The sequence below is a fragment of the Bufo bufo genome, chromosome 7, assembly GCF_905171765.1.
Source record: "Bufo bufo chromosome 7, aBufBuf1.1, whole genome shotgun sequence".
Taxonomy (NCBI): Eukaryota; Metazoa; Chordata; class Amphibia; order Anura; family Bufonidae; genus Bufo; species Bufo bufo.
The window spans coordinates 186,216,120-186,288,208 of record NC_053395.1 but is presented as its reverse complement, the minus strand read 5'-3'; positions in this window follow the sequence as shown (position 1 = coordinate 186,288,208).

Genomic DNA, 72,089 nt, shown 5'->3' with positions numbered 1-72,089 from the left:
TATGAGGGCCCGACGTCCACAGGTGGGGGTTGTGCTTACAGCCCAACACTGCAGGACGTTTGGCATTTGTCAGAGAACACCAAGATTGGCAAATTCGCCACTGGCGCCCTGTGCTCTTCACAGATGAAAGCAGGTTCACACTGAGCACATGTGACAGACGTGACAGAGTCTGGAGACGCCGTGGAGAACGTTCTGCTGCCTGCAACATCCTCCAGCATGACCGGTTTGGCATTGGGTCAGTAATAGTGTGGGGTGGCATTTATTTGGAGGGCCGCACAGCCCTCCATGTGCTCGCCAGAGGTAGCCTGACTGCCATTAGGTACCGAGATGAGATCCTCAGACCCCTTGTGAGACCATATGCTGGTGCGGTTGGCCCTGGGTTCCTCCTAATGCAAGACAATGCTAGACCTCATGTGGCTGGAGTGTGTCAGCAGTTCCTGCAAGGCGAAGGCATTGATGCTATGGACTGGCCCGCCCGTTCCCAGACCTGAATCCAATTGAGCACATCTGGGACATCATGTCTTGCTCTATCCACCAACGTCACGTTGCACCACAGATTGTCCAGGAGTTGGCAGATGCTTTAGTCCAGGTCTGGGAGGAGATCCCTCAGGAGACCGTCCGCCACCTCATCAGGAGCATGCACAGGCGTTGTAGGGAGGTCCTACAGGCACGTGGAGGCCACACACACTACTGAGCCTCATTTTGACTTGTTTTAAGGACATTACATCAAAGTTGGATCAGCCTGTAGTGTGTTTTTCCACTTTAATTTTGAGTGTGACTCCAAATCCAGACCTCCATGGGTTGATAAATTTGATTTACATTTTTTAATTTTTGTGTGATTTTGTTGTCAGCACATTTAACTATGTAAAGAACAAAGTATTTCAGAAGAATATTTAATTAACTCAGATCTAGGATGTGTTATTTTTGTGTTCCCTTTATTTTTTTGAGCAGTGTATTTTTTGCTAGTGTAAGCATTTTGACAGCATTAATTCTAGCTATCCAAGACATAAAATTCTGGGAATATTTTGTTTAATCCTCTAGAAGTTCCGCTCACAGAGTGGCAAAGTCGTACTAAGTCCTTGAGGCGAGATGTCAAAGGGTATGTTTTCCGATGCCCACTGAAATGGAAACTCATCCAGCAGTTGGTTTTTGAGGGGTTCAGGGACCGAGAAGGGAAGTATATGTGATTTAGTAATATTTAGTTTATACATCGAAGCCCTTGCATATTCATCTAATATCTTAGTAACAGCCGGAAGAGTTGTTATGACATCATCTGTGTAAAGGCCTAATGTGTGTGTTAGGGTACCAACTAGGATACCGATGAATGCTGGGTCTATACGTATCTTGGCCGCCAGGGGTTCCATCATCAGAACGAACACTAATGGCGAATGTGGGCAACCTTGGCTAAAACCCGCTCAGATGGGGTGGAATAAAGGTTCATTATGGCTGTTAGTATAGGACCGGAAAACCCAAACCGATCCAGCATCGCTGCCAGAAACCCCCAGTGCACTCTATCAAATGTCTTTTCAGAGTCTAGCGAAGCAAAAATGGTGGGTGCGCCTGAGGTCTCCGACAGCTGGAGTAGATCTATCATCCTCCTAGTCCCATCTCGACATTGACGTCCCGGGATAAAGCCGACTTGGTCTGGGGAAATCAATTGTGGAAGCAAAGGTTGAATTCTCAGGGCTAGCAGCTTAGAAAATAATTTGAGTAACGAGATGGGGCTAAAGTTAGATGGGACATATTGCTTTTTCCCCGGTTTAGGAATGGTAGTGACTATGGCACATTTCTTTTGGGATGCTATGGGGTGGTGAAAGGTTGCTAGATCTGCTTTAAAGGATCTATGATGCTCGATTTTTAAAACACTTGGTAGATGGAGAGTAAAGTCACACACACGTAATATTTCGTATTTTTCTTCTGAGGTTATCAGGATCTCCTGCCACAGACTGCCATCCTTTCACTATGGGTCTATATGCCCAGAGAACACTGAAGAGCTCTATTTCACTCAAGATAAGGGGTCGGATACTTGTCCTTTTTGTAGATTTGTACCTATGACACTGGCTGACCTGTTACATGTGCACTTGGCAGCTGAAGACATCTGTGTTGGTCCCATGTTCATACCTGCCCGCATTCCTGAGAAAAATTATGTTTAAATATATGCAAATGAGCTTCTAGGAGCAATGAGGGGGTTGCTGTTACACGAAAAGGCTCTGCTCTCTCTGCAACTGCTCTCTCCACTTTCATTGACAGGGCAAGGTAGTGAAAACATCATCACACATGGCTCTGGCACCTGACGTGTGATTATGTTTTCACTATCTAGCTTTGTCAATCAAAGTGGAGAGCGCGCAGCAGTTGCAGAGAGAGCAGAGCCTTTTGGTGTAACAGCCAGGCCCCCGTTGCTCCCGTTTCATTTGTGGGCACATATGAACATGGGACCAACACAGATGTCTTCAGCTGCCAAGCGCACATGTAACAGGTCAGCCAGTGTCATAGGTACAAATCTGCTGACAGATGCCGTTTAACAGAATTTTACTAAAGATTTGAAAATCATATCGCCGCTTTTAAAGAACAGGATATTATGAGACGTGACTCCAGCAAATTTTGCTTATTGTTTATAAGCAATGTGAATCTGGTTTATACGTCTAGGATTAGACCTTTTTGTCTAGATGTGAAAGGAAACTAGTCTACTTTCATGTGCTCATTACTTTCTTCTAATGGCATTGACAAATATAAAGAGAATAATAGAATTTCCAAAGGTGGGAGAGAATAAGCAGGACATTTGATACCATGAGATCACAATGATGACCAAGAAATAGAATGGGCAAGATCTGTAAGGGAAATACAAACACCCACCTGCTAATTATCCAGTATTTTCTGAGCACGACACGGCAGATATCATTATCCTCTTTAGTATATTACTGATCCACAGATGAACCCTAATCATGCCAGCTTTTCATGTACTAATTGCACAGATTAACCATATTATCTTCATATCGCTACTTTTAAGGTAGCTCAGAATGTCTGCAAGAGATATGATTAGATTACATGACTCATGATTTCTTGAAGAAGGCTCTACAATGATCAGTTCAGTCTGTTAGGTTTTAAAGGGCATCTCTCAGCAGATTTGTGCCTATGACACTGGCTGACCTGTTACATGTGCGCTTGGCAGCTGAAGACATCTGTGTTTGTCCCATGTTCATATGTGTCTGCATCTGAGAAAAATGAAGTTTTTATATATGCAAATTAGCCTCTGGGAGCAACAGGGGCATTGCCATTACACCTAGAGGCTCAGCTCTCTCTGCAACTGCCGTGCCCTCTGCACTTTGATTGATGGGACCAGGTGTGATGATATTATCACTGCCAAGCCCTGTCAAAGTGCAGAGGGTGCGGCAGTTGCAGAGAGAACTGAGCCTCTAGGTGTAACTGGAACACCCCCGTTGCTCCTAGAGGCTCATTTACTATTTATAAGTCTTCTCTATCTGTGAAGGTAAAAGAACTAAAATGTCTTTCTTAAATTTACTTACTTTATGCTCATTGATATTAGTGATGATTCTCGTTTGAAGAGACTGCAGAAAATGCATGGTTCATCAGTTTTTTTGTTTTTGTTTTATAAATCTGTGCATTCTGTCTCCATAGCAAAAATCTAATTAGGCCCCCTATTATGCTGCCAGGTTTGAACAACCAGGACAGTTTCCCCTCCACTCAATATTCAGTACCCTTGGCCCAATTCCCCTCTTCTGCAAAGGTGCAAAGAGGTTAGAAGCAACCAGAACTGGACCCCTTTTTTCCAAGGGCCTATTGAAGCCACAAGGGCTACATCTGTTAGTGCCAAGCCCTATCACTATTGTAGATCATAACCAGATAGTCTCCGTCTATTTGGTAGCTACTACTAAAAGAAAAAATCATGCATTGTTATGTTTGGAAGGTTTGAGAATACAGAAATATTTCGAAGGAATTGGGGCTAATTTGGCTTAAAATCGAAATGAGGCTTGGTCCCCAAAGAGCATGATAGTTCAAAATACTGTATTTTTCACCCTATAAGATGCACTTTTTTGTCAGTGTGTAGTGTTGGGCGAGCTTGCTCAGCCAAACACCAGTTTGGCTCGAGCATCATTATGCTCGGCTGAATATCGCTTGTGCTCGAGTCAGTGTATTTAAATCTAATTTAGCTTCTATTTCTGAAAAGTTTCTGGTGGGATTCGAACTCACAACCTTCTACATTACAGCCAAGAATGTTAACCACTACACTATGCTCGGCTGAATATCGCTTGTGCTCGAGTCAGTGTATTTAAATCTAATTTAGCTTATATTTTTGAAAAGTTTCTGGTGGGATTCGAACTCACAACCTTCTACATTACAGCCAAGAATGTTAACCACTACACTATAGAGCTGCATGGCCAGTTACTTAAAAAAGAAAAATAGAAATATGAGACTTCTGCTGTATAGGAATACTTACTAGTCTTAGAGCTACATGGCCAGTTACTTAAAAAAAAAAAAAATAGAAATATGAGACTTCTGCTGTATAGGAATACTTACTAGTCTTAAGTATTCCTATACAGCAGAAATCTCATATTTCTATTTTTTTTTTTTTTTTTAAAGTAACTGGCCATGTAGCTCTATAGTGTCATGGTTAACATTCTTGGCTGTAAGGTAGAAGGTTGTGAGTTCGAATCCTGTCAGAAACTTTTCAGAAAAAGAGGCTAAATTTAATTTAAACATATATAAGTTTTTAGCCATAATATATTTACATATATTATTATATATTTAGAATATATAATATAATATATTATAATATATTATGGCTAAAACATCAGTAGTAGTTTCATATATATATATATATATATATATTTAGTAATTACAAATTTTTCATAATTACTAAAAAAATATGAAATATATTCATTTAATTTAGCCTCTATTTCTGACGGGATTCAAACTCACAACCTTCTACATTGCAGCCAAGAATGTTAACCACTACACTATAGAGCTGCATGGCCAGTTACTTAAAAAACAAAATATAATATGAGACTTCTGCTGTATAGGAATACTTACTACTAGTAAGTATTCCTATACAGCAGAAGTCTCATATTTTTTTTAAGTAACTGGCCATGCAGCTCAAGGTTGTGAGTTTGAATCCTGCCAGAAACGTTTCAGAAATACAGGCTAAATTAGATTTAAATACACTGGGTGTCCCCAAGCACTGACTCCATATATATGGACATAGCTATATATGGAGTCAGAGCAGGAACTCCTAAGCCGAACTGGAGTCCCGACACCCTCTCCTTTTCAGAGAAGGGGGTGCCTGGTTTAATGCTCGGGTTCTCCCATTGACTTCCATTGTGCTCGTGTGCTCTCACTTTGGTGCTTGACCAACACTATCAGTGTGTCTTATGGGGAAAATACTAATTAGGGTGCTTCCATTATAGAAGCGGTCATTAGTACAGGAGGAGCAGGGAGCGGTGAATGCAGTGGTCCCTGTGCGGGATCTGTACTCACTGCTTCTTGGTCTTCCTCGGCTGCATGCTGTGCTGCCTCCTGCTCAGGAGCGGCAGTGTCTGATGCAGGAGAGTAAGTAAGTTTATTTATTTATTTTTTCTCTGATCTGATTAACATTGAGGTCTTATTAACATGGGGGTATGATCTGACATCTGATTGGGGGTCTTATAAATATTGGGGGTCTGATCTAAGGTCTGAATAGGGGTCTTATTAATATGGGGGGGGGTCTGATCTGAGGTTTGATTGAGGGTCTTAAAAAACATTGGGGGTCTGGTGTGAGGTCTGATTGTTTTTTTAATAACATTTGGAGTCTGATCTGAGGTCTGATTAATATTGGGGTCTGATTGGGGTTCTGAACTGAGGTCTGATGAAATATATATTTTTATTATTTTTCTCTCCTAAAACCTAGGTGCGTCTTATAGCAGGTGCATCCTATGGGGCAAAAAAAATGGCATATCATAGCTTGCTGTGGTATAAATCAGCAATAAAAAAGGTTGTCCATGATTAGAAAATAAATTGCCTGCTGTCTTCTAGAAACAGCACTACATCGGTCCATAGGCCTTGTCTGGTATTGCAACTCATCCTCATTCAAGTGTACGGAGCTGAGCTGCAATACCAGGCAGAGCTCATAGACAGTGCTGTTTCTGGAAAAAAAAACACCAATGGATAATTTTCTTAACGTTGTACAAACCCTTTTAATACAGACAGCATAATGTAATGATGGATCTAACCTGGTCATATAATGCAGTCAGCATACATGTTTTCTGTAATCATATTTTAGATTTTTTAATTGTGCGTTGCATGATCCCTGGACATACATTATACTGGCTGGCTCTAGACAATGTTTATATAATGAGGGCTCATTACTGCTATCTATTATTCTTTTTTAAGTTCCATCCCTGATGCCAGAGATCATTATGAAGACAATAGACAAATTTCGTATTAGATAGATGTGAAAATTGACTTATGAAGAAAAGCAGACATGCATGAATGCAATCTAGAACTGGCAGTATTCTAGTTGAAAATCATGTATAAAACGTGTAATTTCCACATAAAATGTGTTTTATCTCTGCTGTGTGATATGTGCTCAAAAATATCTTGTGGGCAATGAGGAATATGGACCATTTATGACAGCATTTGGTTGTCTTGTCAAAATATTTCTTCCTCTCTCAGCTTTATATATTTATATTTTTATGCAGCCATTAAAGGGGTTGTGTAGAAAGCTCCTTTTCATATACCCTATTAGGGAATTGTAGATTAATAGAGGGAAAGCCATTCAGGAGCATTGTCTATTAACCACAATGGGGAGCGAGTGGAGGACCCAGCAGGTCCATGCATTACGTGGACAGCTCATTGGTTTCAATAGAAATAATGTAATGCTCCATTTCTCCTGTGGTGGCACTGCAGCGTAACTGAGCACTTGTTGCCAGGTTCTCCCACAGTTTACAGTTGATCTCTGGTGTCCTACTAGCAGGACAACTTGTTTTCAGCCGTTTATCGGAGAACCATTTAAAAAAATATATTAAAAAAAAATTCTTAGTGCAATTTTTTTTTCCAAATATCCATGCATGTTAAGAATACCAATATCTCAAAGGCTGCAGAGTGGAAGATATTTGTTCTCATGCCCTGATTGATACATTGGACACCTAAGAATGCTGTATTTCCAGATGCGGCCCCAAAGTCAGTGTGTAGGAACCATTTCAATTTGATATCTTCTTCTCAATTATAATTTGTTAAAAGGGGTTATCCTGGAAAAGATAGGTCATCATTATCACATCAGCGGGGGTCCAAGTCCTGGCAACCCCACTGATCATCTGTTTCAAAGCTATGGTGATCAATGCAGGCTCCCAGCAGCTTTCCAAAGACAGAGCCATACGTCGCAAAGTGGCAGTGCTTGGTATTGCAGATCAGCCCCATTGACTTAAATAGGGCTGAGCTTCAACGAGGCCATGTGACCAATGTACAGTGATGTCACTCGCCCAGGAATAGGCTGAGGCGCTCAAGGCCTCTTCTAACAGCTGATTGGCGGGGGTCCCAGGTGTCGGACCACCGCAGAACTGATGACCTATTCTGAGGATGAGTCATAAATATCTTTTCCTGGATAACCTCTTTAAAAGGAATCTGTCACCAATGTTATGCTGTCCTATCCACAGGTAGCATAAACTGCTGACAGATAACCTGAGCAAAACACTGGATCACTTCTTTTTGGCACCAGGAGGCCCTCATATTCTTGAATTCATGGCTCTCCTCAACCAATACTAGCTCTGTATATATATATATATATATATATATATATATATACATACCGTATGTCTGTTTTAAAGGGGTCTTCAACTCCATTTTTTTTTAAAAGGCCCACAAATAATAAGATAATTACAGGGTACGCTGCATATGAGATGCCCAGTGAATAACTATAATTTGCCCACAAACCTAGCAGTAAGTGTTCAGTTACTCTACAGCTCCACCACAGGAGAAATGAAGCATTACATAGCGACCATTGAAATTAATGGTCCGTCCATGTAACCCACAAATGTGCTGGGTCTTCCAGAGTAAGAAATGATTCTTGTAGGTAGTCTCCACTTTAGGTATTTGATGAAGGATACAGATGAGGAGCTTCACTTTATTAACTCACAGGGCCCTAACAGAGTATTTATAAATAGGCTTTCTAAACCAGACATCCCCTGTAACATACAGTACATATAATAGATACACATAGCACTCTTCAAGGGAGTACTTGAACAGCACTGACATAAAATAACATTACGAAGACACACAATCTAATGGAACACATGAATTTCCAACAAAGTAAGGCTACTTTCACACTAGTGTTGTTGGATTCCGGCAGGCAGTTCCGTTGCCGAAACTGCCTGCCGGATCCGGAAATCCGTGTGCAAACAGAGATCATTTGTTTCCGGATCCGGATGCAGATCTGTCTGACAAATGCATTGAAATACCGGATCCGTCTCTCCGGTGTCATCCGGAAAAACGGATCCGGTATTTATTTTTTTCACATTTTTAAAGGTCTGAGCATGCGCAGACCAGAAAACCAGATCCGTCAATGTGGCAATTCCTGAACACTTGGTTCAGGATCTGGAATGCTGCGGTATTTTCTCCGGCCAAATACTGATGCGTTTTTTTTCTGGTATTGAGCCCCTATGATGGAACTCAAGACCGGAAAACTTTAACGCTAGTGTGAAAGTACCCTAAGCCTTCATTCCATCACTCTAATAGACTGGCTGTCTTCTGGCTAATGGACATGTAGGAATTTAACTAATTTAACCTTCGTTTAATGTCCTGCCGATCCCAGAATAAGGTTGTGCACTGTATTATAACCATGGAAAACAGTAGGTGGCTGGTAGTTCATGGATCTTATGCGCTAAGACAAATGATAATATGAAAAGCTAATTATATGCTTCCTAGGCAGACAGCAACAATGTATTCAAGGGGAGCTCTATCAGTGATAAGAAAGACATTTATAAATGTGGTAACAATGAGATTCTTTTCTTGCCGCCTCACCTTTGTTTGATTGTGGACTGAATTTGCTTTCATGAGAGTGGTGCATTTCATGCAACTCACAATCCATTTAAAGGGGTTGTGTCATAAACTACTTTTCACTATGAAGTTCATTTTCATCAATTACTCCAGCTCCCATTTCTCCTTGTTTTTTTCCATCCTCCCTTCCCCGCCCCCACATTTACCTCATTTGCAGTTTTATCTCCCATGCTTAAAGGGGTTCTGCACTTTGTTTAAACTGATGATTGGTGGGGGTCCGACACCCGGAACCCCCGTCGATCAGCTGTTTCAGAAGGCAGCGGCGCTCCAGCGCCTTCTCACTGTTTACCGCTGGCCCAGTGACGTCACGACTAGTATCACTGGCCTGGGCGGGGCTAAGCTCCATTCAAGTGAACAGAGCTTAGCCCCGCCCAGGCCAGTGATACTAGTTGTGACGTCACTGGGCCTGCGGTAATCAGTGAGAAGGCCGCGGCGCTACTGGAGCGCCGCTGCCTTCTCAAACAGCTGATTGGCGGGGGTCCCGGGTGTCGGACCCCCGCCGATCAGATGCTGATGATATATCATCAGTTTAAACAAAGTGCAGAACCCCTTTAAATTCTATTTTCTGGTCTGCTGTCCCATCAGTGAAGGTGTCCTGACATCAGAGGGACGTGTGACACTAACCAATTCATTTTCTACCTCCACATATTCAAAATTCTCTGTATAACTGGATTTACAGACACAACTTGTGCTAAATGTATCATATGTTTAAGCAAAATTCATCATTATGTTTATCTGTCTGTCTATTATCTGTCTGTCTAACCATTCATAACTGACCCTGTAACTGACATGTGACTGACACTGCACATAGAGGAGAGGTTATTGAAGGGAAAGGTAAAAGAGGCCCTGTGAGCATGTGCGTCCTGACAAAACAGTAGAAAAAAATCCAGCAGCAGGCTCAGGATAAAATCCAATTTTTTTATTTCTTCATTATAAAATTCATAGGCTGATCATGATTAAGACGTACAGTCGAAACGCGTAGACCTTGCCTGTCTGTTCAGACTATGAATTTTATAATGAAGAAATAAAGAAATTTGATTGATTCCTGGTCCGGGATCCGTGCACGGCAAAGGAGGACCGTGGGCGAGCTGAAATCCCTTTTTTTCTTATATCATGTGCGTCCTGTATTAGAAGGCTCCACTTCAGGACGTAACCAATAGCAAGTGAAATCCAAACTGATTTGCCAAGGTGCAATGGTAGGCGGGTAACTTTAGACTAAGGCTAGTTTCACACTAGTGCTTAGGATCTGGCAGGCTGTTCCAGAAGGCAGTTTTTATCATTGCATTTTACTCATTTTGGGCAAAAAATATTTTTTTCATTTGGTGTTTATTAAACATTTCCCATAGGTTTTCCTCTACAGCTTTCACATTCACAGCCTCTCCCTCCATGGCAAATCCATCTGAGGACTGCTCTGACAGCTCGCTCTGTAGTCCTTATCACTGGACTCCTGTCAGCTCATAAACACTCACTTATGCTAAATAATAATCAGTGTTTAGGAGCTGTTAGGAAAGTAAAGATAAGGGCTACAGAAAACTGCCATGCATGATGATAAATCTGCCCCACCCATGCTACACACCCTTATCAGAGATTCGCACTAAAACTTTTGTGCAAATAAGTGTTTAAAGGGTTGGAAACCCAAATATAAATCCAAGCATTTCAAAAAAGTGTAACCTACATTATTTTCCCCCAGTGCAAACCCTTTCTACTTTTTTTTAGGGAAAAACAAGAATTACCCACGAGTCATTGTCTGCATTTAGATTTAAACAAAACAGTTCCAGCAGCTGAGCCATTTCCTTGCCAATCATTATGACACGTCTTTGATAAGTTAAAGAGCCGACCACATCCTGCAAGGATGCACTTATTTTTCCCATCCCTGAATGCCTGTTTTTGAAATTAACGACAAGCCCCTTGAGATGCATAAGACGACTGAGGCGCTGTAAATGTATATTTGCTGCCTGAGAAGCGACTGACGATACAAGGAGAAATCTCTTACATACAGGCAGCCTGCCCTAATCCTATAATGAGTGCTGTAGACGGCCCACTAGCTGGACTGTGATTGCCCAGGAAGCACTCATTCCCACGCTCTGCCGTTTTATACAAAGATTGTGTCCTCAATTTGTCCTCTGTCCCAGCGCTCTCAGTAAATAAAGTAAGGGAACGAATTACCATTTGTGAAAACTTCCCACTTCGCATAAATTGTGATGTAGATGAGGCAAGCAAGGAAATAATAGTCTGCGTGCCCCTCAGCTTTAGACTTTGCAGAAAGTTCTTTTATATTGGTCCCTGGAAGTTCAACCAAAGGGTAGCTGTGTGTAGATATAAAATATAGAAAGTCTTTTGTCACCACGAAAAGGTATTCCAAGCTGGTGCAATGCTAAAGTCACTCTAAAATCACCGGTAAGTATAAGTCAGTAAGTTGTCCTCTTTTACCAAGTTGTTAGTCCCTTCCATGCCTAGGCCAGACAAATACATTGCCGTAAGCAGTTCCTTAAAGGGGTTGACTCACTTCAGTATAGGGCATTTATCATGTAGAGAAAGTTAATACCAGGCACTTACTAATGTATTGTGATTGTCCATATTGCCTCCTTTGCTGGCTGGATTCATTTTTCCATCACATTATACACTGCTTATTTCCAGGGGTTACGACCACCCTGCAATCCAGCAGCAATGGTTGTGCTTGAACACTATAGGAAAAAGTGCCGGGCTCTCTGGTGGCCTGTATGGCGGGGTGCACGTAGCCCAGTGCTTTTTCCTATAGTATGCAAACACGACCACTGCTGATGGATTGCAGGGTGGTCGTAACCCCTGATAATGAGCAGTGTATATTGTGATGGAAAAATGAATCAAGCCAGCAAAGGAGGCAATATGGACAATCGCCATACATTAGTAAGTGCCTTGTATTAAATTTCTCTACATGATAAATACACATACAAGGTCCTTACGAGATGGTATCTGACTCCTTCCAAACTATAGCGGATGTATGTTTGTTGAAGATGCCAGGATGAGGTGGGGTCATTTATATACATATGGTGGTCTTGCCCCAAACTTAGTTTTGAAGTGATGTGTTTCCAAGATTACACAGCATCTGTAGGAGGTCCCATGAATCCTGAGATTGCACGGTTTCCCTTTTTTGTAGACATTCTGCGTTTACTCAGAATCTTATTTGTGGCCGCCTGTTTACTCATTGCCCCTTACTGGAAATCCATGGATCTTCTCTTTATTCCCAATTGGTATAGCCATATTCAAAGAACTTTCACACTAGGAGCTTAGATCCCATCACAAAAACATTCTGATATGGTCCCCTTGGCTGTCCAGGAGACCACACCTGTCTGTGACTTAACTTATTTCACTTTATGGCTATAAAGTCTAGATGTTATATCGACCTCACCTGGCTCTATCAATACTTATTCGTAGAGTTCAGATCCCTATTAGACATTACATAGGCTAATTTGAAAGCAATACCAACATCCTCTATACATTCCATTTTCTCATCCGCACCCCACCCCCCACCCATTTTTCCCCACATTTACTTAGTTTCAGTTTTGCAGGATGTTCCTTATGAGTTGAAATGGGACAGAGGTGTTATAAAAGTATAATTACTAGAGGATAATCTTACTATGTTTTATCTGTAATTACAGCTATCTTGTACATTTCCATGTGCTGTATTATTTGTGATACCGCCTTCTATAAGATCCTGGTCACTGATGTGAAAGAGTATTTTCATCAATTATTTTAATTTTATTTTGTTTTTACAAATGTACCTCATTTTCTCCTATCCCCAGTGCTTGAATTCTACTTCCTTTTGCCTAATGCCTTAGGGCAGTGACATGTGTCTTGACATCGGCAGGTCATGTGACACTAAGCATTCTTGTTCTTACCAATGACACTTGTGTGTCCTACATTACAAGGCTCCGATGCAGGACGTAACCTACCAGCAACTGAGTATCAAACCAGATTTGGCACATGGAGTAATGTTAAGCCGATAACTTTAGAATAAAGCAGTTTTGATAAATGGTGGTATCTGGGGAAAGTGATATAATAGCAATATCTGTTGGGCGGGATACATTTATATTAGTGACACAACCGCTTTAAAGGCTATGCATTTTTTATTATTACATTGTACTTATTTTGAGCTAAAAATATTTTTTTTTTATTGGTCTTTACTAAAATATGGCATCCTTTTTTCTGTACAGAGCTGAGATGCTCTAGTAGCACCCTTGGATTTTCTGTATTTTCTGTCAGTCCAGGAGCTGACAGACTCCTTATCTCTGCTCTCTGACATTATAAACACTCATTATAGCTTAGTTCTTATCTTACTGATAAGAATGAAGTGTTTATGAGAAAAGATAGTTTAGAGATAAGGTTTATTAGATGACCAAAGTGAAAGTACCAGTCACATAGGTAGAAAAACTGTTAACCCCTTCAACCCCAGGCCTGTTTTCACCTTCCTGCCCAGGCCATTTTTTGCAAATCTGACATGTGTCACTTTATGTGGTGATAACTTTAAAACGCTTTTACTTATACAGGCCATTTTGAGATTGTTTTCTCGTCACATATTGTACTTCATGACAGTGGTAAAAATAAGTACAAAAAAAAACATTTTTATTCAGAAAAAAGAAAGAAAATTTCCAAAACCCACTTTTTAAGGACCAGTTCAGGTCTGAAGTCACTTTGTGAGGCTTACATAATAGAAACCACCCAAAAACGACCCCATTTTAGAAACTACACCCCTCAAGGTATACAAAACTGATTTTACAAACTCAGAATTGATGGAAAATGGAGATGAAATTTCAGAATTTAACTTTTTTGGCAGATTTTACATTTTAATCCAGTTTTTCCAGTAGCAAAGCAAGGGTTAACAGACAAATAAAACTCAATATTTATTACCCTGATTCTGCGGTTTACAGAAACACCCCACATGTGATCGTAAACTGCTGTACGGGCACACAGCAGGGCGCAGAAGGAAAGAAACAACATACGGTTTTTGGAAGGCAAATTTAGCTGAACTGGTTTTTAGATGCCATGTCCCATTTGAAGCCCCCCTGATGCACACCTACAGTAGAAACTCAAAAAAGTGACCACATTTTGGAAACTCCGGGATAAGGTGCCAGTTTTATTGGCACTATTTTGGGGTAGATATGATTTTTTATTGCTCTATATTACGTTTTTTGTGAGGCAAGGTAACAAAAAAAATGGATGTTTTGGCAGTTTTTATTTTTTATTTTTACAGCGTTTAACCGAGGGATTAGGTCATGTGACTTTTTTATAGAGCAGATCGTTACGCAGGTGCCAATACCTAATATGTCTACTTTTTCTTATTTATTTAAGTTTTACACAATAATAGCATTTTTGAAACCGAAATAATATTTTAGTGTCTCATAGTCTGAGAGCCATAGCTTTTTTATTTTTTGACCGATTCTCTCAGGTAGGGTCTCATTTTTTGCGGGATGAGGTGATGGTCTGATTGGTACTATTTTGGGGGGCATACGCCTTTTTGATCACTTGCTGTTGCAATTTTTGTGATGTAATGTGAGAAAAATTGCTTTTTTTTTACACAGTTTTATTTTGTGTTTTTACGGTGTTCACCTGAGTGGTTAGGTCATGTGATATTTTTATAGAGCAGGTCGTTACGGACGTGGCAATACCTAATATGTATACTTTTTTTTTCTTTCACTTTAGAACAATAATAGCAGTTTTGAAGCAAAAAATAATCATATTCTAGTGTCTCAGTCTGAGAGCCATAGCTTTTTTATTTTTTGATCGATTCTCTCAGGTAGGGTCTAATTTTTTGCGGGATGAGGTGACGGTCTGATTGGTACTATTTTAGGGGGCATACAGGCATACACCTTTTTGATCACTTGCTGTTGCAATTTTTGTGATGTAATGTGACAAAAATAGCTTTTTTTTTACACAGTTTTTTTTTTTCACGGTGTTTACCTGAGTAGTTAGGTCATGTGATATTTTTATAGAGCTGTTTGTTACGAACGTGGCGATACCTAATATGTATATTTTTTTTTTAGGTGTTTCACTTTAGCACAATAATAGCAGTTTTGACACAAAAAAATGATGTTTTAGTGTCTCCATGTTCTGAGAGCTATAGTTTTTTTTATTTTTTAGGCGATTGTCTTAGGTAGGGGCTCATTTTTTGCGGGATGAGGTGACGGTTTTATTGATACCATTTTGGGGGCATACGCCTTTTTGATCGCTTGGTGTTGCACTTTTTGTGATGTAAGGTGACAAAAATAGCTTTTTTTTTACACTGCTTTTATTTTTATTTTTTTATGGTATTTATCGGACAGGGCGGATCATGTGATATATTTATAGAGCCGGTCATTACGGACGCGGTGATACCTAATATGTGTGGGTTTTGTTTGTTTTTTTCTGTTTTTTATTATGAAATAAGAGGAAGGGGGCGTTTTTTTTCTTTATTACCTTATTCATTTTATTACTTTATAAATTTTATTAAAAACACTTTACTTTATTTTATTTATGACATTCACTTTTGGGGGTCTGATATATAATTTTTTAAATTTTTAGCAAAATTTCCAAACTTTTTGGGGCTTACATAATAGAACCAACCCAAAAATGGCCCCATTTTAGAAACGACACCCCTCAAACTATTCAAAACTGGTTTTAGTAATGTTGTTAACCCTTTAGGTATTCCATAGGAATTAAAGCAAAATAGAGGTGAAATTTCAAAATGTAACTTTTTTTGCAGATTTTCCATTTTAATAAAAAAAAAATCTGAAACACATCAAGGGTTAACAACGAAACAAACCTCAATATTTATTACCCTGATTCTTCAGTTTGCAGAAACACCGCATATGTGGTCGTATACCGCTGTTTGGGCACCCGACAAGGCACGGAAGGCAAGGAGCGCCATATGGTTTTTGGAGGGCAGATTTTGCTGGAATGGTCTTTGGGCACCATGTTGCATTTGAAGAGACCCTGAGGTATCCCCACAGTGAAAACCCCCAAAAAGTGACCACATTTTGTAAACTACACTGCCCAAGAAATTTTTAAGGGGTGTAGCAAGCACTTCACTTAAACAGGTGTCTCATAGAAAATGGTGCTTTAGGCCCAAACTTTCTTTTTCACAAAAGATAACAGGAGAATATCCCCTCCTAATTTGCTACCCACTTTCTCCTGAATACAGTTAGACCCCAACTGTCTTCATAAACTGTTATTTGGGGATACACCAGGGCTCAGAAGGGAAGGAGCGGCATCTGGATTTTCTAACATGGAATTTTCTGTCATGGTTTTTAAGAGCAATAATTTTTTTTTACTTTTTGTTGAATGAGCTGCATGAGGGCTTATTTTGTGCGGGACAAGCTGTAGTTTTTATTGGCAGCATTTTGGGGTACATTTGGCTTTCTGGTTGCTTTTTATCAAATTTTTTGGGAGGTGAAGTCACAAAAAAGCTGTTTGGTGTCATTTTCTATTTTTTTTATACCGTTTACTTGATGGCGTAGATCATGTGATATTTGTATAGATCCGGTCATTACGGACGCAACAATACCAAATATGTCTAGTTATTTTTTTACGTTTTACACAATAAAAACACTTTTTGAAAACAAATCATGTTTTTGTGTTGCCATTTTCTTAGAGCCATATTTTTTGTTATTTTTTTCATTTTTCTGGCTATAGTCCCCTGTGAGGGGCTTGTTTTTTGCAGGACTAGGTGACATTATTGCTACCATTTTGGGGTACATAGAACTTTTTGATTGACTGATAATATGGAATTTGTGAGGTGACTAAAAAAAGCTGTTTTGGCATAATTTTTATTCGTTTTTTATTCCGTTCACTTGGTCGGGTAGATCATGTGATATTTTTGTAGAGCCAATTGTTACGGACGTGGCGATACCAAATATGTCTATTTTTTTATTTATTTTTTTACACAATAAGAGCATTCTTAGAAAAAAAATCATGTTTTTGTGTTGCAATTCTCTTTTTTTTTATTTTTCTGGCTATGGTCTTGTGTGGGGGCTCATTTTTTGCAGGATGAGGTGACGTTTTTATTGCTACCATTTTGGAGTACATACGACTTTTAAATTGATTAACATTATGTTTTTTGGGAGGTGAGCTAACCAAAAAAATCTGTTTTGGCGCAATTGTTTATTTATTTTATTTTTCTACAGCATTTACCTGATGGGTTAGATCATATGATATTATTATAGAGCCGGTCGTTGTGGACGAGGTGATACCAAATATGTCTATTTAAATTTTTTTCTTCTATTTTAAAAAAAATTTTAAATAACGGATTTGAGGGGGGGATTTTTTTTTAAATGTGAATTTTTTTTTTTTTTTCAAAACATTATTATTTTTTTATTATTATTTTACACTTTGTGCCCACAATAGGTTCATACAAGACCTTTGGGGGACATTTAACTTCATTTTTTTAACTATTAATTTCTCCTGTAACTGGGGCTGACATAGTAGTCCCAGTTACAGGGTAAATACACCCCACAGAGAGGCTGTACAGCATAATACTATACTGTAAAGCCTCCGTGCAGGGCTGATCGAGGTCTATGGAAGACCCAGCTTCTGCACTCCCCCGGCCCCGGCGGTCACATGATCACAGGGCCGGGACAGGGAGCAGATTGCTTCCTCAGCTGTGTATACAGCGATCTAGAAGGCAGGGACACCCAGGAACGGTCCCTGCCTTCTCTCTGGGTTGCCCTGCTGTCACTGAAAGCGGGTCCCACGCTCAGCAGCTGCACGATTAGTGTGCAGTTGCCATCTCTGAAAGGACGTTCATAAAAAACGACCGTCCAGGACGTTTATAGTCAATAGGCGGTCGGGAAGTGGTTAAAATATATAAAACAAGAAAAAGAAAATGGCCGTCTCACAGTTAATTTGTGTATAGTTTACTAGATCAATTCATACACATTTATGATAAAAAAAACATAAAAACAATATCCCCATACATATACTTTCCTGGTCCCTTTAATTGTTTAAATGCGGAGCTCTCACATAAAACCTTTCATTGATATAAAATATGGCCTTGTGAACCTTATAGTTCTTTGAATCAATATGACTAATGCGCACTTGATTGTAACCTTGCTTATATAGATGCCCTGATATCCACAATGTTCGATAGTTTAGTACTTCTGCGCTTATACTGGTACTTATAGGAGTATTGAATTATTTTAAAAAAGTCCTGCTATAAATACGTGTTCAATAATCTTATGCTGGGAGTGCAATGTAGGTAGATGTTCAGTAGTATAGCGCTGGTGTTGTTACTTCATTGTCTGCTTGTGTACACATTTCTATGAATACTAATGAACGCTTCCATTATGACTAATACACAGTAGGACCGGCACTCCTGGTGCTGGCTCTATACTCACTGCTCCCTGAACTTCTGCCCACACTGCTTGTTGTGCTGTGACCTGACGTCGCACAGAGTAAGGCTCCATTCACACGTCCGTGCTGTGTTGCGGACAAGAATAGGACATGCTCTATCATTTTGCGGAGCTGCGGACCCAAAGATCGGGGCCGCGCTACGCAAATGCGGATGCGGAGAGCACACTGTGTGCTGTCTGCATCCATTCCGTCCCCATAGAGAATGAATGGGTCCGCAGCCGTTCCGCTAAATTGCGGAACGGATGCGGACCCATTTTTGCGGACGTGTGAATGGAGCCTAAGCTTGCAGTATGACCCAACGTTGTGCTCATCAGGTCATGGTGCAGCATGGCGCTGGCAGTATACCAAGGAGCAGTGAATGCCGGAAGACCGCACTGGATCTGTGGGTGGCGGCGCCATCTAGGGCAGAGAGGTAGGTTCTTTTATTCAATTTTTTTATATCTGATCTGAGGTCTGATGAGGATAGGGTTCTGATTTGATGGTCTGAGATGAGGTCTGATGAGGTCTGATGAGGGATGAGGGTCTGATTTGGGGGTCTGATCTGAGCAGTGAATGCCGGAAGAGTGCACTGGATCTGCGGGTGGCGGCGCCATCCGGAGCAGGAGAGCTAGGTTCTTTTATTCTATTTTTTATGTCTGATCTGAGGTCTGATGAGTGTGGGGGTCTGATTTGATGGTCTGATTCGGAGGTCTGATCAGGTATGATGAGGGATGAGGGTCTGATTTGGGGGTCTTATCTGAGGTCTGAGAGTCTGATTTGGGGGTCTGACCTGAGGTCTGATGACGATTTTGGGTTTGATCTGAGGTCTGATGAAGATTAGGGGTCTGATTTGAGGGTATGATGAAGATCGGGGTATGATCTGAGGTTTGATGAAAACACATATTTTTTTTCTTATTTTCCTACTCTAAAACCTAGGTGCATCTTATGGTCAGGTGTCCCTTATGGTGAGAGAAATATGTTAATTTACTACCAAGATTGTGATAAATCTATACTATTAATATACTGACTGTATAGTAGTACACCTCTATTGTCACGGATGTAGTAGGGGACAACACCAAAAGACAACAAGAAGGAAGGGAAAAGACACTAGGCCTCACCCCTAGGGAAGGAAAAGGGTCACCACCTATAAAACCCTGTTCATGGCCCTAACTCCTATCCGTATGGGCACCTCTCGATGGTAGAGATGCCCATACACAGGAACCTAGAAAACTCTGGTGGCCCTCGGATGCCCTGATAGTAATGACAGGGCAGAGACTACCCTCTCCTTCCCTGGTGAAGGAACCAGTGTCTCGCTGAGGCTTAGTAAACAACAAAGGTGGGGGAGAAATACAAAATACAACAAACGGAACGCTTAACTTCTGAGGCTGATGGATGAACAGGACTTCAACTAGAACCACACTCCAGCTCTTCCAAAAACCAAATGAAGCTATCCAGAACAAGGAGTGATGGGTAAAGTCAGACTAAATAGGGGGAGGTAAAGGTCACATGATCCACACCTGAACAGGAAGTGTGGACATACCAGCAACACACAGACAAAGTGAAACCAAAACCAAAAGAGGCTGTCAGATCACTAATGTGCAGATAATCTTTCAGACCTTCAAAAACCTGTCACCGGTGTGACATCTATTCTGACCTCAGTGCCTTCCATCTACTCTATTACATTGAATAAGCATTTACTATTACATACTGACTGGCTGATCAGTTTAGTGCTTGCCTACTTCACCGTCTGGCTTTACTGCCTGCCTGATTAGCCTAGCGTGTAAATATCCTGGTCAAGACAATTCCAGCAGGGCACATATTTTGCAAGTCAGAATGGCGCATTATTAGCTCCTTTTTGTTGCCACCCATTGTTCTACCAGAGAATAATGCATATGATCTGTTTTATTTCTCTACGTAGTGACACAAAGATATTGTAAGTGATTTCTGTTTTTACAGTTTATTGCATCTAACTATGATTCTCTGCCAGTCTTTGTTGGCTTACAGTTGTCTTTGGCATCTGACTAATTTATTTTGCAGCTGTCCCAGCTGACCATTTGCCTTTGCACATCTACAGCGCTATGTAGAGAATTGCTGTCATTCTCAGAATGAGAGGACACTTCCGTCATTAATGATAAACATGGCATTAAAATGAAATTACTGAAACCAAATACATTTGAATTAGGAAAACATAAAATGCCACACTCCATTAAACAGAATGCAAAGAGGAGAGATAATCGTGTAAAGGCCATGTTTACACACCGCAGATCTCCAGGGGATAGTGAGTATGGATTCAGGACTGAAAATATGCAGCAAAGTACAGTACAATGCAAATAAAAGAGGTTTTCTAAAATCTCAATGGCCTGCTGCTCAACGTGGAACCAGGACAACATATACTGTAGTTCTCCAGTAGAGAAACCATGTTCCATTTAATATAAATGTATGTTTCATGAGACAATTGATATTTGCAGTTGGTAAATTCTGGACAACTGGGCCATGCCCTGGGAACCCCCAAACAGTGTGGGACCACAAATGTATGGGCAGAGCTTACATAAGTCTCACCCATTTTTAGCCTGGGACAGCCAGAATTTGCGGGGGACTGTCTCTGAAAATTAGGGACAGTCCCTTTAAATTCTGGACTGTTGGCAACTATGTTATACACTTTTATACTATGCGTTTTTAAGGTGTTTGGTTATACGATTAACAATTTAAATATTGCATACACTTGGTTAAATACCAGATACCTCAGAAACACATCATGTAAAAAATTTAGGAAAGAATGGGAAAGCCAAACTCCTGATTTGGGGCTGGCTTGAGATGTGCACTCTGGGCCCCAATAGACGTTTTGTCAAACTTGTCCAAGGCAATCGCTCTGATCCCTTCCTTTGTTTCTAACCGTATGTTGAAAATTAAAGCTACAATCAGTTTTTTGCCATTGCCAACACTAATATTTTTTGTTAGATAAGTTTTCAAGCAAGGGGTCCCCTATGTAACAGAGATTGTGCGATGTCACATTTATGTTTTTCGTGTCATCTGCAGTGACATCACAAGTGCATTTCAGTGATGTCAGCTACTGTGACATCACAACTGTGCTTTAGACAGGTGAGCTACTGCAACATCACAGTTTAAGTCAGGGAGACTTTTTGGCGTATATTAGGAGCAGATTTTGTCGCAAAGCTGTTTGGTAACTTAATCTGCGACTTTTCCCTCTTTTATGCCACTCATGCCAGTGCGGAGAAAAGGGTGCATGGGGTGGGCGTGTAAGAGGGTGGGCCGGCAGTTTTTGGTGTAAAAAATGACTTAAATCTGCACCAGAAAAGGAACTCACGTAGGTTTAAGCTTGTGATATGCCTGCGCCTCTACGTAACTTAGACGCATCCACCGCCGGCCTTAATAAATGACCCCATAAGTGGTCAGAACTTCAGTTATGGGGTTGCAAACTACTTACTTCTACTGGAGTGGTTAAGTAGACAATGCAATATTTAACTCTTTTTGTTCTATGTGTTTATATGGCATTGGTTTCAAAGAAGAGTAAAAAACTGAAAAAACTTTATAAAAAGAGCACATTTCTCAGGAGATCGATCAGTATCTGGTCCCAGAGAAGTCAGCATGTATAAAGCATCGACTTCTATATACTATAACTGCAATACCATGACATAAAGGTTTAAGATCTTTTCCACAGGAAATGTGGAAATGATAGTTGATATGCAGAATTTTAAGACCTTTTTATATATTTAAAATGCCCTTGACTATTTTTACTATTCAAAACAGTACTATCGAAACGCGTAGACCTTGCCTGTCTGGTCAGCCTATGGATTTTATAATGAAGTAATAAAGACATTAGATTTTAGGCTACTTTCACACTGCCGTTTTGGTTTCCGTTTGTGAGATTCGTTCAGGGCTCTCACAAGCGGTCCAAAACGGATCAGTTTTGCCCATAATGCATTCTGAATGGAAAAGGATCCGCTCAGAATGCATCAGTTTGGCTCCGTTCCGTCTCCATTCCGCTTTGGAGGCGGACACCAAAACACTGCTTGCAGCGTTTTGTTGTCCATCTGATGAAACTGAGCCAAACGGATCCGTCCTGACACACCATGTAAGTCAATGGGGACGGATCCGTTTTCACTGACACAATATGGCACACTAGAAAACGGATTGGTCCTCCATTGACTTTCAATGGTGTTCATGACGGATCCGTCTTGGCAATGTTAAAGATAATACAAACTGATCCGTTCTGAACGGATGCATGCGGTTGTATTATCGGTGCAGATCCGTCTGTGCAGATCCATGACGTATCCGCACCAAACGGCAGTGTGAAAGTAGCCTTATCCTGAGCCTGCTGCTGGATTTTTTTTCTACTGTTTTGATTGATTCCTGGTCCGGGATCCGTGCACGGCGAAGGAGGACGGTGGGTGAGCTGAAATTCCTTTTTTTCTTATATTTTTACTATTATTTCAGAATATTGCATTACAAAATAGTAAGGAAAAAAATAATGTGCAGTCCTCAAATATCAGGGCTGGGACAAAATTGGAGAAGACCCTTGAACAAAAATTTTAATAGTGGCCTCTTATCTCATCTTATTGGTAAAATTCAGAAAAATACAGATTCCCGTATTTTAGCAGAATATAGGAGATTCTGCCATTCCACACATTGGTGATTTGATAAGGTGTTTGGTGATTGGTCTGTATGACATGTTAAATAACAGCTATGCTGCTGAAACTTCCAGGTCTTGCTACTGGGAGTAGTGCTGGAAGTGAATGTGTGGCAGAACCAAATACATGGCTGAGGCCTATAGGCAATTTCCCCTCCTGTCCCCTGTAATAACACCCTGCCTAATATAATGTTATTATTGGAATAATACAGGTAGGGTCAATTCTAATAAGAAGCTACGGATGTCCTAGACCTAGTGTAAGCTTAAAGGGCTTCTCCGGGAATTACGCTGCCTCCTCCTCCTCTCTGCTCTGCTTGTCAGGGATTATGAACCTGAATACAGCTGATAAGATCTGCAGCTGAATCTCTGTTGGAATGGAGTTTCCCCACCTCCTCTCCGTACTTCATGTCTCCTCATGAACTCCCCGTGTGAGCTTAAAGGGGTTGTCCCACGAATTATCTTCTATACTTTTAAAATCAGCACCTGGATCTGAATTCTTTTGTAATTGCATGTAATTAAAAATTTTGCATAGCCACTGAGTTATTCAATAAAATCTATCTGTTTGTTTTTTCCTATTTTTTTGGTCCTGCTCACTGAGATGGCCGCACATGTTCAGCATGGACACTCTTTCCCTTATGTGAGGTACAGGGCTGGTTGTAGCTTTGTTAGAAAGAGTCATGGACTATATGATGTCTGATTTCATTTTTTACATTAGTCATGGGATAACCCCTTTAAGTAAAACATATAGGATGCTTGAAGCAGTGGTAGAAGCACCTGCAAGTAAAATAACCTTTAAAAAATAAAAATAAAATCAGAAGCGCTCCATCTTGGAAATGCTGTCGAGTGATAGGAAATAGTTTATAATACAACCCCTTAATATACAGTTAAAGATATATCCGTTTTTTTTCTCTCTACTGCACTGAAATCAGTGGCACAAAATACTGCAAATCTGTGACAAAACTGCTATTCTTCTGGTTGTTAATCCTTGCCTACATTCCTGTTATGGAGAATGGATGTGGAACCACTGTGCCAACTAACCGGTCTGATGTTGGGCTAGTCCTAGGGGCACTATCCTGGTGGTCCCCTGGTTTTCACCCTTCAACCCCTATACAGGGATCTGGACTTTGCTGTAGGGGATCCACCAGGATGCCACCTCTAGGAAAATTCCCAGTGTAGTTGGCAACTGACACACAGAGGTCAGAGACTCCAGTGCCAGGCAACGAAGAACAGGCAACGCACACAGACAGTACCAGGTGGAGAATAGGCTGGCAGAGTCCATGTCAGACCACAGACTGAACAACACAGGGTCAGGCACATAGAAACCATACAAATCTAAGGAACAGACACTGGGGAATGGAAAACGGAACTTGGGTCAGAATTCAGACACAGAACAAGCAAACAGATACAAACAGAACTTGTTGCACGGGCAGGACACTCAACTCAGAATATATAGCAGAGCAAATGAACACATAAGAGAACAGGTACACACACACAGTGGTAAACAGGAGCGTAGCTAAAGGTTCAAGGTTCAGCTTGGGCCACCCTTCCCTCAGTGCTTTGTGGCCAGGGGCCGAGGAGCACACAGCCTTCCTGATGCCTGAGGCAAAAATTTAAATGGTACAGCCCCCCCCCCCATGCCAAATACATGACCTAACCCATTCCCTCCAGCCAGAGGTGCAACTTGACCTGCATGCACTTTCTAGGATACTGGTATCTTGTTATGCCGCAAAAGGGCCCCCTCAGGCTCCTGGACCCCGTAGCGACGGCTACCTCTGCCACCCCTATAGCTACGCCCCTGATGGCAAATTTGAACTGCCATTGAACACAATGGCCCAAGTTAAAACGCACAAGAAGCCGGCGCCTGCACGCATTGAACAATGGCAACACGTGAAATGCCATTGTAACAATTCCTAACAGCCTGACTGGTCCACTGTAATGCAGTGAGAGAGTTGGGTTTTTTCTTCATCTTTTTCATTGCTCAGAGTAAAAAATTGCATATCCTAGAATGCAAATCACCAGAATAAACTGTGTGCAGGCACTGAACCAGCCATAGAGAAGATTTCAGCTCTGAAGCCAGCAGAATTGTTAATGCAGCTCTGGAGTTAAGGGTCAGTAGAAACTAATTACTAACTACCGTCTTTCCCCGAAAATAAGACCTACTTCCAGTTTTGCCTCTCGCTGTAATATAAGGCATCCCCCCGAAAATAAGACCTCCCCGATAATAAGGCCTCCCCGATAATAAGGCCCCGCCAGAATATAAGGCCCCTGATGCTACCATAGGGCGTATGAATCCTCTGGACTGTAGCGGCGGCTGCCGCCGCGCAGCTCACTGATTGGCTGCAGCGCATCCAGAGCTGTTCAGGCAGTGCGAGGTCTCTTTAAATCAGAGAGCCTGCGCTGCCGCCAGGAGAAGCTGCCGCCTGCTGCTCGCTCTGCCCTGACGGAATCTGGCTGACTCGCGATTAGACAGTGAGTTGCGCGGGGCAGGAGCTGGGCACATTGTGTGGAATCTGGCTGGCACGGACACACAGGGGTGACTGAGGTGGTGGGGGGGGGAAATGTTTGATAAGGTAGTGGGGGATGTCTGGTGAAGGTGGGAGGGGGGAGAGAGACTAAATAATCCACTGTCCACTGGCACAGGGTAGTGGGATCACTTAAAATGACACAGGGGGATCAGAGGTGGGAATCAAAATGACACAGGATGATCAGAAGGGGGTACTACCGTAAAATGGTAATCCCCCTCCCCTCTGATTCTCTTGTGCCATTTTGATTCCCCCCTCTGATCCCCATGTGTCATGGAAAATAAGACATCCCCTGAAAATAAGACCTAGCGCATTTTTGGGAGCAAAAATTAATATAAGACACTGTCTTATTTTCGGGGAAACAGGGTAGTCTTTTTTTTTTAAATCTACGTCGTCATCTGATCTGTTTGTCAGTAAGTGAGTGCCGAATCATGGTACAGAAAGTTGATCAGTGCTCATTTAGTACATTTAAATGGAGTATTTATACTATATGGGGACAAATGGTCATCTTTATATGCAGCACTATCATTACCACTGTGGACAGCCAGGACTTAGGCTGGGATTATTTTTAACACAAGTCTCAACAGTGTAAAGTCCATCGGCTGGAGTGTGTCTTTAAGCATAATGCATACCTTTGCAAATACTATCAATGTCATCAATGGATAGTAATTTAAGACAACAAGCTCTCCCTCATCCCCCTACCTGTGGAGAATTAATGGACGTGTGCCCTGCAGTGTCAACAGAATCCTGTTTGTGTGGCATCTACTGATGCATGCCTCTTGTCGAGATCGGCATTATTGGATTTTTGTCAGTAAAAGCTAAATGATCACTTTTGGTTTCATTAGTTATCTCCGGTAATTAGTGACTGCATTAAGTCTATAAATCCTATGTAATACAGTAACTGTATGTGGATGGTGTCAAGAGCAGACATGCATGTATAACAGAAGTACTCAACTATTCTTAAAAGGAATTTGCCACCTATATTTTTAGTACCAATTAAATCAGTTAGTGACACACATGCATTTTTATAATCTGTTGTATTATCTGTAGGTTTTTAACATTGTGTTTTCTGTACTATGATTATGGGAGCAGCCATCTTGCCTGAGCTGCTGAGCATTACTGAGACAGGCATAACAGCAGCCACATGGACTATAGATACCATAGACAGGAGATATTCATTGGTGCCTAAAGGAGAGTGCTGTGGGCATGCTCCGTGACCTGGGCAGAGGTCATTGTAGCTGGCCAGCTAAGACCTGTCCTAGGTTGCTAGTATAGTTTATATGTGTATACAGCTAGACCTGTCAATAGCCTTAATACAGTTCCTATGTTTATGTGTTAAACACAAAAGCAGAGTTCTTTACTGTGACATCATGTTTTGGATGTCAGATAACGATTATATATTTTGTGTTCACAGAAGCATAAAAAGATAATATGCCTTTAAGATTCATTTTGTAATGTAGGGTAAGCTCAGTGACACAGCAGAAACAGAAAGTATAGTGTTAATCTGTTGTTACTGGGCAGAAGTCTAGACCAATCACAGCCAGCTTCTCATACAGCAATCACAGCCAGCCTCACAGACAACCTATCGGGAAATTCCCCCAGCTCCTGCTGCCAGAATTATTATTCACCAGAGACAGGAGCTGAAGAGACATTCACTCCACTGAGAGCTGAGTTTTATGGGAACAAGAGGCCAATATAGGTATTCAAAACAAGTTATATAATGTTCATATTGTTAGTATTGTGTTTAGAACTGTATACTGAACTAGATATATATGTGTTTACTTAAACAGTTCCACCAATTGCAACCATACAAATTCAACTGCAAAGTACAAATACAAATTGCAAACTACAATTGCAACCATACAAATTGCATACAACCATACCAGATCATACTCAAACAATCTGCAAGTAGTCACTGCTAACTCCATACTGCAAGTAGAACTATTAGTTAGACCTCAGATATACCTTTCAGAGAGATCATAAAGTGCTTAAATAACTTAAAGTGAGAGTACAGATACTCAAGAGAGAACTATATCCACCGATCTATGTTGAATGACAAGATTGAACAGTTGAACCACCATCTTATGCATACCGCCATTTTGTGATATCTTTTCAACACGTGTTTTGTACATGGACTATCTTCTGCGGAAGCGGCAGTGTTATATATGAAGAAAAGTTGAAGTTAATAAAGAAGTTATTTCAAGCATTTGGTGTGCTCTTTAAACCTACTGTTTCCATAGAACGGCACTACAGGAATTACAGAGTAATAGACAGTCTGGTTATACTAAAAGTCAGATATATCAAAATTCCTCTAATGCCACAGCGCAAAAGGCACTTCATAGTGCTGCGCCTGCCACAGTCATTATGCAGGGAGGGGGAGGTGAGTTGTGATCACTTCTTGTGAATGGTGGATCCTATATTATTTATACAAAGTTGTTACTTGTCACTGTAATCCTGCCTGTGATGATTTAACTGCTGAAAAGTGATCTGTACAGAACATGAATTCTCAAAATATTATTTGGCTTAATGGTCACTGCAAAAACTACAAGATTCATTTTTATATATAGATGGTGACAAGCATATGTGAATGAATGTGCATGGGAAGTGGATGGCCAACTTAAAGGGTTGTCCCATGTTGGACATTGCGGAAATATTGCTAGATTATGCACCCAATGTCTGATAGGTGCGTGTCTGATAGACACTGTTTCGGCTATTTCTGTGAGCCCCATAGAAGTGAATGGAGCGGTGGCCACGCTTGCGTGGTGCAATTCCCATTCATTTCAATGGGACTTCCGAAAGTACCAGAGCGCGCCACTCAGCAATTTTTTGCAGTCCCAAAGAAATGAATAGAGGGCAGCCGTGCATGCACGATGCGCCCTCCGACACTTTTCTGTCTCCATTCTAAGGATAGGTGTGAGTCTCAAAGGTGGGACTCACACCTATCAGACATTGGAGGCCTATCCTAGTGATACCCCCCAATGTCCACGATGGGACAACCATATCCGACATAATTTACAGCAATTTGCGTTAGGCTGTATCTCTAAGCAGATGTTTTACAGACTTGGATATCTCATATCTTTAGATCATATATGTACCATTATCACCCTAAAGACATAACTTAACAAATTACCACGCAGTGATATTTTGTAGCTATGTGCATGGCTTATAACACTGGCATAGAGTTGCCAAGTAATATTGTCGTACAGTGTTCTAATAACTTGAACATAATATGCCCTAATAACAAAAGGATAGCACCTCTGCCCTTAATGTGGAATCAGAGCAGGAAATGCAAACCAGTATGGACAAATTCGCAGCAGTATGTGACAACTTTGGCCTCATCATCAATGCAAAGAAAACCAAAGTGTTGTACCAGCCAGCGCCGAAAGCCCAATATCAAGAACCTACCATCACAGGGAAAGGACAAAAGCAGCTGCATGCAGTGGACCAATATATACGTATCTTGGCAGTACGCTCTCCTATGCAGTGACAATTGACATTGAGGTCAACTGCAGAATTTCAAAGGCAAGTTCTGCATTTGGCAGACTGCGGACCATTGTGTGGGACCGCCGTGGAATAAGCCTTGCTACAAAGCTTAAAGTCTACCAGGCTGTAGTGTTAACCACCCTGATGTATGCTAGTGAGACCTGGACAGTATACAGAAGACATGCTAGACAGCTGAACCACTTTCACATGACTTGCCTCTGTAGAATCCTGAGGATCCAGTGGCAGGATAAGTTGCCAGATACAGAAGGCCTCTCCAAAGCAGTCTTACCATCAGTTTACACCTTATTGATGAAAGCCCAGATGCGCTGGGCAGGTCTTGTCGTAAGGATGCCAGACCATCGGATCCCTAGACAGATTTTTTATGGTGAGCTGTCCCAGGGTAAGCGATCGCATGGGGGGCAAAAGAAGCGATATAAAAGATACACTGAAAGCCTCTCTCAAGTCCCTGGATTTCAACATCACTTTGTGGGAATCTCTGGCGCATGATCGTTATACATGGGGTTCCCTGATCCATCAGGGTTGCCAGACATACGAATCCAGAAGGACAATCCTAGCACAGGAGAATCATATACTTCGTAAACACAGAGCTGCAAATGCAAATGCTGAAACAAAAACACCTATATTTGTCTGCTCCCTATGTAACAAAACATTTAATGCTAACATGGGCCTTATTAGCCACCTAAGAAAACATCGCTAATGACCGAAGATCTAGCTATCAGATGTCAAGGTCCTCATCGAAAACGATGGACGAACAACAATATTGTCATAGTGTTCTAATAACATGCCCTAATAACAAAAGGATAGCACCTCTATATACTGGTCAAAATAACAACAGGATAGCATCTCCATCGCCATATAAAGCACAAATAAAAAAGTTCACACATTTTCCAGATAAATAATACAGTGCCAATATATTTAATACTTGTATTGCTCAGCGTGCGCCATATATTTCTTATGCCCATATAGCGCTCTTCAGTGGCTTTATAGTAAATACAATGCCATAACAGTGGACTCAGTGCCAAGAAAGTGCCAGACAGTGCCCAATAGATCATACATTGCCTATATAACACATACAGCACCCATAAAGAGGGATAAGACTAAAGTTAGCTATAAGCATTAGAGTAATGTCAGTTGAACCTGACAATTTTTGATGGGATCGCCCAACCACCTAATGTGTATGGAAGTGTGCTGACTTTCCCCCAGAGGTTGGTGGAAAATGGATTGAACTGTGTGATTTCAACATGCCCGATCCTTTTGTTCTCTAGGGAAACTAAGCTGCCGACAGAGGAGTCTGTGGCTTACCTCCCTCTCCCTATTCAGAACTTTTCGGCCAAACTGAGCAGCATGTGGGGGTTGGGAGGGATAGCGATCAGCTGAAAAATCAAGCTACAGGTCTATAACCAAAGACCAAGGGCCATTTATTTAGGCCGATACACAAGGCAAAGATGGGGAATGAACGGGTCATTCCCCATTGTTGCCCGCTTATTCAGCTGCATTTACATGTAGCAGTAATCCCCTCTGTATGGAGATGAATGACTGCTACTATGATTTATTGTCCATATATATAGGCTCACAGCACATCCCTATTTACAGAGGGAGATGTTCTGCTGACAAATGATTTTATGGGTCACATATATGAGTGGGTCACCTGACAATGGAGCATTTTGCTTGTTTGATGGATGACTGGTTGGGCAAATTGCCTAGGTGTTCCCTATAATTAACCCGATTCTTGGCTAATGCAAAAGGACCTTTAGGATAACTTTTTAGCGAAAAAGCCTATTAGTAAATGATACAATGATCATTTCATGTATACGTTTGAGGCCTGATATGAGCTGTGAGTAGGACAAGCTTCAATACATTGCATGTTCAGTTAGATTCTTTTGGATCATAAGACCAGACTTGAGCCTAATGCGCTCATCGGGAGATTAGGTGTAATAGCATGTTCCCCACATCATATCCCTTGGATAGCGCTAGAAAGAACACATTTAGTCGTGCTCCGTTCTGGAGAGGTCAGCTCACTGCCTGATTACAATGATGTCAGGATATTTTTAACAGTTCGCACATCGACCAGCATCCAACACAATTGTACTCGCTGCTGACTAAATGCAGTCTCTTGGGGGTCCCCAAAGGAAACCGAGGAAGCTCAGAGATTTCCTTCAGTCTTAACGCCATCATTAGGAAGTGTGCTTTTGTACTGAACCAGAAGGAATCCACAGGCGAGGCCACAAAGCATTGGCCCATGACCTGCATATACTGTACATTAGGCGTTATATTGACTTAACCACACCATACTAATCACCTTGTGTAAATAAAAAGATTTATTTTTTAGTACAATTTTTTATGCAAGATTTTACGTCTGGGGATCGTAAAAAATGCAAGGCATTGACCCTATTACGTTAACTGGACATAATAAAGATGAATCAAATACCAGCAGATTATATTAATGAAGCATTTTTAGACCACAAGATAAAATATAAGACAATACAGATAAGCACAATGATCATAAAACCAGAAAGTGGTTTTGGATGGTTATTACTTCTCTAGCTCACAATGCACTAAAGGGTTTGCCCAAGGGTACGGCGATTAGGGCACGGCCATGCAGTGGTGCCGTGCTGGGCACTGGAGTACTGTACAGCTATATAAACCGCAGCAGGATTAAATTAATTAGAACCTAATTGTTTATTGTGTGTTCATTGTTAAAGGGGTTGTCAGGATAGGCTATCACTAGCTAATCAACATGGGTCAGACAACCCCGCCGATCAGCTGTTTGGGAGCAGTGCTGCAGAGACCAGCTCTGTAGTTTTGGGGCCAACTTCTGGCAACAGAGCTACACCCGAAGAAGCTGATCATCGGGAGTGAAGGGTGTCAAACACCCACCCAGGTAGTGATGTTTGACTTTAATGTTTAATCACACATCCTTGTCTTTACATTGCCTGTGGTTCAGTGGAGAACTATGGAGACATGCACTTCCTTTGTCCATGATGCGAGCCAAACACGCCCATTGAAGCCTGTGGGTCAGTGAAAACCACTGGCAGAACACAGATGGTTTTCACTGACACTTAGTAGGAGATGCTCTGGATATACCTCTTCAGCCTAGTAGTGCACAAGGAATGTGGATGAGAAAATGGACACACGGACCAACAGTGGACCCTTCAAAGCCATCTCCACAGATGAAACACTGACCATCTTGTCACGGATGTGTGAATAACGCCTTAGAAGTTCCAGGACTTTTTGAAAATATTGGGTAGGTCCTGGAAAACCCTAAAGGACAATGAAAGAAAGTAATTAACCGAACATGATATATTTTTTTAAAATATTCCTGTGACTAGAGGATAGATTCTCTCAAGTGTCCATAATGTATGAATATCTTATGTCTAGAATACATCTCAGATCGCACTATTATATTTACGTGGCTCTATATTATTGTATAGCTTTGTCTTAAAGGGGTGGTCTCGCTTCAGTAAGTGGAAAGTTAATACCAGGCACTTACTAATGTACTGTTATTACCCATATTGCTTCCTTTGCTGGCTGGATTCATTTTTCCATCACATTATACACTGCTCGTTTCCATGGTTACAGACCACCCTGGAATCCACCAGTGGTGGTCGTGCTCACACACTATAGGCAAAAGCGTCAGCCTCTCTGGTGGCCGGGACCACGGGAGCTCACGTAGGCTGGTGCCTTTTCCGATATTGTGCAAGCACGGCCATCTGTAACCATGGAAACGAGCCGTGTACAATGTGATGGAAAAATGAATCCAGCCACCAAAGGAATCAATATGGAGAATCACAATACATTAGTAAGTGGCTTGTATTAACTTTCTCTACATGGTAAATGCTACTTGCTGAAGTGTTTCAAAAGAAATACGGTAGATACTGCTAGTAAATGGACAGTTATAAATAGCCTATAAATTTTAATGAGGGTTCAAAATGCATTAATGAATCGATACAAAGCAGGTTACATTACAGCACAATACATTATGTTTATGTAATTCTTATACCCAAATAGTCATAAGGGACACACGAAGCAGCAGCAGATTAATTATCCGACACAGCAAGAGATGTCATCATCTCAGCATGGACAGTACCGCAGGATAGAATGATACATGAACAATCAGTCCCTGAAAAATGCCTAATATGTATAAGCTACAATATTTTCACATGCTGTATTTTTTATTAGCACGTATTTTGTTTGAAAATTTAGAAATGACCAGGATTATATTAATTGCCAAAATGTCTGTGTATGCAGACATTTTTTTCTACCAGTCAGCAAGATATACCAAGGAGGTCTATGATCCAGAAATGGACTACTAGCCCCTTAAAGGGAACCTGTCAACATGAAAATTCAATGTAAGCAACAGTAAGCATGTTATAGAGCAGAAGGAGCAGATTGATATATAGTTTTATGGGATAAGATTTAGTATACACTTGTGATTAATACATTTACATTTCTGCACATTCTTGGCTTTGGAGTTAAGGAGTCGGTCCTATCAGTGATTGACAGCTCTCTCTGTATTCACAGTCATAGTGGGATGAATGTCAATCACTGATAGGACCGCCCCCTGGACTTATATAAAATACAAGTTTTACTGAAATTCTTCCCACAAACTATATATCAATCTGCTCAGCTCTTCCTGCCCTATAACATGCTGGTTGCAACTCAAACACAATGTTCAATGTGAAAGGTTCCCTTTAAAGTGGTATTCCAGGATTTTTATATTGATGGGCTATCCTCAGGACAGGCCATCAATATCTGATCGGCGGGTTTCCGACACCCGCACTCCCGTTGATTAGCTGTTACTGAGTAGCTCTGGTGCCGGAAAGACACACCGTGTAGTAGATGGAGCTGGTTACCGCAGCACTGCTCCCATGGGGGATCAGATATTGATGCGTAATCCTTCATACTAAGGGCGGGTTCACATCAGCGTTATGGATTCCGTTTTTCTTTTCAGTTATAACCATGGAAAATAACGAAATCCATAAGACGGAAGTCAAAACGGAAGCCTTTAAGAGGCTTTCCGTTTTGAACCTTTGTAATACAAGTCTATGGGCAGAATAACGGATCCGTCCTGGTTTCTATTATGCACGAGTCCAGTCCTTTTTTTTTAGCTTTGGTACATATCACCGATTATGCAACTATGTTTTAGTACATACCGAATACTTGCCAGGTGGAAACTATTTCCTAACTGGCAGTAGTGCAGTAACATTCCCACACTTTCATATTGGTTCATGATCCAGCTTATTGAGAAAAAAATAAACCCTCTAAAATATAACCTTTAATTGGTTGGAAAAATTACCCCCGCATAAGCAAAATAGATGAAGCAAAAATAATATAAATGCCCACAGAAAAAAAGTGTGGCTATATTCAATAATTCAGATACTAGAGCATTCCCTGGGTCACTATACATATATGATACTATGTAAAATATAAGAAAAAGAACTGGATCGCACATCCTCAATACTATGCTTTTATCTAATAACTGCTTCTCAGCGCAATTTATCGTATACCTACCCCTATGCTGCATGCTGTACATGAGCCATTAATATACAATTTGATCAAAAAGCATAGGCCCATTGACCACAACAAGGTTGCCTCTTTGAATGGGACCCTATTCTAAATTTGGCGAAGCGCTGCACGGCGACCACCGACACCGCAGAATTGCCCCAGCAGGCAGCGGGACCCAGCAGTCAAACAGCACCCCCGCTGTCTGGCAAAGCCACCCTGGCACTGGGCCCCACCAATATATGATACTATGCAAAAACAACAGTGGGTTACCTGGGTTCCATTTTCTTATGGTTCCTGTAGTTTTTCGGAAGAGATGCCCACGGGGCTTGCCACTGTAAGGTGTGATGTCGGGAGATAGATTGTCCCTGGGTGTCCCTTTTGGCTATCCCTGCCGAAAGGGGCGACCCCACTTATCGGTGGCTATACCCTAAATATACCCTGGAAGGCCCTCAGATATTTTCCAAGAAGCTTTCCTCATTGAAGATGGTCATTGGTTCATCAGGGGACAAAAACAGCAGCAGATACATGAAGATGATGGTGACCAAGATGATGTGGGCACAACAATATATCCAAAAGTGCCAATATTTATACTGTACCTGAAGTGGTCAATAAAGTTTGAAAATGGTGCTCCCGCTATTTGTGACATAATTTCCGGTAGTTAACTACACTCACCTAAAGAATTATTAGGAACACCTGTTCTATTTCTCATTAATGCAATTATCTAGTCAACCAATCACATGGCAGTTGCTTCAATGCATTTAGGGGGGTGCTCCTGGTCAAGACAATCTCCTGAACTCCAAACTGAATGTCAGAATGGGAAAGAAATGTGATTTAAGCAATTTTGAGCGTGGCATGGTTGTTGGTGCCAGACGGGCCGGTCTGAGTATTTCACAATCTGCTCAGTTACTGGGATTTTCACGCACAACCATTTCTAGGGTTTACAAAGAATGGTGTGAAAAGGGAAAAACATCCAGTATGCGGCAGTCCTGTGGGCGAAAATGCCTTGTGGATGCTAGAGGTCAGAGGAGAATGGGCAGACTGATTCAAGCTTATAGAAGAGCAACGTTGACTGAAATAACCACTCGTTACAACCGAGGTATGCAGCAAAGCATTTGTGAAGCCACAACACGCACAACCTTGAGGCGGATGGGCTACAACAGCAGAAGACCCCACCGGGTACCACTCATCTCCACTACAAATAGGAAAAAGAGGCTACAATTTGCACAAGCTCACCAAAATTGGACTGTTGAAGACTGGAAAAATGTTGCCTGGTCTGATGAGTCTCGATTTCTGTTGAGACATTCAAATGGTAGAGTCCGAATTTGGCGTAAACAGAATGAGAACATGTATCCATCCTCTGATGGCTACTTCCAGCAGGATAATGCACCATGTCACAAAGCTTGAATCATTTCAAATTGGTTTCTTGAACATGACAATGAGTTCACTGTACTAAAATGGCCCCCACAGTCACCAGATCTCAACCTAATAGAGCATCTTTGGGATGTGGTGGAACGGGAGCTTCGTGCCCTGGATGTGCATCCCTCAAATCTCCATCAACTGCAAGATGCTATCCTATCAATATGGGCCAACATTTCTAAAGAATGCTATCAGCACCTTGTTGAATCAATGCCACGTAGAATTAAGGCAGTTCTGAAGGCAAAATGGGGTCCAACACTGTATTAGTATGGTGTTCCTAATAATTCTTTAGGTGAGTGTATATCTTGCTGAGTTCTAGGAAACTCATACTGTATGCTACATGTGATTTTACGGGATTTTATGAGCTGCCGGCACAGGCACTTTATTTGTTTCCACATGTTTGGACATGTGTATGTATGTTATATATGTCTTTTATGTCTAACCAATACATTTTTATATTTGGGTGTTTTGTGGTACCAGTTCTCTTTGTTGATTTATTTTAAGATTTATTATATGCGGGACTTTGAAAATTGCAAGACTCAGGGTGTCGTTTACTTATTTACTTGTGAATGTCCTCTCAATTATGTTGGCAAGACAAAACGGGAATTGAGGCGTAGAGTAGGAGACCATCTTGGTAATATTAATCAACATTGAGATAAACCAATAGCACGCCATGTCTTGGAACATCATAACGGAGATTACAAGACTCTTAAATTTCAAGTAATTGAAGTAATTCGTAAATCCCCTATAGGTGGTAACTGGGATAAAAGGATTCTGTGTAAGGAGGCTCAGTGGATTCACCGCCTCAAAACGGTGGGCCCGCTAGGCCTCAATGAACAGATATCATTTGCTTTTCATCTATGTCTGTCTCTTTGATTATCGTTTAGGTTCCCCCTTTTACTTATCTTTTGTACATGGAGGTAACTTGCTTCTATATCGGACGATGAATGGTCACATGTGTACACCTATATCATTTAGGGGACCCCTGTGAATGGTATTATTTTTCCCATTCCTGGGTTTAATTTACATTCCCCCCCCCCCTCAAATTTTTATTTCTAAATATGGCATCCTACTTTATTAATTTATAAGTGGTCTTATATATATTCTTTGGTTTCCTTTTTTGATGTGCATACACGCTATTTCTTATCACTTTGCGCTAATAAATTGTGAAACACATTTTGTAGCGCACAGTAATCGCGTTAAATGGACTGCACAATGTGCATTCCACCAGCTGTCCACATCTGGCTGTTGTGTTCCACCAACCGGATGTGCGTTTCACCGGCTGGAAGTTATCTCGCCCTTTACAATATCGCGAATTCCCGCCTTGCACATTGAGATCTAATGACGCTACTTCCGGCATACCAATGTTGGACCGCATATGTGCGCTCCAACAACCTGAATACTCATATATTTTAGTTAATCCATATATAAATCTGGTATGATTTTCTTTTCGCTCCATTTATATTATCCAGGCTTTATTATTAGCACGTTTATTAATTATTAATATGATTTACAACCCCTTATCCAATTTTGGAACGCAAACTGCGTTCCATTTAACTGGAAATAAGATGGAGATATACACTCACCTAAAGAATTATTAGGAACACCATACTAATACGGTGTTGGACCCCCTTTTGCCTTCAGAACTGCCTTAATTCTACGTGGCATAGATTCCACAAGGTGCTGATAGCATTCTTTAGAAATGTTGTCCCATATTGATAGGATAGCATCTTGCAGTCGATGGAGATTTGAGGGATGCACATCCAGGGAACGAAGCTCCCGTTCCACCACATCCCAAAGATGCTCTATTGGGTTGAGATCTGGTGACTGTGGGGGCCATTTTAGTACAGTGAACTCATTGTCATGTTCAAGAAACCAATTTGAAATGATTCGAGCTTTGTGACATGGTGCATTATCCTGCTGGAAGTAGCCATCAGAGGATGGGTACATGGTGGTCATGAAGGGATGGACATGGTCAGAAACAATGCTCAGGTAGCCCGTGGCATTTAAACGATGCCCAATTGGCACTAAGGGGCCTAAAGTGTGCCCAGAAAACATCCCCCACACCATTACACCACCACCACCAGCCTGCACAGTGGTAACAAGGCATGATGGATACATGTTCTCATTCTGTTTACGCCAAATTTGGACTCTACCATTTGAATGTCTCAACAGAAATCGAGACTCATCAGACCAGGCAATATTTTTCCAGTATTCAACAGTCCAATTTTGGTGAGCTCGTGCAAATTGTAGCCTCTTTTTCCTATTTGTAGTGAAGATGAGTGGTACCCGGTGGGGTCTTCTGCTGTTGTAGCCCATCCGCCTCAATGTTTAGCAGTTGTGGCTTCACAAATGCTTTGCTGCATACCTCGGTTGTAACGAATGGTTATTTTAGTCAACGTTGCTCTTCTATCAGCTTGAATCAGTCGGCCTATTCTCCTCTGACCTCTAGCATCTACAAGGCATTTTCGCCCACAGGACTGCCGCATACTGGATGTTTTTCCCTTTTCACACCATTCTTTGTAAAACCCTAGAAATGGTTGTGCGTGAAAATCCCAGTAACTGAGCAGATTGTGAAATACTCAGACCGGCCCGTCTGGCACGAACAACCATGCCACGCTCAAAATGGCTTAAATCACCTTTCTTTCCCATTCTGACAATCAGTTTGGAGTTCAGGAGATTGTCTTGACCAGGACCACCCCCCCTAAATGCATTGAAGCAACTGCCATGTGATTGGTTGACTAGATAATTGCATTAATGAGAAATAGAACAGGTGTTCCTAATAATTCTTTAGGTGAGTGTATATCTTGCTGAGTTCTAGGAAACTCATACTGTATGCTACATGTGATTTTACGGGATTTTATGAGCTGCCGGCACAGGCACTTTATTTGTTTCCACATGTTTGTACATGTGTAGGTATGTTATATATGTCTTTTATGTCTAACCAATACATTTTGATATTTGGGTATTTTGTGGTACCAGTTCTCTTTGTTGATTCATATTTAGGAGGTACACCCGTGTATGCACTGGTGGTGTCGATCCAGTTGAATGATATAATAAATCTTGCCTGTAGATACACTCTTAAAGGTGGTGGATTTAAGAATCATAGGGCAGCAAATACAATCATTACCACATTTAAAGCCATGTTCCTTTTCCTTGAGGTCTTGTGTAGTGGCTATGTACCAGCCTATCCTTAATTGATCTACCTTTTCAGTATGTAATTAACGGTCGTGGGGGGATTAGGTTACTTATATCAGGATCTGACAAGAGGATTCCCCAATGTCTCCTCAAAATACCGAGGATTTTTTGATTTTGTTCATCAAATGTGCCAATTATTTTCATAATCTGGTTCTCCTCTTTAGGATAAGGATCTGATGTGAGGAGAGAATATTTATCCTTTTTTAGAGGATAATTGAATGCATCTTTTAGAATCTCAGGGGGATATCCCCTTTGAGAGAATCATTCCCGCAGGTCTCTACCTTGGGATCTGAAAGATTCAGATGTGGAACAGTTTCTTCTTATACGTAAATACTGTCCCTTGGGGATGACTTTTTTCAGACTCAAGTGATGATAACTGTCCCACCTAAGTAAACTATTGGTGGCTGTTGGTTTTCAACAAGTTTCGGTGCATAGTTCCTCATTTTTCTTAGCTATGCGGATGTCCAAAATAGCGATACTCTGATTATTGATTTCATATGTAAATCTCAAACCAATATCATTAAGATTAAGTTGTTGTACAAAGGCCTTGAGAAGGTCAATAGATCCATCCCACAGAATCAGAATATCATCAATGTACCGCCCCCAGATTATAATATTCATTGTTCATGTTGCTCACCAAAAACTACAGTATCTTCCCACCAGCCCAGGAGGAGATTTGCATAGATGGGGGCACACGGGCTCCCCATAGCAGTCCCCTGAGTTTGTGGAAAAATGTATTCTTAAATAGAAAATAATTATGCAAAAGGATGAACTTCAAAGCTTCTATAACAAAAAGGTTGTGAGTCCTATATTGTATACCCCTAGTCTTCAAAAAATATTCAGTCGCTATCAGGACATATTGATGTGGTATACTAGTATACAATGCCTCAACATTAATCGAGGCAAAATAGATACTATCGTCTACCGAGACATTTTCAATCTTCATCATGAGGTCAGTAGTATCTCGTATAAACGGCGGTAAGGATGAGACAAAGGGGCTAAGGATCTCATCAACATATATGCTAGTATTTTGGGTAATGGAATCAACTCAAGAGACAATTGGATGACCTCTAAGGGGGGAGTACCCTTTATGTACTTTAGGGAGGGCATAGAAAGTAGGGATTTGAGGGTGTTTGGGTAACATAAATGTCATCTCATCACTAGAGATCATTTTATTATGAAGTGCTTTAATGAGGATAGATTCTAACTCATTAGAAAATTCCTCCGTAGGATTTTTAGACAAAATTCGATAACATGTTTTATCATTAAGGAGGTCATGCCACATATTCTGATAGGTAGGATGGTCCATTATTACAACATTTCCCCCTTTATCAGAAGGTTTATATACAATAGAGGGGTCGGTTTCAAGATCTCTATGTGTCTCTAGTTCTTCCTTATCCAAGTTCTTTTTAATAGTTGGATTCGTCTCAGGTCTTTTTTGTCCACCTGTCCAATTTATTAAAAATGTCTAAGGCCAGAGTATCTTGTGGTGGGGGCATCTTGATACTTTTCTCCTTTAAAGAGGTAAAGGGTCCTTGTCCTGGGATCAGTTCACCATCCTCCAAAAGAGAACCTCAAGACCCTCAAGATCTTCATTCTTAATTCCCTATTTTTTACAGGTCTCATTATCATGAGTCCTGAAGAATTTTTTCCATTTGAGTTTACGAATGAATAAATTTATATCTTTAATCCAATTGAAGGAACTGAATTTATTTGTGGGTACAAAGGAAAAGACCTTTGCCAACACTCTACTTTCAGATTCAGAAAGTGGTCGTGTAGATAGATTTAATAGATCTATTATCTGATCTAATTGTGGTATTTCTTTTGTTTCAGTGACCTCTGATTGGTTCCCCCTTCTCTGTCCCTCAGTTGGAACGGGAACACATTTGTTCCAAACCCCCCCCCCCCCCCACACTTCTAAAAAAGAAGAGGAAGAAGAGGATGAGGTAGAGGCTCCAGAGGTGTGTATTACTCCACCAGTTGTTTTTTGTGAGGGAGGTTGGGTATAAGTATACGACCTCCTCTGTATCCTTTCTGGTTCATGATCAAGCAGAACAGATAGGAATAGTTTTGTTTCAGTAATGACATTTGGAAGTAGAAAAACCTTGAAATACCTGGAGAGGAAAAAGTTGCATTCCACTGCCATCTGTGCATACCCATTGGCCTGCAGTGTTCTGTCTGACGAAGCCCTAAAGAATGAAAAGGTTGAGAATAATGAAACATGCCCTGGCATTCTTCCAGTGTTTTCTCTAAAGTGACGAATACTCCACCCTACGGCAGGATGCCCTGCCCGGCCATGCAGCCAGGAAGCCAGAAACGCACTTGTTTTCCAGTGTAGACCTTTAGAGGAAACATGTTTAATATCCATTGTGTTTTTAAGGAGCAGCGCTCAAAGCCTCCTCTAAATAGTCCCTTCAGATGATTTCATTTGAGAGTCCCAGTCCTTACAGTTATAGTCCTTAGTGACTGCAGGCTGGGTCTGCTGAGTTACAATATAAAATAAGTCCAACGGATAATTATACAATTCTGAAACCGTTTCTAATTAAAAACATGAAACTTTTTTTTAATATAATTCTGAATTTTCAGCTGAAAGATGTAAATGTTGGATAGTTTTGTATCTTATTGAAATTTTTTTCCTATGACGCAGCTTCCTGTCTGACAGTTATTCTGCTTCTTTCAGTCTCGACCACATTTGCCTTTAGGTTAATATTCTCACACTAGTGCCTCTGTTGTTCACCCGTTATTTCTCCAGGGCCCATGCACACATACTGTATAATGTGATCAGGCTCACTTCATCTTTTCAGATAAACGTCAAAGGAAAACAGAAGGCGCAATTAATTGTATTGTTTTTAATGAGAATTTATTTGTGCCCTATTATTACCGCAAAAGTATCCTGCATTAGGGATATCCACATGGGAACTGGCAAATTTGTGTTCGGCAAATCTGGGTTGGTTTACAGTAGTGACAAAGTGGATGAGATTTCTTAAAATCTCATCCTCACGCTGTGAAAAAAAACCACAGTGCAAAATGACCTGCAGTGCAAATTTCTGTGGATTTCTCCCTCGTGGGTGTACCCTTAAAGAAGACCTGTCCCTGCTCCTGACAGGCCTGTTTTAATAGCTAAATGCATTCCCCGTGTAATAACAATTCTGGATCATCTTATGGCTCTGTGTTGTGCCATTCCTTTATTATTTCTACTAAAAGTTATGAATACATTGCTAGCAGTCTGCAGTAAGGGTACAGAGGGGCGGTAACCAGTTGGAGGGGTGTCCCAGCACAGTCTGACAATGGCAGCACTGATTGGATAGAGTCAGTCTGTGCAGGTACACACCCCCAACTGGTTACCTCCCCTCTTTACCCTTACTGCAGACTGCTAGAATTTAATTCATAACTTCTAGTAGAAATAATACAGGAATGGTACCACATAGAGCCATAAGAATGGATTCTCCAGAAGTGTTATTACATGGGGAATGGATATAGCTATTAAAACGGGCATGTCAGGAGTGGTGAAAGGTCCTCTTTAAACTAAGAGTATGAGAAATTTGTTTGTTTATGGTCCATGCAATGGGGTTTGGAGCATGACTGTAGGGTTCTAAGGATCTGGAAATAGGGGTTTCCCTCATGATAAAATGTTTGGAAAAAATTACTCTATATAAATTTTGGTACCGTATGAGGCAGATTAACCAGCAATAGAGAACAATTAATTAATCCAGCAACCATCTTGCCTCAATGGCATTTTAAAATAATAGGAATACGTTAACAACATGATGGTCTATCCATCTTGTGAGTTAGGTGCATTCCTAGCCTTCCTTGAACCCAGGGTTGACAACTGTCGAGAAATTTCTGGACAGTCCTTAAAAATAGGCAACTTTTTTCCTGTGTCTGTGGGGGGAAAAAGAGATGTTTCTGTGATTTTTTTTTCGAGGCTGGAGGTTCTTGACTAGATTATTTTGGTGGTAATTATCATTATGTTATAGCTCACAGTAAATGCTGGTAATGAGTTCTTATTAGTCTATTGAGCTATAGGCATGCTTTACCTATAATCTTTATCAATCATTATGGTTTTTCAGTATGTCCATAAGAAAATGTTGGCTGTCCATGATTTTGGTTTAAGTTGTCCAGAAAAAAGAAAAATTCTGGTTGGCAACCCCTGCATGAACCATAAAGTAAATAATAATTTATACCAGTGGTATAAATTATAGTAAATTTGTTGGTCATGCCCCCTCACTTAGCCCTACCTATGCCATGCCCACCTTCTAGAAAAGTTTCAAGCAGGGAGAAAAAAGTGCAAAAATGTGCAAATTTTTGTAAAAAAATGAGAATGCACAAAAATTACTGTAGATTATTATTTTTTGCTTAAAAAACTGGTGTAGCAGCTATAATAAATTCAAGCAGGTGATTGGCGGGAAGGAACGTTTTGGGAAGAGAGGCAAAGATGCTGCCACACACCTCTGGTAGTTGCTTATCTTCCCTGAGAACAGAAGGACTGGGCAGTTGAAATCCAACATGCCTGATCCCCCAAACAGGAAAGAGTTGGGAGGCCTCCATACACATTACATGGTGAGCCAGTCTCACCGTCTAATGTGTATAGCTATCGTAACTGTCAATAAATTGATTTGTTTGATCAAACTTAAAGAGGTTGTCTCACTTCAGCAAATAGCATTTATTATGCAGAGGAAGTTAATACAAGCAACTTACCAATGTACTGTGATTGTCCATATTCCTTCTTTCGCTGTCTGGATTATTTTTTCCATCACATCATATACTGCTTGTCTCCATGATTATGACCACCCTGCAGTCCAGCAGTGGTGGTCGTGCTTGCGCACTATAGGAAAAAGCTCCAGCCTATGTGAGCTCCCATGGTCCTGGCCACCTGAGAGGCCGGTGCTTTTTCCTATAGTGTGCAAGCACGACCACCACTAATGGACTGCAGGGTGGTCGTAACCATGAAAATGAGCAGTGTAGAATGTGATGGAAAAATTAATCCAGCCAGCAAAGGAAGAAATATGGGCAATCACAATACATTAGTAAGTGCCTGGTATTAACTTTCTCTACATAAGAAATGCCACTTGATGAGGTGAGTCAACCCCTTTAAGTTTTCTACTGGTGGTGGTTTTCTTCCTGTCGCTAATCCAACATGACCAATCCATGTTTTCTGTTTCAATAGTTTTTATTGGTTTAGTATCAATAAAAGATAATAAAGGACAATAAAATGCAGTTCCACCTGCTAAACATTGCAGATGGAAGAAACTATATGTTTGTCTTTACAGCATGAGACAAACAGCCAAGTGGATAATATTATTATAGTAAAGACGCATTATCTAGATTATTAACAGTTTCCTCAAATATACCTTATTCTGGTCTATATAGTTTGTTATGAATGAGGAATGATAAAATTCCCAAGAGGAAAATACAGTATGACAGCGAAAAAATAAAATATATATAAAGATTAAAAAAAAGAAAAGAACAGGGTTATAGTTCCACCCAATCCATGTTTTCCTGAGCAAGAAATGTCAAGGGACACTTTGGATACCCCCCCACACAAATTATTTTAATATTCACAGGGAAAGGACTGAGTACTGTGAGTACAGAAGGGTAATACAAAGTGTAAATTTGAAATGATAAAATATGATCAGAATGTACTATTTTGCATTATTGTGTTATTTTAGGGATCACACTAGCCCTGATCTAAACACAAATGAATTTTACCAGGATACTGTCACTTTAAAGGCACTCCCGTCTCATTATTTAACAGCCATAGGATGAATATAGCAGCCGCCTTTGTTACAGTAGATATGCCCAAAGCTTTCTTAGTGATGGAGCTTAGCACAAGTGGGAGTTTCAAAGCAATGAAGCACTCACTATAATCTTTAGAGAAATAAACACATTGCTACAATGTATGTTAATTAATGTTATGATTTACACCCAATAATAATAATAACCAATCAGATGTCTGCTGTGATAGATATTGCCGGAGGCTGGAACACCTTGTATGTTTTATACTAGAGCAGGTCACCACAAGAGAGAAGAATTGCCACATTTTACCAAAACTACAGCTTTACTACACACCAAAACAAACACCCGTTCATCTTCTTATTTATATACTTTATAAATGCATTAACAATATTTGGAAATAATATTATCAGTGTAATTTACATATGTGGGGGTTTAGCTAAGGAAATCTGGGGAGGGACATATCGTATGTCTCAGATGCTAGAGAGAGTGAGGCGTGCTTCTGGATCCATGCGGCCACGCCACCAAAGATAGGACATGTCGCTACTTGCGGACCCATCGAAGCCCAAATATGTCTGTGCGTTAGAGACGGATGATGCATCTAGTGGGCAGCAACAGAGAGTCATCATTTCCATATTCATGGATGACAAGCAGAGATGAGCAAATTTATTCTAAATGATTCAGGTTCTCAATTTTTGGGGATCTGATTTGGGCAAATTTTGAAGGTAAGAGAGAGAGAGAGAGAGAGAGAGAGAGAGAGAAGAGATGGGGGAGCACACAATTTGTTTTTAAATTTTTTTAAATAAAGAAACTTGAGAGAAAGAAAAATAACATGAGTCCTAAGAGACCTCAAAGGGTCATACACAAATTTCCAAGTCAAAATTTTCTGGTAGAATTGAATCTGACCCGAACTGAATCGGTCAATTGATTTGGAGGATTCAAACTTGAATCGAATTATGAGTGATTTGCTCATCCCCAATAACAAGTACTCATATCCACTACCAGTATTATTTAGTTTCGTTTAATTATAGATAATGGGATGACTATTAAATAACCTAATTTCAGCAGTTGTCACTAGGCCACAATAGGCCATATACAAGACAGGCTGTGCTGCGATTGAATCTATGGCTCTGAAGAAAAGCTTCTGCATAGTTGTGTTATCCTCTCAAATAGTATTTGAAAGAATATACTTCTTCCCAATTCCAAAAAATACTCCAAGGACTTATTTACATGCAGCAGATATGTTCCAAGTGAAAATCCGTTCCATGAATAGGGTTGTTTCGTCAAGTACATGGATTTCTATAAGCTTCATTCAGAATAAAACAGTTGTATAAAGTTCTGCTTACAGTTCTTATTCCAAGTTCACACTTTGCAGCCACAGCCAAAAATGGATCCTAAAGGGGAAGGGGGGGGGGGGGGGGGTGGTATCTGGTCCTTCTTCTCACCTAAAGAAAATGTGTCAGCTATATTTTTTTTCTCCCAGTTAAAACCATGTAGTGACACATTTTTTTCTAATCTGTTTTTGTTTTCTGGTTGTAGATTTTTTTTTTTATTCTACTTCCTGAACTTGATTATGGGGGCTGACATCTTGCCTGAGCTGTTGTTGACAGCATTTAGAGACATGCTTTATAGCTGCCACATGGGCCGTAAGTACAATAGCCTTGAGGGGACCTCATTGACTTTTAAAGGAGAGTTTGTAGACATACAATGTGACCTGTGCAGAGGTCAGGAAGGAGTAGATAAGCTGTGATATCACCTATTGTTAATGGTGGATCCTGTGTTATCTACATATAGGTGATATCTGTCATTGTCATCCATTATAATTGTAGATTGTCAGCTCTAGCGGGCAGGGTCCTCGCTATCTCTTTACAAGTCTTTTAATGTTTTCATGTTTATCATATTTGTATTTTTTTATATTATGTATGTTCAACCCCCTCATGTACAGCACTATGGAATTAATGGCACTTTCAAATAAATAATAATAATCCTGCTTGTGATGATAATGAGATGACTGCTGAAAAGTGATCTGAACAAAACAAGTCTCAGCCTAGTAGGTTTAGTGGGCAGTAAAAAAAAGGCAGGATCTTAGAATTTTTTTAACAAATATAGATAGTGACATGAAAAATTTAAAAAAAGAAAAAATCAGTAAAAAATATATTTACATAAAATATTGATAAAGAAACTATAAAACTATATTGTGGACGAGAATAGCCCTATCTTTTGATGGGAGTGAGAAAAATATGGAATGCACATGAAAGGTATATGTGTTGCGGCTAGAGCAGTGTACCCTGAACTGCTCGTTCCCACTGTTCCTACCTAATTGCATGACCCGCCCTAGACGGCACCCACAACTGGTCGTCAGTCCCTTCCTGAATAAGTGCAGGGGTCTATAAGGGAGGGAGGGAGGACCAGGAGGAAAAAACTATAAATTAGTGACAGATCGGCAGCCACAAAAACAGGCGTATGATGGAAATAGAAAAACCGGGTCAAAACCAGGAGAGACGAAACCGAACCAAATCAGGAACTGCAAAACAGAGTCAGAACCGCTCCAAAGTCAATACCAGGAGAGCAGACAGGGAAAACCAGAAATAGACAAATCCGGTACAATACCAAGCCAGGGTCCAAACCAGGAAGAAACGTCCAGGTCAGTCAGGCAAAGGTCCAGGTCCAATCCAGTAGGTAATAATGCAGAATAAGGCTAGTGAGGCAATCCAGGAAGATAAATAGTATCTTGTTTAAATAGGCAGCACTTTCGGGCCATGTGACCCATCCAGTGTCACATGACTGATGACATCAGCACACCTCTGATTGGCTGGCGCTTCCAGAGCCAGGAAGCCCTACCTCGTTGCCCTGACAACTGAATGGCGGCGCTGCTTGCTGTGGAGCGCGCTGTCGGCAGAACTTGACAATAAGTTTTTTGTGGACCTAAACACGGACAGGCTGATTACACAAAGCCTTAAATTTAGGTTGTTCCTGTTTTTATGTTTGCTACATGTTATCTCTCACTGAAAGTTTCCAATGTATTTTTTTGGGAATAAAACCCTGTATTGTAAAAAGTACGGTAACTTGGTAAATCGCTGAATAATGAAGATTAAAAGGTAGCATGCTGCACTCACATAACACTTTCTAATCTCGGTTTTCCTTTTGTGGTGTATTACAGAAGTGCAAGAAGTTACAAGTATTGGAAAACAATATGCACACGCACATTTCTTTCAGTGCAAATTATCGTGCAGAACATCTGCTTTGTAATACAGTATCAGCAAAATTAGGGTACATTCACACGACTGGAAGTGTTTCGCGGTCTGCAAAACACGGATACCGGCTGTGTGCATTCCACATTTTGCAGAATGCACATGGCCAGCCCAATGATAGAAATGCCTATTCTTGTCCGCATAGGACATGCTCTATATTTTTTGCGGGGCAAAATTGTGGAATGGATGCGGGCTCAGAACTACGGTTGTGTGAATGCACCCTTAATGAGATTTTCCAAATCTCACATACACATTGTGTATTTAGTACGTGCAGAAATTGACCTGTGGTTCGGCTGTTAAAAAACCCACAGCATGCGAATAGTTTCTGCACCTCCATAGCTGATCTGATGTACTGCATTTTTCCCATGGACATTAATGCTGTTGTTAAATAAATCTACATATAGACAATTCGGTGTGGATTTTGATGCATTTCTGCAGCTGAGCAGCACTAAAAACAGCTTAAATAGTGTGGCTTTATGTGCAGTTTTTATTGCATTCTTAATGCGGTTTGCATACAGATTTTCTGCATACAGATTGGCATTGTGTGCAGGTATTCTCTAGTTTGTGGTCCGGCAGCGACTGCCACCTCTGCATTCCCTATAGCTACCACTCCTAATCCTACTTTAGCCATCACAGAAAGACAATAATTTTATAGAATGGCTCAGCAATAGGCTCAACCAAGCTTTTCACTGCTTTACTATGGGATCCATTTCTAAAGAGTTGTGACCAGCGCATTGAACATATTATCCTCTTAAAGGTCAGTAAAGAATCCCATGTCAGCACATTATGTGATTTATGGCTCATAAAACTGTAGCTTTTCAGCAAGTCGACCTGGTTTTCCAACAAAAGAGAAATACAAAGTTAAGTTTTTATTACCCAGCCTATTTCATTAGGGAAGGCTTGTCACCTGCCTGTAAAGCTGACATAACAAGCAACGTTCTGTCCCTACCATGGAAATGGAACCTGCGTTTTTTGCACTGAGTGATGTGAAGATCGATGCTTCTGTGGAAGCAGGCAGTGGAATAGCATAAAAGGACTAAGAGGTGTGCAAATGCAATTGAGCAAGAAGGCTTCGAGGACCCCTGCCACCATCTTTACAGCCAAAAAGAGCCTAGATGTATTTATGATACAAATTGCTGGCTGCATCGGTAACGTGCTCCCCTTCCGACATGACAAATGGTCACTGCTGTGGCCAGCGATTGGCTGCATCGGTGTCAAACAGGAAGTTTACATCCAGGAAGTGCAGTGGAGCAGCTGAGGCTGGGGAGCAATGGAGCCAGGAGTCAGTGCCGGAAAGCAGGTAAGTATGCTTCCCTTCGCAGGTCTGCTCAGGAAGGGGGGTTTGCCAAAACCTCTCAAAGGTGCACAACCCCTTTAAAGTGCCCATACACCTTCAAGGGCGGATTGGGAACTTAAAGTGGAAAAAATACTAAAAGTGGCCCTGTTTTCTAGTCGGGTCCAAATTGATGGAAGGCAGGGCCAACACAAGTAGGCTGTGAGGAGGGCCCCTTTCCCACCAGGAAATTTTCTTGTAATGGCCAGGCAAGCATTGTTTCTCCAATTCACCATACATGTTTGGCTGATTGTGTGCATGTTTTCTATGAGGAGAGAGGAGAAAGTTGCTACTAGAAACCTCTGAGAGAATAAAAGGATGGGGCATTGAATTTGTATAGACCCGATCCTTCTCTCCCCCAGCAGATGAGGAGTTAGGAGCTCCTCATACACATTGGGGGGAATGTATTAAGACCAGCCTCTCTTACCATTCGGTCAACAATACTTTAATGTGAACGGGGGCCTTTAAAGTCTCTTGATTCCTCCCAGATATATACTGCATAAACATACTGTGGAATAGTTAATATACCTTTGGTTAATAACTACATTTGCATCATAAATATGATTTCATAATAATTAACCATGCAAAGTTTTATACTTGGTAATGTGATGAAACAGAAGACTTGTAAGTAGATCTCCAGGACCCTCTTCCCATTTCCCACATGAAACAAAAATAAATATTTTTGTGAGAGAGGGGTTAATGTCTGCTGCAGTTTTTCTGAAGCTATTGAGATAAGACGAGGACCAGTAATGCATGAGAACACCTTCTGCTGTGTTAGGTTGAGCTAAGAAGTGGATCTTAGAAGTGGATGACCACATCATTAGTAAAGCAAGGGCTGAAGGATACTCCAGTGACTCCACAACAACAATACCAAGCTCACATGTTCGCGGCTATTCATCAGCTTTAAAGATAGATCATATTACCTTCACATTGTACAGCTAATGTTCTCAGGGGAAGGGTCATGTATGAAAGGGTCAAGACCAAAGCAAAAACTAATGGATGGATCTGTAATGATTTGCTCAAGGCCTTCTGTTTTTATCTTGGCCTGTGGAATATGGCTGCACTAGATGGAAAAACTCAGACACAACAATCATCTACAGTAAAAGTTTTTGGTTGAGATAGCAGAGGTGTAAAAGTGGGTTTAGAAAGGCCAATGGAGCGGCCGATTGTCGGGAAGGAATCTCCTTCACAGTATGAAGTTCATCGGGTGATCGACATTTAGATGGCCAGATTAACAGGAACGAGTGTTTGCAGGTAATCTGGACGATTATTGGTTTGTCTAAATCCACCTTAACATGAAGCACTTGGGCCCAAACCAAAATCTGTTACAGATACCTTACATGAGACTCTTTTTTTATATATTTAGATTTGTATGCCTCCTTCCTTGTGTGACAGAAGGTCCTTTAGACTTCCTAAGCCACCAGGAATATCTACAACCACTACAGTTACGCCCTTGGATAGGAAATTTATGGTGCCCATAGTCCTTTAATAACTGTCAATTGAACTAGCTATCTTTCCCAACTCCTGTATACACATACATACTTGGTTTGGCCTCTAACATTGTATTATCTACCAGGAGAACAAAAGATTCAGGAGCTGAAATTCAACAAGCTCGATCCTTCACTCCATGTATTACACCAACAGATTATCTGACCAATTTCTGTCCAATCAGACCAACAGTTGGTGTGTATAACAAAAGATCTGTGTGTGTAAACGGCCATCTGGCCAATGATTGGTCACAAAATCTGATGATAATCTGTTGGTGTAATACAGAAGTCTCCATACACAGCTGGTCTCCTTAAAGGGGTTTTCCATTAATAATTATATTTTATGTAATGTCCCCAGCCTGCCAACTAAAAACGAAGCTTCATACTTACCTGCTCAATTCTGCTCCAGTCCGCTGTGCTGCCTCCTTATTCTGGTCCTCGTACAGGTACTGTTTTCTTCTGGTGGTACATGGTCACATGCACCACTGCAGCCAAAACAGGCTTCAGTCGTAACATGCTGCTTGTGGCCACATCACCGCTGAAGTGCATGTCTGGAGAAGTGCATGTTACCATACCCATGCACCAGCAGAAGAAAACAGTGCGGGAACGGTGCTCAATGGGGAAATAATATGCAAAAAGGTATCTCCCAGGGAGAGAGAACCATCTCACTAGCGGCATGCTTGGGAAGTGGCTCCCTGGGTCAAAAGTCCGACTTTTTTTACAAGCTTTGGATATGACAAGGGAAAATAGCCATTTTTACACGAGAGCTCCAAGTCTTGTTCTTATTAGCGTTAGTGGGACATGTCCTCTTTTTCTTGTGCAATTTAAAACAGGAGCAGATCCCAAGAGGAAACATAAGAAAACTTTGCCAGATCTTTCCTATGGGAAGGTTTATCCTTGTTCGTTCTTCTGGAATCTGCTTCTGTTCTTCATTAATAAAATGAGAAGGAGGGATCAGATCTCTCACACTAGTGAGCAATGAGTTTCTCATACACTTACAATTGTTCCTTCTGGCTGTACTTCACATTCAGTGCAAGCATCACATTACAGCTGATGCATGATGCCCTCAAGAACATCACTTATACTGGGTGCAGAACATTTCAGATTCAACTGCTGGCAACATACCGGGTAAAGAAGTGCAATATTTCCAGTGCATATGACAGCTATTGGTGAAGAAAATTATTATCTAACATTACTGTAATGGCCGATTTACACAGGGCAATTGTCAGGCTGATTATAGGGAACAAACATTAGTACAATCGCTTATTCCTGATAATCGGCCCATGTAAAGATGTTGCAGATGACCCAATGAACGAGCAGAACACTAATCGGTTATGCGGACACCTATGTCAATATTTATGGGCGGCAGATTGTGCAGGGTAAACAGCAATCTGCTGCCCAGAAACAATAAATCTGTATGTGGATGACTGATGGAAGTAGTGATCATTTATCCCCATAGAGTGGAGGTGATTACTGTATGTCAATGCAGCTGTTTACCTTCACTGGGGAGCAAGCAATTATCAGGAAGGAACAGTTGTTTCATGATAATTGCCTGCTCGGTCGACGTGCCTTAATTCATCTTTCCACTTAACTAATTTAGTATTGTTTATATCTGGTGACTAGACAAGAAAGATACCTCACCATCAGAACAAACCATAGCTGTGAACAGTGAATTAATGTCCCTTTGACAAATTTGAACTGTTCTACTAAAAATAAAAATTTTGACTCGGAGAGGTGATGTAAGCCACTTGTGATATTTTTCTTGGATTGGGACCATTTTACAAACCCATTGTCATCTCATCCACACTTCAGAGTCATAATAGTATCTAATTTACATGTACTATCTAAAAAAAGAAAAAACACAAATATACAGACAGTGGAAACAAGCGAAATCATAGCAAAACTTGAGGTTCCCTCTCTTTTACCCACACCACAATTTCCAGTTGTTCTTGAGTAACTGCAGTGCTGTAGATAAATGGGTGCAGAGGATGTGACAATGTGATTGTTTGGTCACATTCCAGATATTTAAACCATGGTTGGTGCAAAATTTGACCTTCTAGGACCAGGTTTACTGTTGTGACCAGTTTTAAGATCTATCAAGACTGATGTTTGCTACACCAGTCTTGATCTCCTCTGCGATGGTGTGAGATGTGCCTAAATTATTAAGAAGCAGATGCCTCTTATTAAATTAAGTGTGATTAAATCTAACACAGACAAATCACATACTGAATAATAAAAAGCAAATACTTAGTTAATACATTTATTCACTTAGCCTGCGTGAGCGTATTCATTCTCAATATTTTTGAATTCACGTTATGTTACATCTGCATTTTTTGTGGCCTCATAGAAATAAATGTATCAGCATGCGATATGCAAAAAATGCAGATCAGAAACGGCCCAAAAATATGGTCATGTGCATGAGGCCTTATGTGCACCTCTGCCCCTTCATGCACCAGAAATGTAATTCTATACCAGCTAGGGGCTAGTAGACATGAGCTATAAGTTTTGCCAGTTTATGGTGTAAATTATAGTAAATTTGGCAGGGTGTGGGAGGCAACACCGTAAACCCTGGCATTTAAAAAATCATAAATTATGGTGTACACCATATCTGCACCATAATTTGATACTTTTTAACGTCACTTTGGTGGCACAAAAAGCTTAAAGAATCTCCCTAGTTTATTGCTTCTATCTCTCTGAAATGACAGTTCATTCACTTCCTTGGGTTAAGTGGAACAAAGATAAACTCTTAGAAGGTTGACTAAAACAAAGTATCGGCAGGACCTATTGCAGAAGAACAGACAGAGCTACTTTATGCTTGAACTTCAGATACAATTCCTAAACAATTGGTTTCCTCTTGTTTGAGGCTTATTTAAACAGGAAAACCTGCATTACTGTAAAGGAAGAGCATTCCACTGATGTGGTGAAAAACAAATGTATCACGTATGGAAGTGTAACCGCTATACCCTGTCAGTTCAACAATGCCATATAGACACAAGTAAACCTCTGTCAGTACATTGACAGCATTTGTGGCAGCTTCTTACAGTCTATAGCAGTGATGGCAAACCTTTTAGAGACCGAGTGCCAAACTACAACCCAAAACCCACTTATTTATCGCAAAGTGCCAACACAGCAATTTACCCTGAATACTACAGTCCAATATAGTATACGGTATCTTCCATGTACTTTATCATTTAGCTATAATAGCCTGCCTACATTCAGTGCGCTGCCTGCGCTGTTCATAGTGCGCCCTGTGCTGATGAATGGCAGGAAAAGTCTAAGGCATATTGGTGCACCGGAGACTTTTTCCAGGGCATGCGTGCCCACACAGAGGGCTCTGAGTGCCGCCTCTGGTACCGTTGCCACCACTGGTCTATACCATACAGTGTAGCAATCAAATGAATGCTGATCTATCATTGTGATTAATATTATTAAAGGGGTTCTCTGAGCTTTTGATATTGAGGGCTTATCTTCAGCATAGGATAAAAAATAAAAAGAAAAAAAACATGCAGCGTTCCATGAGTGCAAAGGTCTCTTCCAAGGTCAGGGGACATCATGTTCATTGGTCACACTGCTTAGGGCTTTTCAGTCCTGTTTAAAGGGGTTTTCTGGGTAGGATTTAAAATGGCTGCCAGCAGCCTGTCCTAGAATGTGAACAGGGCTGGTCGCCTAGGGGGTGAGGGGGTAGGGCCTTACTACACATTACACTCTGGCACTTGTATATACTACATATTGGTAAGTTCTTCTGTCAGGCTGCTCAGCCATGATAGCATATCATAGGCACAATCACACCATTACCATCTCTTGTGGAGCTGTGTAGTGTGCAGTGAGGCCATGCCCCCTCACCCCACTGGGCAGCTCTGCAAGTGGAGGCAACCAGTCCTGCTTACATTCTAGGACAGGATGCTGGTGGCCATTTTAAATAAATACCAGTGAACCCCTTTAAGTGACTGGGGCTGAGCTGCAATACCAAGCACAGCTAATATACAGTGGTAAGATGTGAGGGGGCCGTGGCACTCACCAGAGCTTCAGTGAGCACTGCGGCTAATCGGCGGGGGTGCCTGATGATCTATACTGAGGATAGGCCCTATGAAAATCCCAGAGAACCCTTTAATAGTGGTTCTGCTAGTGATAGCATTAAAGTGTCAATACCTAAATATAGGCATCTATAAGAAAGTACATTTTAAGGGGGGTTTTCCACGATTAGAAAAACATGACTGCTTTCGCCCAAAAAACAGCGGCACCCATGTCCACCGTTTGTGTGTAGTCAGCCCAGCTCTATTAAAAAAACTTAGACCCTTAAGGCGACCCAGGATATATTCAAAGATACTAAATTCAATAGCCAAGGGCTATCCCATTCCTGTTTGAGGTCATTTTTTCTTTTTATTAAAGCTTAACATTTATTGTACTCTTTAAAAATTAAAAAAATACCCAATAGAAAAAAAGAAGTTAAAAAGATGAAGTTGACCATGTGAATCTTTTTTTTTTTTTTTTTACTGTAAATTATATACATACTGTGAGCGATCATCATCAGGGATATTTACTTCATTAGGCTACTTTCACACTCGCGTTTTGTGCGGATCCGTCATGGATGCATCTGTTCAGATAATACAACCGCCTGCATCCGTTCAGAACGGATCCGTTTGTATTATCTTTAACATAGCCAAGACGGATCCGTCATGAACACCATTGAAAGTCAATGGTGGACGGATCCGTTTTCTATTGTGCCAGATTGTGTCATAGAAAACGGATCCGTTCGGCTCAGTTCCAAAGCGGAATGGAGACGGAACTGATGCAAACTGATGCCTTCTGAGCGGATCCTTTTCCATTCAGAATGCATTAGAATGCAAACTGATCCGTTTTGGACCGCTTGTGAGAGCCCTGAACGGATATCACAAACAGAAAGCCAAAACGCGAGTGTGAAAGTAGATTTAGATAGATGTGCAATGGCCTCAATAAATGTATCAATATTTTGCTATTAAACCTTACAGTAAACTAGCAGCTGTGCTGTAACGAATTATCTGATCCTTATCACATTGTCGCCATATGCACTCTATCAGTTAGTGGTAAATATATAAGGAGCTATTCCTGATTCTGATCTATCCTACTGAGCCTAAGCTTGTACCATTAACACTAACTGACCCTCATCGCTTTAATTTCCTTGTCACTTGATTGTTCATCTAGGCTGTCAGGGTGCCTGCAGCACACCCCAACGCTCTCATGCATTCACTGGTCACTTCCTTTAAAAACTGCAGCTCCCCCAACATGTTTCACCGCTGGACGCAGCGTCCTCAGGGGAAACTGAGCTACCTTGAGGCTGGGTTCACACTTGAGCGTTTTACAGCGCGTTCAAACGCGCTGTAAAACGCTCAACACATGAAAACCAATGCTTCCCTATGGCCCTGGTTCTCACTTGAGCGTTTTACAGCGCTGAAAAACGCGCTGTAAAACGCCCTACGCTCAAACAAGTACTTGAGCTTCTTTGGGGCGTTTTGACGCGCGTTTGTGGCCATAGGACATTGCAGTCAATCACACAAACGCGCGTCAAACGCGCGTTTACTATTGCACAAAACGCGCGTCAAAAACGCGCGTTAAACGCGCATATCAAAGACGCTCAGGTCTGAACCCAGCCTTAGTGTGGACTAGAGCTGTTTTTGGAAGAAAGCAGCCATGTTCTCTAATCTTGAACAACCAAATTAAAAGGAAATGTGTCACCAAAAAATGTTTTGTGCCAGATAAAACCAGATAGCAGCACATATTCCTTTTTTTTTTCTAATCCGTTTTTATTTTCTGATTACATATTTATTTATTCTATTTCCTGAACATTATTATGGGGGCCTGAGCTGTTCCTAACAGCATTTAGAAAGCCTTAAGAAAATTGCTTTACAGCAGCCCCATGGGCCGTAGACACAATGGTCAGGAGGGGACCTCATTGACTTCTATGGGAGAGTTTTCTAGGCATGCTCTGTGACCTGTGCAGACGTCATTGTACAAGAAAAGAAGAGATAAGCTTTGACAATCACCTATTGTGAATTGTGGATCCTGTCTTATCTTTACACAGTGGTGATATCATTACAGGCAGGATTAGAATGACAGATAAGCAGATAACTGCAGCAAAGTGATCTGTATAGACCAAGAGGTGGCGCCTATTATTATTCTTAGTGGGCAGTTCCAAAACTGCAGGATTTTATGTTTTTGTTTAAATATAGATATTGACACGGAAAATTAAAAATAATCAAAAAAATTTAAAAATGTGTTAAACATAAAAACATTATTTAAACAATAGGTCATCTTCTGATGACAAATTCCCTTTAAGGGGGAAATAAAAGGAAAAATGTTGAAAAAAAAGTCTGAGAATAGAAAAATCTTTTCTGATTTGAAAACCCCTTTTTACTAATCCTGGAGAATTTTCTATAGCTCTTTTGGAAAGGTCTTTATGGTGTTTGTGTTTTTTTAATATGTTATCTGAAGGTTATGTCATAAGATACTCCATTAATGCAGCTGTCATGCCTCTCACAGTCCATCTGATACGCTTTCCATGATGTAATAAAGGAGATCTCGTTACGGCGTTGGGGTCATTGGGTCAGAAAGCATAACCGCACAGCGGACTCCTTGTACAATAGATGTTCCATTATCTCAGTGTCAGCTTTGATATTACAGATGTACAGAGGAGAGATGCGTCAGTCCAATTTCATTATTCACTGGAGCATGTGAACGGTCAATGTCATGGCATCTCAGGGTTTCCACAGAAAACTAATAGAATAATCCCACAACCGTTTTTACTTTAGAAATAAGGTTTGATCAAAATGTCGCCATTGAATATGCACCTGCCTGTATTGAAAAGAAAATGAGTTTGGCTTATAAGACCCTTAATTGTTTTCTTCCTTAAAGGACCACTCCGGTCACAAATGAAAAAATCAGCCATTGCTTGGTATTTATATGTGTTCCCTACTTTTACATTGTTCAGGCTTTAATGGTCTTTAATGGCAGCATCAAATCACTGCCCTCTCCATGACTCCATAATTACCAATGTTTCAGTTGGTAAAATCAGGACTTATAACCTCCTCCCCGGGAACACCCACTTATGGGCGGAGTTTGTGTTAGCGCCAACCATTTTCGGCCCAGGACATCGCAAATTTTTCAGGGCTGTCTCTGAAAATCAGGGACAGTCTAGTCAAATTTGTGAAAGTTGGCAACTATAATGACTCCAAGGCCATACTTGCCAATGCTTCAGTTGGTAAAATTGGGGCATATAAGCCCTACCCTTCGGAACGCCAAGATCCCCCCCCAGGAACAAGCACTTATGGCCAGAGTTTCTGTTAGCGCCACTCATTTTCGAGACAGTTGGTAACTATGCGAGGCTAACGTTTTAGTTCATAAAATTGGGCCATGTAAGCAGGGGTGGGATTCAAATTTTTAACAACAGATTCCCTACTCAATGGTGGACATGTTTACATATACATACACTATATATATGCAGCACACATACACATAAGTACACCATATATACATTACACACACATACCACCCAACTTTTAAAAAGCTTAAGGAGCAAAACAATGGAATGGAAGTACTCATCTCCAGCTGTCGCCGCCAGAGCACCGGATCGGGATTCAGCCAGTATTCAAGCTCCATCATCACTGGTGTCCACTGATGGGTGGGGTCCAAATCCCAGCATCCATACTGATCAGCTGTTTGATAATAAGCCTGGGACGTCTCATTCATCGGTCACGTGGCCTAGTCATAGCTCAGTCCCATTCAAGTGAATGGCGCTAAACTGCAACACCAAGCACAACCACTACACAATGGATGGCACTGTGCTTGGTCACTCTCGAGGAGTGCTGCAACCTCTTCAAACAGCTCATCAGCAGGGGTTCCTTATGATCAGATACTGATTACCTATAGGTCATGAGTATTAAACACTTGAATAACTGCTTTAAAAGGTATATACAACCTGGAATATCAGATCTCTTATTTTCCAAGGTCAACTACTGCTGTCTTCTTAACCCAGTCTAGTCCAGTATCTCATCCCAGTGGACCACAGGCCAGCCACTCAAGGAGACAATCTTTTTTTAATGGCTCTCCACTGGGAACCCACCTCTCTGAGCTCTATACTCATACACTGTAGTAGAATATATGAAAAAAAAGAGTTGTCGTTGCGTGACAACCCTGCTGTGATTGAGCTTTTTCTGTACTGTGTCTGAACAAAGCACTTTTTGTTTCTAATCTATATTCTATCTATCTTTTTATCTGCTTATATTTTATCTATTTACTAATCCTGCTAATATTACGTTCTTACTAATACTGTATTTTGTATTTCCCTCTTATTTCTGTATTTTCCCTATGAGTAGCCCATTGCAGACTTCACACATTCCAGCAGCATCAATGGACAATGAATCGACAAACAGATGAATTACAGAAGTATAGAAAGGCCTAAAAGGGGCAGAGCTCAAGAGGGTGATGCTTGAGGGGGCAGCAGATGAGCTGTTAGCAAGTACAACTGATTAACAAGAATGTGAGACCAAACTGGTCACTGGAAGGACAAGACCAGTGTTAATGGCTAACTATCTATCATCTATCTCTCTAGCCATCTAGCTAATCTATCCCAATAATAAATCCTCCCAGTGTGTCCTGTGAGCATAGAGGAAGGAGCATCAGTACATACCTGCTGTTGCCTCTGACCAGGCAGGTCGTCCACCTGCAAAGGAATGAGCAGCCCTGACAGTGTCTGGTCTTTTAATACAAGGGCCATCATTGTGATGTCATGGAATGCTGTGATGTCATGTGCTCATTTGCATACACAGTTGTCAATCTGCTCTCTTTTAAATTGTGGGAAACCATTTTAATTGCTGGCCAGACTGAAAACTTCCCACTCACTGGATCCTGTGGACGCAATGGGAAAAGAGTTCAAGATCAGCTATTAGCTACTACATGGCCATCTGTAATAACGTGGCAGTACAGGACATTATCTATCTATCCTTCCATCTATCTCATATCTTTCTTTCAGCAGAATATGTTGGTGCTTTATAAAGATAATTATTTTTCTTTCATCTATTTAATCTATCAAATTTTTATTTTTTCCTTCCCTCTGTCCATCCATCCAACAATTTCTTTCTTTCTTATCTAATATCTAGATGTGTTGTCCTTTATTCACCAGAAACTGCGACCTTTCACTCCTCTTATTGGGACTATTTTTAAGCTTGAATAAAGAACAACACACCTGAACTACTCCTGGTAGTGCTGCGGTATGTTCTCGATTTTTACACTTTGTAGATGCCGATCATATCCTAGACTACACTGTTTCCTTAGAGAGCTTTTTTATCTATCTATCTATCTCATATCCAGGGTTGGACTGGCCCTCCAGAGTACCAGAGGATCCTCCAGTGGGCCCAGGCTCTGATACCATAGTGGGTGCCAAAGGTCCAGAGAAAAAAAAACAACATATTGTCACTGTGACTATTTCTTTAAATCAAAACCTGTTTGACTTTACTGTGATATAAGGGTTGCGCCACAAAAATAATGTCCTCTTGTGGGCCTGAGGAACCCCAGCCTGACCCTGCCTATAGATATTTTCTTTTAAGACTGATTTCTTGATATGTATCAAACTTTACCTCACTTATTGGGGATAAAGCCCATCGTCACCATTTATGGCAAATGTGCCCTGATAGGTGCAGGTTCCATCCTTGGGTTCTTCACCTATTGGGGTACAAGTGGTCCATGACCCATGTTTGATAATATATATATATATACACAGTACAGACCAAAAGTTTGGACACACCTTCTAATTCAAAGAGTTTTCTTTATTTTCATGACTATGAAGGCATCAAAACTATGAATTAACACATGTGGAATTATATACATAACAAACAAGTGTAAAACAACTGAAAATATGTCATATTCTAGGTTCTTCAAAGTAGCCACCTTTTGCTTTGATTACTGCTTTGCACACTCTTGGCATTCTCTTGATGAGCTTCAAGAGGTAGTCCCCTGAAATGGTTTTCACTTCACAGGTGTGCCCTGTCAGGTTTAATAAGTGGGATTTCTTGCCTTATAAATGGGGTTGGGACCATCAGTTGCGTTGAGGTGAAGTCAGGTGGATACACAGCTGATAGTCCTACTGAATAGACTGTTAGAATTTGTATTATGGCAAGAAAAAAGCAGCTAAGTAAAGAAAAACGAGTGGCCATCATTACTTTAAGAAATGAAGGTTGGTCAGTCAGCCGAAAAATTGGGAAAACTTTGAAAGTAAGGGCTATTTGACCATGAAGGAGAGTGATGGGGTGCTGCGCCAGATGACCTGGCCTCCACAGTCACCGGACCTAAACCCAATCGAGATGGTTTGGGGTGAGCTGGACCGCAGAGTGAAGGCAAAAGGGCCAACAAGTGCTAAGCATCTCTGTGAACTCCTTCAAGTCTGTTGGAAGACCATTTCAGGGGACTCCCTCTTGAAGCTCATCAAGAGAATGCCAAGAGTGTGCAAAGCAGTGATCAAAGCAAAAGGTGGCTACTTTGAAGAGCCTAGAATATTACATATTTTCTGTTGTTTCACGCTTGTTTGTTACATATATAATTCCACATGTGTTAATTCATAGATTTGATGCCTTCTTAGTCATGAAAATAAAGAAAACTCTTTGAATGAGAAGGTGTGTCCAAACTTTTGGTCTGTACTGTATATATGCCAGTCTATTTCTATGAATTAAATAAAGTGGTGCCCACACCACAGACTAGTGACCATTCTTTGAGCACTTATTCTCTCTTGGAAAAATACCTCTGGTGAAAAATATCAATGTAGAGTGGTATGCAATTACAGAAAATCTGAGAAGACATGTGTGTCTATGTATAAGATCAGTGTCTTTGTATGATCTCTTGTAATAGCCTGACAAGGAGGACGTTTCAGCCCAAAAATGAAGTGTCTTTAATAGAAAAGCTACAATTGCAAGCTATATTGAGGGTCTTTCAAAGGTTGCAAGCCCCCTTTTTGCAAATTTTGTTGCATGCAGTGTGGGGTATGGTGGGGGCCAGGCGGCCATTGGCCCTGGTTAGTTTATTAACATTTATGCCTGGAAACAGGTGTAAAACAGGAGTGAAAACTACTCCAATCACGGGCTATAGCAGATTTCACTCCAGTCGGATGGATTGCCTGCACCTTGTCATAATTTAGGCGCTTTATCTGGCAGCACAGGGGCTATCGCTGGTCTTTAATAAATGACCCCCATTATCTTGAGTCTTTTTTTAAAGAAGCAGCATATTTATCTGTCCCTTTGCAGGCGCTTCCCAGACCTTCTCTGTCCCTGTCTTAGGCTGCTTTCACACTTGCGTTGTTGTTTTCCGATATTGAGACCTGGCAGAGGTTCTCAATACCGGAAAAAAAACTTTTCCGTTTAGTCCCTATGCATTCTGAATGGAAACAGAGCCGTTCAGGATGCATCAGGATGCCTTCCATTCCGGCAGCATTCCGTTTTGTGACCAGACACAAAACCGCTGCAAGCTGCGGTTTTGTGCTCGGTCATGAAAAAAACTCCAGAAAAAAACGGATCCGGCACTGAAAACAATGCAAGTCAAGAGTGACAGATATGTTTTTTATCCGTCACCCATTGACTTTCAACTAATCTGTTTCTTTCCGTTTTGATTTACCACAACCGCATCCTAACGGAACTGATGCATCCTGATGTGCAAAATCAAACGGATCTGTTCAATTCTGGTATCAAGAGCCTCTGCCAGATCTCAATACCGAAATTAACAACCCAAGTGTGAAAGCAGCCTAAGACAGTACTCTTGACCATCCAGAGAGCTCTTGTGTTTTTTTGTTTGTTTTTTATCATTTCAGGCGAGTCCACTACCACTACTACTATTATTCTGCAGCCCTATGAAGAGCTGGTTGTGTATTTTTTGCATATATTTCAGATATAATACACACCACATACAATACACTCATATGTCATGAATATTGTTTGCATTTCATGTAAATGTGATGCTGAGCAGAAAACCACAAATGATAACGATGCTGACAAAAGAAGAAATAAGACTAAATAATAAACCCAAGATTACAAAAATAGCGATCCACAGTAATTAAACATTAAAGGGAGGAATGACAATGTATAGTTCTCAGTAAGCAGAGAACAAACCACAAGATGAGATACATCTGAAGATTGCTGTCGTGTGCAATAGCCGGAAAAGCAGGGAAATGTAAAAGAATAAAGGCTAGACTACACATGAAGGGAAAATGCTGATACAGGCCAACAGTGCACAAGTGAAAATTACCAAGCAAGACAAAGGGACGTATGTCTCAGCAATTCTGTGCTTAATTTCCATGCACACCTGTAAGGACTCGTGAACTGAACATTTCATGACCTGACTGGCTGAGGGTGCTGCCATGCGTTCAGGTTTTTTGAATCAATAACTTTTTATTGATTTTAGACATACATGATAATCAGCAATAAGCGGCAACACAGTCAGCGCTTTACATAGCCACATTGGCAGCGCCGTTCAGGTTTTTTGATGCAGTTTTTTAAGGAAAGAACTGGAGGGGATGATAAAAGGAGAGAAAATATATATAAAGGACAGATGCGACTTCTACTCTTTTTTTTTATTCACTCGTGGTTTTGGCTTCAAAAACTGCATCAGGAAACCTGAACATGTGACCATAGCTTTACACTGATCATACATAATACTATTAACTACTTTCCGACTAACACCCTACATGTACCACACTGGGCGGAACTTCAAATATGGCACCCGTACACAAGCGGGGAAGGCTCCACAGCCGCTGGGTGCCTGCTGTTTTAAACCCGGGACTAATGTATGCGATTGACGATAACATCAATTGCATAAATTTAAGTTCTCGGATGCCATGGTCAAACGTGACCACAGCATCTGGGAGCACGAAAACGCACACGAATCGCACATCGGCTCCCCCTGGTGGGGATGTGGGGGGCTGGATAGTGAGTGCTGCAGCCTCTGTGCTCTCTTGAATGATTCGAGGCTGCAGCACATACAGTTGCAAGAAAAAGTATGTGAACCCTTTGGAATGATATGGATTTCTGCACAAATTGGTCATAAAATGTGATCTGATCTTCATCTAAGTCACAACAATAGACAATCACAGTCTGCTTAAACTAATAACACACAAAGAATTAAATGTTACCGTGTTTTTATTGAACACACCATGTAAACATTCACAGTGCAGGTGGAAAAAGTATGTGAACCCTTGGATTTAATAACTGGTTGAACCTCCTTTGGCAGCAATAACTTCAACCAAACGTTTCCTGTAGTTGCAGATCAGACGTGCACAACGGTCAGGAGTAATTCTTCACCATTCCTCTTTACTGTTTCGGTTCAGCAATATTCTTGGGATGTCTGGTGTGAATCGCTTTCTTGAGGTCATGACACAGCATCTCAATCGGGTTGAGGTCAGGACTCTGACTGGGCCACTCCAGAAGGCGTATTTTCTTCTGTTTACGCCATTCTGTTGTTGATTTACTTCTAGGCTTTGGATCGTTGTCCTGTTGCAACATCCATCTTCTGTTGAGCTTCAGCTGGTGGACAGATGGCCTTAAGTTCTCCTGCAAAATGTCTTGATAAACTTGGGAATTTATTTTTCCTTCGATGATAGCAATCCGTCCAGGCCCTGATGCAGCAAAGCAGCCCCAAACCATGATGCCCCAACCACCATACTTCACAGTTGGGATGAGGTTTTGATGTTGGTGTGCTGTGCCTCTTTTTCTCCACACATAGTGTTGTGTGTTTCTTCCAAACAACTCAACTTTGGTTTCATCTGTCCACAGAATATTTTGCCAGTACTGCTGTGGAACATCCAGGTTTTCTTGTGCAAACTGTAAACGTGCAGCAATGTTTTTTTTGGACAGCAGTGGCTTCCTCTGTGGTATCCTCCCATGAAATTCATTCTTGTTTAGTGTTTTACGTATCGTTGATTCGCTAACAGGGATGTTAGCATATGCCAGAGACTTGTAAGTCTTTAGCTGACACTCTAAGATTCTTCTTCACCTCCTTGAGCAGTCTGTGCTGTGCTCTTGCAGTCATCTTTACAGGACGGCCACTCCTAGGGAGAGTAGCAGCAGTGCTGAACTTTCTCCTTATTTAGACAATTTGTCTTACCATGGACTTATGAACAGCAAGGCTTTTGGAGATACTTTTATAACCCTTTCCAGCTTTATGCAAGTCAACAATTCTTAATCGTAGGTCTTCTGAGAGCTCTTTTGTGCGACGCATCATTCACATCAGGCAATGCTTCTTGTGAAAAGCAAACCCAGAACTGGTGTGTGTTTTGTATAGGGCAGGGCAGCTGTAACCAACACCTCCAATCTCATCTCATTGATTGGACTCCAGTTGGCTGACACCTCACTCCAATTAGCTCTTGGAGAGGTCATTAGTCTAGGGGTTCAAATACTTTTTCCACCTGCACTGTGAATGTTTACATGGTGTGTTCAATAAAAACATGGTAACATTTCATTCTTTGTGTGTTATTAGTTTAAGCAGACTGTGATTGTCTATTGTTGTGACTTAGATGAAGATCAGATCACATTTTATGACCAATTTGTGCAGAAATCCATATAATTCCAAAGGGTTCACATACTTTTTCTTGCAACTGTAAATTTGTATGGAGCTCCATAGGAGCATAATGTAATCCTTATAGACTCCAATGCTAATGCATTGGAGTCTATGAGAGAAGCAATCTGATGATTGCTGGTTATAGCTCCCGATGGGAACTTTATAAAACTGTAAAAAAAAAATATATGTTTTAAAAAATATTTAAAAAAAAATATATAAATATTCAAATCACCCCCCCTTTCCTTTCTGTCCCGCCATAATTCTGACATATTTCTTAATTGTGAATTAATGTCTTTACTGTCGAGGGTATACTGTAGCTGCTGTAGTGTATTGTGATAACTGAAACACTGTACTTAAGAACTATATTACACTGGCGCTTTTATCCTCTATGACCTATCACTGATGCTGCGGTACCGCAGCAGTGACGACACTGCTGCAAAATGCAAGAAAACTAATGTCAATAATTAGTTCCGCGCAGCAATACCCCACACTTCCTACAATATCATAAGCAGAGGTAAACGCTCGCAGCCTCCATGGATTTGTTTATCCAGTACATCCCATGCTGGATCGCAGGCCAAGTCAACATCTTGAACTTTTTGTCATGTTCCTCAAAGAATTCCTAAACAATTTTTGCATTGTGACAGCACACATTGTCCTGCTGAAAAGTCCACAGCCATTATTATATAGTGCCCAAATATCAACAGCCACTGAGGAAGAGGTTTGACACCTTGAAACGCGTATTGCAATTTATGGTATCCCAACAATAGAAATCTACGGATGAGAAACAGCGCGCTGTATTTCTGAAAGAGGTGACGTACAAAAATCACGTGGGACGCCACGTGAGATGCCGCCAAACACGTGATCAACACTCGGAAGTTTCGATTCAAGCGCGAATCCTTCCTGGACCATTGTTGCTGGCACAGGAAAAGAAAACTTCGCCGACCAGGCGTGCGGTCAGCCCAACCGAATAACCACCGGGAGGTGGTGAAGATACGGTAAAGAGACTGCTTTTACTTTGTATATCCTTTACCTCCTGTCTATTGGACTGCCGGCTATACCAGAGGTTCGTACATAAGAGTTTCGTTGATCATATCAAGCCAACAGTGGTCGCATACCCTTCTGTTGAGTATATAAGTGACTCTATATGTTACCACTGGGAATAGAATCTGGAGGACTTTTAACATCTATGTGTTTTTTGATCATGTATATCAATCGACTTTAGATTATTCATTCGATCCATCCATTCGATCTATTACCTACTATCTGATTTTTGTCCGATCGGTCACCTGATTTTCTGGTATATCAACCATCTGATCATTCACTTGATTTTCTGGTATATCAACCATCTGGGACTGTCATATTATTTGTTTTTAATGTCATATGTTTTAGTATGAAGGTTTTATGGTTTTATGTTTAATAAATGTAACAATTTGATGCAACTCCCTATGCTTTGAGTGCACGTTACACACACATATTCTTTTTGCATTTGTTTATAGGGGTAAACATATACGTGAGCACCTTACTCCATTTAGGTTGTAGGTGAGCCGCTCGTCTATCCTTTGCCCATTATTATATAGTGCCCAAATATCATTTCCTTAAGGTGCTCAAATAGCACCACCCAATCTATTTTCCTTAGATTTCCCACCAAGTGTAGGATTCAAGCTCTTGGTGCTCAGGTCATCAGGGCCTGTAGTGCCCACTTTGGGGGCAGGATGATGCACCCTGTAACACTATATATGTTGCTCACCCCTAAGGTTAAAATATCTAACTCTTAGAATCGTTCCTTGTATTCTGAAATAATCTACAAACATTCTATTGCTGTGTATTCTTATACTGAGCTCCCGCAGAAAAACGTTATCTGTGCTTTGTTGGTATGCAAGTAAAATTCACCATCTCCCTTATACTACTGGATACAGCGCCTAATTCATCTATAGGTATTTCAGTTGATGACTATTACCACACGTGTTGGTGGGTGTGATAAAACAATGGCTGATGGTGTTTTGTACGTTACAGGTGACTGTGACATTCGTCTACTGCTGTCCACCTTTTGATCAATATATCAGGGTACTTGGCTCCTGTACAACAGTATCATCCCATCTTTACCTAGTGGACACGCAAGTAGCCGATTGGTTTATTTTTAATAGTTCTCCCCCTCATAGGGAGACTATACTAGATTAATGAGCTGTTACTGATATCTGTTATATCCATTCCTTTGAGATCTACCATCTCCAGTTTTGTTCTCTAAGCTGGAAAATCCTACTGGTTTGTTTTAAGTGTTTTCAGATCTAAGTCTTGACCTGATCCTGGTCAGGTATTTACCCAACGGGTCCCCTGATGAGCCCAACTATGTATAGGTGAAACGCGTCGGGATGACGACTAGAGATGTCGCGAACATAAAATTTTCCGTTCGCGAACGGCGAATGCGAATTTTCACTAATGTTTGCGAACGGGCGAACCAGGCTAACCGCCATTGACTTCAATGGGCAGGCGAATTTTAAAACCCACAGGGACTCTTTCTGGCCACAATAGTGATGGAAAAGTTGTTTCAAGGGGACTAACACCTGGACTGTGGCATGCCGGAGGGGGATCCATGGCAAAACTCTCATGGAAAATTACGTAGTTGACGCAGAGTCGGGTTTTAATCCATAAAGGGCATAAATCACCTAACATTCCTAAATTGTTTGGAATAACGTGCTTTAAAACATCAGGTATGATGTTGTATCGATCAGGTAGTGTAACGGTTACGCCCGCTTCACAGTGACTCCCCGTTTAACGCACCGCAAACAGTCCATTTGCACAAGGTTGGATACCAAGCTAGCCATGTCCTGTTCCTTGTCCTCACTGATGTCATTGAAGGTCTCTTCCTCCACCCAGCCATGTACAACACCAAGGGTCCCCGAAAGGTGACAACAAGCCCCCTAGGACCCCTGCTGTGTTTGGTCTTCCACCTCCTCAAACCCACCTTCCTCCTCTGACTCCTCTTCTTCAGACTCCTCTCTCTGCGTTATTATAAGGTGTGTTAAGTAATACTATTCCTATCAGTTTAATCCCTGTTACGTCCCCTATCAGGGGACGTGTATATGGCATCGATTTTAAGAACCGGGAGATGGAAAAAGATGCTTGCTCGGTCCTCTTAATTCCAATTTGGGGCACTGCGCGTGCGCTGTGTGATGTACTGTGCAATCCCAATATGTGTGGTGTGTTAAGTAGTACTAATCCTATCAGTTTAATCCCTGTTACGTTCGCTAGTATTATTATTATTATAAGGTGTGTTAAGTAGTACTATTCCTATCAGTTTAATCCCTGTTACGTCCCCTATCAGGGGACGTGTATATGGAATCGATTTTAGGAACCGGGAGATGGAAAAAGATGCTTGGTCGGTCCTCCTACTTCAAATTTGGGGCACTGCGCGTGCAATCTAATGTGCCACCAGATATGAGTGGTGTGTTAAGTAGTACTATTCTTATCAGTTTAATCCCTGTTACGTCCCCTATCAGGGGACGTGTATATGGAATCGATTTTAGGAACCGGGAGATGGAAAAAGATGCTTGGTCGGTCCTCCTACTTCAAATTTGGGGCACTGCGCGTGCAATCTAATGTGCCACCAGATATGAGTGGTGTGTTAAGTAGTACTATTCTTATCAGTTTAATCCCTGTTACGTCCCCTATCAGGGGACGTGTATATGGCGTCAATTTTAGGAACCGGGAGATGGAAAAAGATGCTTGGTCGGTCCTCCTACTTCAAATTTGGGGCACTGCACGTGCAATCTAATGTGACACCAGATATGAGTGGTGTGCTAAGTAGTACTTTTTTTATCAGTTTAATCCCTGGGACGTGTATATAGAATCGATTTTAGGAACCGGGAGATGGAAAAAGATGCTTGGTCGGTCCTCCTACTTCAAACAATGATTCTGCAGTGTGGGCCCATTGTTGGCCTAGTAGGCTTTAATGATCACCTTAGATGATCACAAAGAAAATTAATGTTTTTTCTATGCAAAACTATCCAGCCGATCGCTTTTGGTCTGTTTACAATGAAGCAACGACCTTATCATCTGGGGTGTGCCAACATTGCCATTGCCAACACACTCATAGAGGTGGTCGCTTCATTGTGATACGCAAGCCCCTTCACCACAACAAGGTAACGATCACGAAGGGGAATTGACACATGTATGTGCCTTTTTTTGGGGGGGTTTTTGAAGCCACAGAGCAGCACCAGAGGCCAGAAAAATTAGGCATGTACGCAGAAAGTGCCCTAAAACATTGCGGCTTGAACCCTAGTTGGTGGCGGATAAGTCACGCAAGTCATCCGGCATTCAGAGATAAAATACAGCAGCGTGTGGACCATTTTTAGCCCAAGGCAGCTCATCACATCAGGCCTTTTTTAGTCGAATGCATCGCCCACTGTCAGTCCCTTCGGGATCCATCCCTCATTCATCTTAAAAAAAGGTGAGGTAATCTAGACTTTTTTGACCTAGACGACTTCTCTTCTCAGTGACAATACCTCCTGCTGCACTGAAGGTCCTTTCTAACAGGACACTTGAAGCGGGGCAGGCCAGAAGTTCTATCACAAATTGGGATAGCTCAGGCCACAGGTCAAGCCTGCACACCCAGTAGTCAAGGGGTTCATTGCTCCTCAGAGTGTCGAGATCTGCAGTTAAGGCGAGGTAGTCTGCTACCTCTCGGTCGAGTCGTTCTCTGAGGGTGGACCCCGAAGGGCTGTGGCGATGCGTAGGACTTAAAAAGCTCTGCATGTCCTCCATCAACAACATATCTGTAAAGCGTCCTGTCCTTGCCGGCGTGGTCGTGGGAGGAGGAGGATTACTTTCACCTCTTCCCCTGTTAGATTCCAGTTGTGCTGTGACATCACCCTTATACGCTGTGTAAGGGTACTTTCACACTAGCGTTTTTCTTTTCCGGCGCTGAGTTCCGTCCTAGGGGCTCAAATCCGGAAAAGAACTGATCAGTTTTATCCCCATGGATTCTGAATGGAGAGTAATCCGTTCAGGATGCATCAGGATGTCTTCAGTTCAGTCTTTTTGACTGATCAGGCTTTTCAGAAAACTGTAGCATGTTGTATATTTACCTCCAGCCAAAAATCCGGAACACTTTGACTGAACGCCGGATCCGGCCTTTTTCCCATTGACTTGCATTAACGCCGGATCCGGCGCCGTGTGTTCCGTCAAACCGGATCCGGCTTTTGCATTTTTTCATTGTGATCAAAATTTTGATCAGGATTCAAATGTAATCCGTTTTCACGCATTTTTCCGGATCCGGCGGGCATTTCTGGTGACGGAATTGAACGCCGGATTCAAACAACGCTAGTGTGAAAGGAGCCTAAAGCATACTTTTTAATTTATTTGGGAAATGCTGCATTCTTTCCGACTTGCGGTAATTCGGTAACATGTCAGGCACTTTCTGCTTATACCGGGGGTCTAGTAGCGTGGCCACCCAGTACAGGTCGTTCTCCTTCAGCCTTTTTATACGAGGGTCCCTCAACAGGCACGACAGCATGAAAGACCCCATTTGCACAAGGTTGGATGCCGAGCTACTCGTGTCCCGTTCCTCGTCCTCAGTGATCTCACTGAAGGTATGTTCTTCCCCCCCAGCCACGTACAACACCACGGGTACCAGATAGATGACAACGAGCACCCTGGGATGCCTGTTGTGGTTGGTCTTCCTCCTCCTCCTCAAAGCCACATTACTCCTCTGACTCCTCTTCCTCACAATCCTCTTCCAGTGTTGCCGCAGGTCCAGCAAGCAATGCTGATAAGGCTGTTTCTGGTGGTGATGGTGACCACAACTCTTCCTCTTCATGCTCATCTACGGCCTGATCCAGCACTCTTCGCAGGGCACGCTCCAGGAAGAAAACAAATGGTATGATGTCGCTGATGGTGCCTTCGGTGCGACTGACTAGGTTTGTCACCTCCTCAAAAGGACGCATGAGCCTACAGGCATTGCGCATGAGCATCCAGTAACGTGGCAAAAAAATTCCCAGCTCCGCAGAGGCTGTCCTAGCACCCCGGGCATACAAATACTCGTTGACGGCTTTTTCTTGTTGGAGCAGGCGGTCGAACATTAGGAGTGTTGAATTCCAACGTGTCGGGCTGTCGCAAATCAAGCGCCTCACTGGCATGTTGTTTTGCCGCTGGATATCTGAAAAGTGTGCCATGGCCGTGTAGGAACGCCTGAAATGGCCACACACCTTCCTGGCCTGCTTCAGGATGTCCTGTAAGCCTGGGTACTTATGCACAAAGCGTTGTACGATCAGATTACACACATGTGCCATCAACTTGCCCAAATTCAATGCCGCCAACAAATTGCTTCCGTTGTCACACACCACTTTGCCGATCTCCAGTTGGTGCGGAGTCAGCCACTGATCCACCTGTGCGTTTAGGGTGGACAGGAGTGCTGGTCCGGTGTGACTCTCTGCTTTCAGGCAAGTCAACCCCAAGACGGCGTGACACTGCCATATCCGGGATGTGGAATAGCCCCTGGGGAGCTGGGGGGGTGCCGTTGATGTGGAGCAAGACGCAGCAGCA